Genomic DNA, 70,457 nt, shown 5'->3' with positions numbered 1-70,457 from the left:
TGGTAAGTTTCTTCTTTGAATTATGGGGTGTGTTTTCCATGCAAACATGGATATAGTGCGAGATGTACTTTATTATGGTACCGTACTTGTTGACAGTATTCTGCTATCATTTTGCGTGTATGACCCAATGATGGATTCTATTCTGTCTAAATACATCACAGGAGGTTTTATCAATGTGGTACACGTGAGGGATTTGTCAATTCTCAACTTTTCCAGATTTTAACCCACCTACGACAAGGGTTTACTAAAATACACGTACTCAATGATTTTCGTATGATCTGCTTTTAATTAGCAGCTTATGATTCCTCTATTTCTGGGGTGTTTCGGTCAATTTAATTTTAAGCTTGAGAAACAGGATAGATACACGCCTGCTCTTTATTATTTTAGGTGATGAAGGTTTGTCACCTTTTGTTCTTTATACGTAGACCCCTTCTCTCCATCTCACCCTCCAGTAAGCGACTATGGGAAGCATGGTAATGTCAAAATATGTGAAGATGAGACCCACCATTGTAGGGGAATGGTATATTCACCCCATTTTTCTCCCCTGGGGTACGCCTTGTGGGTTCAGTTCGCTCGCCTTCCTCGGGTGGGAGCTGATGTGGCAAAAAAGAAAAAAGAAAAGAAAAGAAATATTAAAAAGTGGTGTTCTTGTTAGTGTAGATGAGATCTGACTGTTGGATCGTCAAGACTAGAGAATAGATGAGAGAATAGATCAGATTTGATGAGATCTGACCGTTGGATCATTAAGATTAGAAAAAGAAATGAGAGAATTGATCAGGCAAGCAGTACGTTTAGATTATGATTATCTTTTGCCAATCAAATCCTTATGCATAGCCATGTTATCTCTACAGTGCTTTTATATAAGTGTAAACACCCCATTTTCCCAAACACAAACTAATATTAGGTCATCGATGATTCCAATGAGGAATCCAGTTGATTCCGATCACTCGGGCATATGATTGAAAGTCCTTTGTATAAGCAAAAAATGACGAGATTTTATGTTTCTTGAACCCCACAACCCCCCAGATCATTCCAGACACATACAAATTCGATAGCCCAGGAAAAACCAGCTCAAAAGCCAACAAAAATCCAGAACCATCGCAAGACAAACTCTTCCACTACAAAACACCCCATTGCAACTTATCATCCCCATCACAACCTGTAAAAAGGTTGTAATCGTACCATCAGGCTTCCAATCGCAAAGTTTGCTCAAACCACATCCAACATCAAACTTTGAAGAGAATTTGGTCATTTTTCGCACCTATAAAATGGCCCTTTGGCCAATGAGCAAGAGAGAACTTTCCAGTTCTGAAAAACTCAAAAAAAGTTAGTTTCACTGGAATTCTAGCCGAAAAAACACCGGGAGAGGAGTTGGGCCTGAAAAACTAGTAATATTGGCCTCTCCTAAAGCATTTCCGGTTAGACTCTCCTGGGGGATTGACTGATGAGTCAGGGTCCTCTTGCACCGGGAATCAATTGATTTTTCGGAAAAAAAGATAAACTAAAATTTAAGAGGGAAAACCATAATTTGCGATCCTAGAACTCCATTTTACAATTACACGTGGAGTTTTGCGATAGCAAGATCTAGATTTCCTAGGAGGTCCAAATTTAAAGCTGGCGGGAAACTATCAGATTTTGTGATTGCATCCTCTGAAGGTGGTCGCGCGTTGTCATTTGTGATCACTCCTAGAAGTTGCTATCACAAATTCTTGTTTATTCGATTTCTAGAATTTACACCTCTCCAAGCTAGAAATCCATTCTCCAAAAAATCAGTCTTGTTTCCTAGAGCATTTATCCTCGCAAAATTAAGGTTAGAAGATCACAGGAACTTTTCTCCCTGGATATCAAGTTTGCGTCTTGTGTAATCCGGAGGAAGTTTTATACTTCTGTAACTTTGTGAGTGCCTCTTGTAATCCTTTTTGTTCTCCACATAGTGAAATCTTTTGAAGTCTTCTCTCGTGTATGTAGCTAGCCACACATTGTGGTGAACCCCGTACATCTGATGTGCTTTGCTTGTGTTTTTCTTGCACTTTATTTTATGTGGTTCTTGCAAATCTATTTCAGAAACGTTGCATAGTGTTAACACACAAAGCCAAAAAACACACTTTTGTGTTTGGATTGTCAACGGGTTACCGTGGAGGGTTGTTTGGCACAGCTTACTGCGAAGAAGACGTAAGGTGGAGTGAAATGACCAAATGGGGGTGTTTGGTTGCTATCCCTAGGAGGAAAGTGTAATAGGTATCATTGTTAACAGAGAATCTGAAGTGGGTGTTATTATCAAAATAAGGTTAGAAGGGTGTCAATATCAATTTGTCGATTCAAAATCGGGCGCTATTACGGAGAAAGGGATTATTTCGGATACCAAAATAATAAGGTACCCATCTTTGGACACCGTACAACTTGGCAAGTAGCACTTGTATTACTGAGGTTGATCTATTTAAAAAAAAGAAGCTCAGGAGGCACTTGTATTATATGGTGTACCAAATGGTATTACTCTATAACAAAAGGGAAATGATATTTACCCCCCTTGAAACGGATAAAATCCCTCCCTTTTTAACGGTTTTGTAAGAATGGTTCACTGCTTGCTTGAGGATAAATTCACCCCCTTTAACGTTTTTCTTTGCCTTAAAAACTTAACGAATAACGTTAAAGAAGGGGCCCGGGTGGTATCATTTCCCTAACAAAAATGACACAAAGTTTGTTTTTGTTTTTGTGTTTTTTTTTTTTTTTTTGATTTTTTCTTTAATTTTGGTTCACATCCTTCAAGTTTTTGGAATTTTAAAATTTAAAATTCTTGTGGAAAATTCTACTATTTAGTTGATGTTGAAAACATTTCATGAAAAAAATATCTAGGAGGAATGATAAAGTAAAGGGCGGCCATGCAAAAGTCCATCAACAAAGGCGCCTCCCCATTAGATGTACGTTACTCACCATAATTAGGGCAATCCTCAACTCAACTCAACTCAACTAAGCCGTTGTCCCAAACTAGTTGGGGTCGGCAACCCTATCTCATGAAAATAATTAGGGCAACCTTATCTCATTAAAATTACCAAAACACCCTTGCATCATAAAAAATGACTAGAATACCCTAATCAATGAAAAATTAACAAAAAAATCCTATGGCATAAAAATTAACCAAAATACCCTTATCTCCGTAAAAAAAATAAAAATGACCATAGTACCATTATCGCTTAGAAAATGAAAAAAAGTACAAACTTTTAGATATTTTTTTATTTTTTTCTCAAACTTTTCATGAACAGACAAACTTATTGTGGATATACAAAATTCGTGTAAGGATATTTTGATAAATTTTTATGTGATAAAATGGTCAGTTTTTTATGTGTATTGTCATCGTTATATGAGATAAGGGGTATTTTGGTTATTTTATGAAATTTGGGTCTCTTGATCATTTTGACAAAGAGATGAATATTTTGGCCATTTTCTATAAGATATCGGTGTTTTGATTATTTCCTATTAAATAGGGGGTTTTTAAAAGATATTTTTTAATTTCCTTATTTTTTAAAATTTTTCTCAAATTACAATGGATAGACAAACTTTGTGTAGGAATATTTTGGCCATTTTTATGAGATAGAGTAATTTGGTTATTTTTCTTTCTATTTTTTCTATGAAAAAGCAGTATTTTTATTATTTTTGAAAAGATACGGGCATTTTGGTAATTTACTATGATATAAAGGATTTTGGTCATTTCCTCTGAAAATAGAATTTTTTTCCCCTTTTTTTTTCCCTCAAACATATGAAATATGGGGGATTTGCTAGGGACCATCACAAAAGGCATTTTGCGGAACGCCTGTTGCATGAGAGAACAGCCACCTCATGAATGATGACAAAATCCGTGGAAAAGTGAGCCTATGTTGCTGCTCTCTCATGGTCGCTAGCAAATCTCATACTATGGATACACAAATAGGTGTATTCTATTGAGATGAGGGTATTTCTTTTCTTGAAAAGGTGGGCCCGTTAACTTCTTCCCGTAAATACATTTTCAACAAAATACTTGAGCTCCAACAATAATAAATCCTAAAAAAGCTAACGAGGGGTATTTTAGTCATTTTACTGAATCGTATTCAAACCGTATTTTTTGGACCAATTACCAATAGGGGACAAACATTAGGCAGAATTATCAGCTGGACCCAGGCTTTTCAGAAATTACCAATGGGGGACAAAATCTGTCTTTTCAGTAAAAGCTGGACGAAAATACCCTTTGGCATATAAAACACGTTTTGACTTTAGAAGGGGATTTTCAAGTCTCTACGATTGGGGTTATTAGGTATCAAAATGGGGTTACCAATTTCAGAATGGGGTTTTCAAGTCTCTACGATTGGGGTTATTGGTAACCCCATTTTGATACTTGATAACCCCAATCCTAGAGATTTGAAAACCCCATTCCAAAACTCCAATACCCTCGGCCAATTTTCAAGGACTTGATAAGCCCATTCAGAAATTGGTAACCCCATTTTTTATACTAGATAACCCCATTCCTAAAGACTTGAAAACCCTCTTCCAAAACTCCAGAACTCTCGGTCAATTTTCAGGGACTTGAAAACCCCGTTCTGAAATTGGTAACCCCATTTTGATACCTAATAACCCCAATCGTAGAGACTTGAAAACCCCCTTCCAAAGTCAAAACGTGTTTTATATGCCAAAGGGTATTTTCGTCCAGCTTTTACTGAAAAGACCGATTTTGTCCCCCATTGGTAATTTCTGAAAAGCCTGGGTCCAGTTGATAATTCTGCCTAATGTTTGTCCCCCATTGGTAATTTTCCCTATTTTTTTCAAGCATGCTGTACGATCGAATCAGCCTCCAAACGAGGGGTATTTGAGTCATTTTACCGAATGGTATTATTCAAACCGTATATTTTCCAAGCATGTTGTACGATCGAATCATCGTGCATGTGGATGTATGTTGGGAATCTCTGGGATTCTTCTTTGGTTTGAAGTTAATTACGCTGCCTCATCCCTGTTTAATCGGACGGTCAGAAGCCACCGTTCTACTGACGTGTGAGGATATACACCATACGATTTCTATGTTTCTATGACGTGGAAGCCCTAGAGCCGTTCCTTTTTCCACTTAGACTTTCCAGCTTACAACAAAACTTTGGTTTTTTTTTTCTCCTTCCTCCTCTCTTCTTATTTTGGAACCCTAATTATCATCTTCGAAAGAGGTTTGTTTTGCATTACACGGTGAGCAGTTTCTCGATTCCGTGACCGGTTTTTAGGGTTTCGGAGATTTCAAGGTTCTTTTGAACTGGAGGGAGGAAATTTAGGGTTTTTGCGCGGAGATCTCTGGTTCGATTTGACGGCCACCGACATTCATCCTAAGAAGTACCGTATCCTTTCTTTTCTTTATACTTTTTCTTCGATTTTTCGTTGTAGTCTGATCTTCCTTCTTGATTATTTCTCATTTTGTGGATTTACTTGCTTTCGATCTGGTACCGACATTACAAAACTGTTTATTTTTGCTCTTATGATTTGTATTTGGATTTAGGTCGAGATAACTCATCAGTATTGAATTTGAGTTTCGATTTTGATGTAGAACGTTACTTAGTTTCTTTTGAGTTCTTATTTGTTTTAGGTTTCTGAGTCCTACTCTAATTATTAGCCAGTTGTTTTAATTTTAAAAGAGTTGTAGCTATGTTAGGAATCCTAGTTAGGTTAGTAGTCCTGCTCTAAGAAGGAGATTTGAAATCTATAAATATGTGGTATCAAATTAGATCTCTTTCATTGAATAAAACCAGAATTAAGTTTTTTCTTCATCATCCTGCTCAGATTGGTTATATTCTCGTCCTTAATTTTGTACGTGATGCGTTTCTCTATGATTTAATGATTTTGCATTTTATTTTCGAATCTTGACTGATCTTTTTGGATTGAGCTATGGTTATAAGAAGAGAAGTTGATTTTGTTTTGTTCCTTTGTTATTAGGTTTTGTTTTATTTAAGCATTGATCTGCTTTGTTTAAAGCACCGTAATCGATCTATGGTTTAGATCAGCGCATCCCGTTTTTTCTTGCTGAAGATCGTTTTAACTTTTCAGACTGTTTACTTTTTCTCTGTTTTTCTCTGTTTTGATTTGTTTTCGAGCGTTATTTGGATATAGAGGAGGGCGAGAATACGGCCCAATAGTTGACCGATGTTTATAGTAGTGATATTCTGCTGGTTTCGACAGAAGTCTGGGGTTTCAGAAGTTGTATTTTATGTTGAGTTGATGAATTGTTAATGTTTGAGACGCTTTTTTGTGTATGAAATCATATAAATCTTGCCATTCAAAAAAAAAAGAAAAAGAAAAAAGAAATCATATAAATCTTGCTTTAGACCTTGCTGGTTGACAGATTGAGTTATATCGAAAATAATATTGAAGAACTCTAATTGCTAAGTTTGGTTCTCACTCTTAGATTTGGGGCCTTGACTTATTTTCTCCAGCTTTGGAAGAAATGACGAAGAACCTGAAAGTAGACCCATCTTCTGAAGTCTGTGATGCCAACATGGTATGTGCTCCTTGATCTGCCTGAATTTCTTGATAGAATGTTTGAATATTTTGTGCTATATTTATTATATATGGATGTCATGTTTGAGGCAACCTTCATTGATTTATCCTTTTCGCAGAATAATTTACTTTTGATGTTGGGTTTCACTATCACCAAAATTTTGCTTTTATGCCTCTGTATCAGGTTGCTTTGAAGGATGGAAGCACGTCAGATGCAACATCTTGTATTTCCTCTTCAGGAGATGCAATGAACAGTATCAAGGAGAGTGATTTGGATAAGGAGGCTTTGATGGCTGATCAGGGCATGTATTATCTGCCCGGGGGCTACTATGGATACTACTATCCAGGTTTGTCTCGCTTTACATGTTCATATATGATCTTCATGTTCTGGATATATGTTTTGGTTAACAAGGGGAATAAGGTTGTGATTTCTGTTCACCCTATTCATTATTATTGTTATTGTATTTTTTTTATGCATAGTAACAAATATGTCTCGGTGAATTTCTTGGGAAGGGTTATCTCGGGATATTTTAATTTATTATTATTATTTTTGGGTTTATATCGGGAAAAGTAACATAAGACAGCAAATAATATTATGAAGATATCTTGATAGTTTCAAAATCCTGGGAAATTTTCGGGATTTTGTTGTTTTTTCAAAACATAAAAAATATCACGATATTTTTCTCGAAAATATCGGAGATATTTGTGACTATGGTTATATGTTTGCATGTATTTGTGACTATGGTTATATGATTGCATGGATGCAGATTATGATGGTTCATTTGGAGAATGGGGTGATCAGGGTTACTTCTTTGGCTGTGATGGTTTGGAGAACCAATATCCTGTAAGTTTTATATGTATGTGTGTAGTTAAAGCTTTTCGTTGTTATATGGTCATTTATACTTGAATAAGTTGCCTGTGATATTTTTGTTCATTTATTTTTTTCTAACTCAATTCAGTTTCGATAATTTCTTCTTATGACATTTTCTATGTATTAATCTGAATTTCAAATGTGCACATGGATTAACCTGTTTCCCCATTGAATGATGTAGGATTCTTTTGAATTTTGATATTTTTCTTCTCTTTGTCTGACTTGAATACTATGTTATGTTTTATTATAAGTTATTCAAGATGTAATCAATAGGGTAACATGAAACATGTTAAATTCTTTCGTGTAGTACTATTTCTCTTAAATTTTAAAATGTGTTTTAGCTATTTTTATCTTCCCTCTGGTTTTTTCAAGTGTTTTAGATCTAGATACATTTGGTTGCAAAACTGTTACTAATCTATCCATACGTCTATGGTTGTACTTGTAAAGGTCGTACTAATAGGCTTGGTGTGTTCTTGATGCCAATTTGCTTTACAAGTAATGCTCACTAATTTCTTTTCTTTTCATTTCAGGCAATTCAAGCAGATAATGGATCCACCATATATTACATGCCAGGTTTTCTGCCTGGTTACAATCCTTATGCTCCATATCTACCTGGAACTATGGTTGGCATGGATGGTCAATATTTGGGTCAGCAACCATATTTCCCAAGTCCAATCATTCCACAACCTCTTGCTTCAACAGGATATTTCCCATCACCAGTTCCATATGGATCTGAGGTAGTGCCTGCATACCCATGGGATGCATATCCTATGCACGGCGATGGGGCCCATTGGAATGGCTTTGGTGGACTCCCCACTTCCAAGCCTAATATCACTGCCCGAACTCAGATTTTTGCTCCTTCAAAACACATAGCCCCCTGTAAGTCTATTAAGCCACTAGAAACTAATGGATCACCACCAGTATTGGATGTGCCACCAACTCCTGGAATTCAAAACCAATCTCTAAAGCCAGCTAACAAGGTATTGTAGTTCTTTTTATGTCATTGTCCTGTGAGTATTTTTTTATTAATGAATTTATTATTAGTTTGTGGCTTTACTTTGCTTTGACAACAGATGCTGATTTTCAGGTGTCTCAACATGGGTCTGGTTTCCCAGCAGCCACTGTTCTAGCAAAGGGTTACTTCCCCATAGCAAAGCTCCCTTCGTACCCTAATCAGGGTACGAAGGGAAGCAGTTACATGGGCACTGAAAATCTTAAAACAAGAAGGAAGGCGAATGGAATTAGTGATTTTGATTTGCTAAATGAACAGACCCGTGGTCCTAGAATCAACAGTACCAAAAGTAATGTGGTATCGGGCCTTGATGCAGCCAAATCTCTGGGAGCTGAGGGCAATGGTAATAGTAACAGCTATACTACTGTAGACGGGAGGGATCAATACAACCTACAAGATTTTCCAACCAAGTATGATAATGCGTTGTTCTATGTGATAAAGTCGTACAGTGAGGACGACATTCACAAAAGTATCAAGTATAGTGTTTGGGCGAGCACACCGAATGGAAATAAGAGGCTTGACAATGCTTATCAAGATGCCTTAGAGACTGCAGCAGGGAAAGGCGGCGAATGTCCTGTGTTCCTTTTCTTCTCCGTATGCATTCTCTTCTTGTTTCCCTCCCATCAATGAATACCATTTTAGTCAAGTAATCACATGGATTATTAAAAAAATTTAGATCTTATAGATTGGGTTAGAAAACGCTTATATAATTCGTCAGAACTCAGAAATGTTTACCATTCAGAAAAAAAAATCATCAGAAATGTGGGTGCAATATCTGTGCTTGTGCTGGCAACCTTGTATCAATCAAGCTCTCTTTTCATAATACTCTTTTTATATCTGTTCTCATATCTTCTCTTATCAGATTCTTCTTTTTATTTCCCTTTGTTTTGGTTTAGGTAAATGCAAGCGGTCAGTTCTGTGGAGTAGCTGAGATGATTGGCCGGGTAGATTTCAACAAGAACATGGATTTTTGGCAGCAGGATAAGTGGAATGGTTTCTTCCCTGTCAAGTGGCACATCATAAAGGATGTTCCAAATCCACAGTTTCGTCAGATAATACTTGAGAACAATGACAGCAAGCCTGTTACTAATAGCAGAGATACACAGGAGGTATGTATTAGTAGTCAAGTTTTGTGTCTCTGAGGGGGTCTAATCGGATAACTTGAAAATGTTACCTACCGCTCTCAAATATCAATTTTGGCTTAGTTCAATGCTGTGCCTTCTGGTTTTATCATTTTGTTCAAGGGCATTTGACCTATGGCTAACTACAGAAGTTGCTGGTTTAGGACTGTAACCCTTTTAGAAGATGACAGAATATACCTATGGCATACATACTTTTAAGTTCAAAATTTCTCCTTTAGCTCTAAGATTTTAATGGTTATTTTTACATATAGGATGGTTTCCCCATCATGTTTTGATATACTAGGTGGTTTCTGTTATCAATGTTCTTAGATATCCAAACAAAAGAAATAATATGATAAATAGGCATACAAACACCTGAAGGTGGTTACGATGGAAGTACCACCCTTTATATTTGATCCAACAGCAGCTCCTCAAAAAGTGAGTTGCTGTTGGATCAAATATCAAGGATGGGATGACGAGTACGTGTTTGTACGCCCACTCATCATATAATTTCTCTCCAAACTAAGTCCTAAGATTGTTGTGTCAAAGCTCAAGGTTCAAGTCATGCATTTTATTGCAGACGAAGAAAAATCATCTGGTTTCGGTTCTCATCAGAAGAAAAAAAATATGGGACAATAATAATTGGCCATTTATATTGGCACTACCATGTTTTAATAATTGCACTAGCTCATCTTGTCTTTTATTATTTAAACAGCTATCAAAAGTTTTTATGGTTCCCAAATTCTCTGATGCCCAGTAAAAAAGAAAGACAAGCTGACTTTGTGCAATTATTAAAATACGGTAGTGCCAATATCAGTAGCCTAATTTTATACATTCTGATTTTTTATTTGGGTACTTTCTGTTTTCACATGAAAGTTTTTAGTCTATTCTTATTGTTACTGCTATTGGTTAATTTATTAGGTCCTATTTTACCTTCCACCAAAATAATCTCTAATTGTCGACCTATATCCTTGAACGTCACTTCTGCAATATATTTGCTGTTACTCCGCTATTGAGCAAGGTGTATATATTTCTTTTACAGGTGAAATTATCTCAAGGCATTGAAGTGTTGAGCATTTTTAAGAACTATTCAGCCAAGACATCCATATTGGATGACTTTGGATTTTATGAAAGCCGGCAGAAAGCAATGCAAGACAAGAAGATCATGTCACTTGCAGCGCATTTGGAGAATTTTCAAGTAAAGTACTTCCTGGAATAAACTACAGTAATACCTTTTTTTTTCTATATAAAATGGGTGTAAACAAATTCGGCGCCCATTTTTACGTTAAACGGAGCCTAAGGGAAAGATCATACATTGCAACCTCATATTAATCTCTGGCAAGAGACATCAGCTAGTATATTTTCATGAGAAAACCTCACCTTTTGGTTTCTGTTCTCACCAATCCTTGCATCGAATTTTTCTATGATTCCAATCTGGCTCTTCAAGTTATGGACTTGATGGAATCAGATAGATTCCGCGTGAGTTTCAGAATGACTATGGAGCAATGTTTCCTAACCTCAATGGTTTCTATTGACAGACAAACATCCCATTGACTCACTACGCAAAAGCCTCAACTCACTGCATCTCTTTCTTCACGTGAACCAAAATTGTTGGTAGGAACAGACTGTATTGGACGTACAATGTCTAGAGATGCTCAATTCTGTTCTGGATTATTTTTGGCATCTTCCAGTTGGTTATAGAAATGATAAAAAAGTTATTCTTTGTAGTGGCTGTTACCATTGTAGTTTTGATTTTTGAATCCCTTTTAATCTGTTTTACCAGCTGAAACCAGTTGAAGCTAGGCAAGCAACAGAGTCAGTTGATCTAAAGTCAGCTGTTGCTAGCCACGAGTCCATCGATTTATCTGCTACCAGAGAGAGCAGAGCAGAATTTGAAGTGGGCTGCGAAGCAAAGGAATGATTAGAAGTTTTGGTTGAGAGGAGTATTTTGCTAAGGAGCTTTTCGAGAGGCTTCTAAAACCCGGCTCAATGGGATGAAAAAGGAGTGGGGAAAAATTGGTTTCATATTGGTACTCCCTCCTATTTATAGAGATTTATGGCAGCTGGTAATCCATCGATGGGCTAGCTCCAAGGTTGTATCATAGCTGCGAAAGAAGAAGCACCGCAATGATTGAGCGCGAGGCAATCTGTAAAAATTGTTCTCTGTTTTTGTTTTTGTTTTTGCTTTTAATTTCCTTTATTATAATTTTTTTTTGGGTTCTCTGGTTTAATAGGAAATTTCAGGTTTAACGCACGAATGGGAAGGTTTTTTTTTTTTTTCAATTTGGTGCTCTTGTGCATGTCCTTTGCCTGCCGTTTTTTCAAATGCAGTGAGAGGACAGTGTAAGTGTTGTAAAAATGGCGCAAATTCGAACTGTTCTCGTTCCTCAGTAGATATTTTGTTAATGAAATTATCTTTTATCTTTAATTATATGTTTATTTTTCCATTGCATCTGGAATGATATCCACTTGTTAGCCATCTCTATCCATGGATTCCTTCCTAACATGATGCATGCTAAAGACGTAAACTACAATGCCGCTGACTGATGGTGATTTTTATTTATTTGTTTATTATTATTTTTATTATTTACACCTTCTTCATTAAAATTTTCTAAAGGATTCATTAGCCGACTCCTATTAGTTTGGGACAAAGGCTTAGTTGAGTTGAGTTGAGTGTTGTTGTTGGTATTATTATTATTATTATGAAAGCCGATTGCCAGCCATAAACCTATTATTGGACTCAAATTTAAATGTAATTTTGAGACTAAAAGCAGGTTTGGGGCTTACAACAAACAAACAGGGCCTTAGCTTTTTACGGTTGTTAAAGTAATAAAGATGGCATCGGATCCCATTAGAAAGATGAAAGATCCAATTAGGTGGAAAACAAAGTCAGTGGTGCCATTATCAAAATATGGCATTGCAAATATCAGTTCCCAAAAGAAATGGTAACGATGGTATGAAAGGCTAACGTAGGAGTAAGGAGACGCTTAATCTTGCATGATCTCATCATGATCTGAATACTTCATCCAAGGGTCGTCCTCTCTTCAAACATCTCTAACCATTCGATTATAAATGTTAAATGCAGACCGCTGCTAAACCATCCCTTTGGAATCCTAATGAATGGGGAATTGGGATCATCCGATTACTACTATTTTCTGATCATCTTTCTCATCTCCTTGATAGAAGAACCTAATAAATGAAAGGTCAGGATCATGTTAAAATCATATGCGTGGGGCCTCTCATATTAAGGCCTTTCATTGAATAATTTCCCGTGGAGGAAAACAATTCTTCAAAATAATTTTTTCTACTCCGACGATAACTCGCGAGGGTTTTTTTTTGTTTTCTTTGCAAAAAAACACGCGTTTAACGTTTGTTGGGTTAGAATTAGAAGGGCGAGGGGTATTTTAGGGATTCTGGGTGTTTTGGTACCCTAAGCGTGATTCCAAACCAGCGAAGCCACGTGAGACGGGGAGAGAAAAATGGTGAACAGATCGGCATCAAGCGTGGGCCCCACATATATGAGTTTGCCACCGGGAATGATGTTATTGCCAGCTCTACCTTCCCACCAGAGCTTCCAAATATGTCATTATTCACTTGAAATTACAACCGTACCCTTATTCGAAACTATCACCGAACCGACTTATAGTTTTTAGATTGACATTAATACCCCATATTATTAGGGAGATATATCATTTGGTGTCCGCACGTACTCGTACGTATTTAAAAAGAAAAAGGACATACGGTTAGATTTCCAAACAACTCTATTTTTTGGGTGGTGCGCGGGTGTGTAATCCATTATTTTTAAAAAACACAGTGGAACCTACTTCAGATGATGGTCCAAACCGTTCATTTGTTGGGCTACAATGTAAATGGGCGGTACCCCAAAAATCATCTCCATAGGATGGTCCTAATTCCTAACCCTCCAAGAGGCACACCATATAAATTCTCTTGATATTAAGATCCACCCTGACGCCGCCGAGTCTCAGTAACACCTCAAAGAAAGGAAACCCATGATTTTTTAGGAAAATGATTTCAGTGCTCCAATGTCTTGATAAACACTCGCTCCAATGTTTGTTGTGTAGTATTTAAAGGGCTTTAAGAGCTTTTTGAGAACCGTAATATTCCTCTCGACAGACCTTTAAATACTACACGACAAATATGAGAGCGCATGTTTATCAAAACATTGGAGCGCAGAAATCATTTACCCTTTTTTTAAGTGGAATGATATACTCGGCCCAACATCTTCTGGTGTAAAAAAGTAGTCATACATACATTAGAGGAGTCTGGCCCGTGGAACCTCAACCCGCACCATATTGTTTTAGCCTAGTACTAGTGATTTTAAGGGTATTGCAGTCATTTGACTCAAGTAACATGCAATTCTGTACTGGGGGTATTTTTGCAATTCAAACCCAAATCAGAGGACACTTATTGTAGGATGACCTCCTATATTTTCCTACCACGGCTCCAAGGCCCTGCCTTAAGTTTGGAAAGACAGTTGGCAAAGGGGACACGGAGTTCTTCTTCCTTTCTAGTAAGAAATTTACAGGCTTTCTTTCTATTTTTGTTCCACTATACACTGTGTGATTGTTGTTTTTTTCATGAAATCTAACCATTCTATTCTTCCTTTCTTTCCTGCTTACTCCCTTTTTTATAGATTTGGGTCTATCGATTTCTTCTTGTTTTTCCTTTTCAGAGGAGCAAATAGAGAGAAAAAGACATGGGTTATTGGAAATCTAAGGTTCTTCCCAGGATCAAAAAGGTCTTTGAGAGAAACGCTACCAAAAAGGCTGCTGCTGCTGAAGCATGCAAATCGTTTGATGAGTCTAAGGTAGGCTTCAATTCCTCATCTCTGATATTTGTTTTTCATTTACTTTCTGTTTTTTTATCAAATAATCCTTCATGGGTTCTTGGGGTCTGCCTAACCCCGCTTACTAATTTAAAAAAAAAAAACAAAATTCCTTCTTGGGTTTCCTCTTGTTATTCTTTACAACTCAGGAGGGGATTAACAATGAGTTTGAAGAGAAGAAAATCGAACTCCAGCCCAAAGTAATCGAAATCTATGAAGCATCATCAACTGAAGTGAAGGTTGGCTTTTATCTAGCTGACAAAGAAAAAAAAAGTTGATTGATATTTTTTTTAAAGAAAAAGAAAAAGGAAATCAGTTACTGATTTTTTTTTCTTTACAGACTGTTGTGAAGGAACGTAAAGATGATGGAATCAAGAAGAACCCAGCAGCCGTTCATAAATTCCTCGAAGAATTAGTAAAAATCGGTATACATACAAAGATGATCCAGTATACATACAGCCGTTCATAAATTCCTCGAAGAATTAGTAAAAATCGGCTGCATACATACAGCCGTTCATCAATTTTTTTATTTTTTTTTGCAATTTGTAAATATGAGTTTTTACATGGTGTAAGCATGGATAGTCCACTATTTTTTTTTATGAAAGTACTGTACGGCAACACCATAGGATGATCCAAACCATCCATTGGATGGCCCATAGGGTAAATAGGATATGCCCAAAAAATCATTTCCATAAATGATCCTAGCCCTCCGATCTATAGAGGAACTGCTATACAGATTGGAAAGGTGGGATCATCCTATGTAAATGATATTTGGGGCATAATATGCAGTTCCTCTATAGATAATAGTGCATCCTATGGAAATGATATTTTGGGTACACCCTATTTAGGTTTTAGACCATCAAATGGACGGTTTGGATCACGATCCGTACAGTACTTTTTGAAAGAATAATGGACTGATACGGGCTCACACCATATAAAAACTCTACAGTACTAATGGGTCATCTCGTTATTTACAGATTTCCCAGGATCAAAGCAAGTATGCGAAGCATCTTCGAATTTCGGACCCTCGTATGTTTCGGGCCCTGTGTTCTTTGTATTCGAGAAGGTCTCAATTTTTATTATAACAGAAGAGAAAGAAGTTGAAACAACGGCCGAAGAAACAAGCAAAGAAAAGGAAGTTATAATAGAAGAGAGAGGAAAGGGAAAAGTAGAAGAGAAAGAGGAGTTGAAAGAGAAAGAAGAAGTGAAAGAAAAAGAGGTGGAAGTGGCTGAGAAAGATGAAATTATAGAGAAAGAGGTTGAAGTGAAAGGGAAAGAGGTTGAAGTTACTGAGAAAGAGGAAAGGACAGAGCCAACTAAGGTGGAAGAGGAAGAAGTATCAAAAGCATGAATAGAGATTTTATTTTCAATGAATTCTAAAACTACGCATGTTACATGATTTGTTATTCTTTCTTTACTTTTTTTTTTCTTTTCTTTTGTATTCTATTTCTATGTATGGTTTGTGTTTTTATATACAGTTTTGGGAGATGGGTTATTTCTACTATCTTGTGCTTGTCATAAGGAAAAAAAAAATCTATGTTAAGAAGGTATATTGTGTTTGTCTGGTTTCTAGGGTTTTTTTGTCCAGATGGGTTTTTTCTTTTATCTTGTTCTTGTCATAAAGAAAAAAATCTAGGGTTTTTTGACCAAATTTCTGCTGTGATTACATGTCTAATGGTAATCTTTTTTTAACCAGTGTCGTTATCAAACTAGAGGGGTGTGGATGTCGTTTCTCTTAATAAAATGAATGCAAGTAAAACAAGGTGAGTTGTTTTTTACCTTATTTGGCACTTTATGTCTCTCTGTAGATAAACATTGTAAGGTTGTATACACGTGTTGGATGATTCAGACAAGGTGTTGGCCGGCCTGAATAGGCACACGTTTGGGGCAACTGGGCAAGTGCTTGAATGCTTGAGAATGAAATATGATTCTTCTCAGGGAAGAAAGAGAATGAGATTGATATATTAATATGATGTATCATGTGGTGGGGCCCGAGAATTGAGAGGGAGGGTGAGGGATCAAATCGAGGGCCTAACCATCAATATACTTTACAGCTCATATAGCTTGGGCAACCTTGTCTCTGTCACGGCTGATCTGCCTTTTTTATATTTGATCCAACGACAACCTCTCACTGTACGCCGATGTTGAAGTTTACATAATCTAATAACACCAACTCTAATAGCTTAAGTTTTTTGAGTAACTGGTTGTTTCACATGGTATTAGCTATTGCCTTACCTCAGTTCATGAGTTCAAAGCAACAACTCCTTACCTGTACGGCCAACCAAAATAAGAGGGATAATAGGTGATGGGAGTGCTGAAATATAAATGATTAAATAATACCAACTCTAATACAAACTTACGGAGCAATTGGTTGTCTTACATCTTGTGTGCATGTGTGCGTATTTTTCAAAAACGTAGTGAAGTTCTTCAACGGCCTTACCAGATCGGTGTGATACATGTGGGGGCGCAATAGTAACAATTAGGAAAGATTTTTGGTTACAGTGAAGAGAACAACCAGTCAAGTTATTTATCATTTTTAGATCCCACGTAGACAGCATGTGACAACCCTCACGGTCTTGGTCCCATTCTGAATGGATATCCCATGCATATGATGGACTATAGATTATTCTTGCTAGAACCATAAACAATGCTGGATGGATCAAAGGCCTAAGACCATTCGATCAAGGTATTCTCAATCGCATTTGGACGGACTTCTTGTGGCCGTCAGATCAACGGATTCAATCACTTACATTGTCAAGATCTTATCAATTGCAAAAAGGCCAGAATTATTGTGGCCACTGGATCTAATTCTGGCCGCTGGATCAACAGATCCGATCAGGTACACGATCTAGGTCATCTCAATTGGGTACTCTTGTCGCACGTAGTCACCTCGTAGAAGAGTGGTGTATTAGAACTTTTAGTCAACAGGAAGGAGGCAAGCCAAGTAGTCTCCTCTAGATAGAAATAGGAAAGGTAGGTATTTTCTCAAGCACGAAGCAATGTTCCTCCACATTTCAACTAGTTAGATCTGAAGCCAGTTTATACTTTATACCACCCATTCTTCTAAGCATCACAATCAAAGAGGAGTTATACAATACTCCGCTCTTCCTTTTTTTTTATTTCAGCATGAAGAAAAGGGAGCAAACCAGTGGGGTTTAGACATTGACAAAAGAGATGAAAATCTACAAGTGAAGTAGGGCATTTTTGACGTAAAGAGGACAATCCATAATGTTATGTAATACACAAAGCAAAAGCTACTATGAAACACAGTGACTGAATAAAGTACGCAACTTTTACACTCTGTTAGAAGCTTATTATCTATTAACTTCTGCTGAATACAAGCAAAACAACGGTTATCACCCTGTAATTTTCAAGCCCCAGCGCTTAGTATATTGACCATCACAAGGACAGAATTAGTCATTTTTACCAAGCATTAACCTTAATATTAGGGCTGCAACTCGGGTCGGGTCGGGTTTTTTTTCGGAAAACCCACGATTCCCAAACCCGGCCCTACCCATGATAAATCTCGGGTCGGGCCGGGTCGGGTCGGATTTTTTCACGTTGACGCAATTTTTTAAGGAAAATTCTTGTTTGGCAAGGCAACTCAACTCATAGAAGCAGAAATTACACTCACATTACACTTGAATCAAACAATGATGTAATTACACTCACATTACACTTGAATCAAACAATGCTGTAATCAAACAATGTTGTAATTACGATCAAACAATGCTGAATCAAACACTTGAATCAACTCAACTCATAGAAGCAGAAATTACACTCACATACAATAACAGTGGGTGCGTGGGTTTTCACTTTTAACTTTTAACTAACAATAGAAAAAAAATGCACATACTATAACTTATGTAACTCGGGTCGGGTCGGGTTGGGCCCCTTCAAACCCGGCTCGACCCGAGATTCATGCGGGCTTTTGAATGCTCAACCCGAAACCCATGAAACCTGAACCCAACCCAGGCTATTTTCGGGTCGGGTCGATGTGGGTTTGGTAAAACCCGGCTCGAGTTGCAGCCTTACTTAATATGGTATGAAACGTACCAGCACTATTGATTATGAACTTTGTGTCACTACGAGAATACACTCTAAAGGCTCTAACAACATTATTACACTGATACAACAATGCAAAATAAATTTTTTTTTTTTTTTTTTCATTTCATCAAATTTAGAACACAAACCCATTCCAAAGGCTATGAAAGAGCATCGACGCCAACAGGTTCCTCGACCGTGCAAAAACAGCACCCTCAACCACCCCAAGGAACATGAGTGGGAGCATCCTCTGTGCATTGAAATGTGCCAAGGCAAATGACACTGCACTCACAAAGATAGCGCACCACATAGGCATGTATCTAGTCAATGAACGTAAAAGCAAACTCCTGAACAAATCTCCTCTCCCACAGGTGCACACACTGACACCACCACGGCATACAGAGCCATAGCCACAGGGTCACGTGCCACGATCGATTGCTCAACACTTTTTTTTTGAAAAATGAGTTCAGCCAAGAGAGGAATCAATAATAGGTGGTTTCATTCTACTTATTCTGGTATTCCTCTTTCCTGCCCCTCCCACCGGCCCATGGTTCAAAGCTAGCAAAAAGCTAGCTCTAGGCCCGGCCAGACCTCCATTTCGGTACAACGAGAAGGAGCTTTCCGGGCAAGCCAGTTCCTTGTCTTCGTTCTGTCCAATCGGCTTGGTTGAGGAAGTTGGGGATGGAGCGGATGTTGAGACCTCAGACGACCAATCGACCCCCATGATGCCATCAGAAGAGAGGCTATAAAATAGGTTAAGAAGTTCGGAAAGTTGAAGATTAAGCAAACAACTCCATTTTATTGAGACTATGAAGATTACAGTGGGGACCAGTGGTCCTTACATTCATTACATAGAATCAACAAGTAAAAGCCGGACTGTATTCCTGAAGGAAAAACCAAGGTAGTACTTCAGGGCAAACTACCAAATCACCTCGTTTACCCAGTACACCCAAAAAAAGCTATCCCTGAATCATTGTGAAATCGATATCTTCTACTATCATAAGAGGCCTAAACTCGGTTTTACATGGTTCTTCCACGATGACTATTCGGCTTCACCATTCTTAGAGCAGTAGCTCCTAAGTTTACCTCCTGGATGAATTTCATTGAAGATCCATGTCTGCAACATCATCATCCTAGCGCGTATCTTAACCCCTTAATATCCCCAAAAATTAATAAGAGCATCGAGGAAGCTTTGGAGGAGGGAGATCAAATCATCGCCTTCAGTTCCCAAGGGCCTTCCCATGAAACCAGGGGATGATCGAGACGCTATTTCTTCTTCCAGAAAGGAGATGACCATCTCCCTAGAGACATGCCAAACTCTATTTCGATGCAATCTATCATCTGGCCGATTCACGGGTCTAACATGGAAGTCATTAGCAATTGCTAGCTCATCAACATAGACCATTCCTCTTATCTTCTGAAGAATCGTGTTTAACACCATAATTTCCATGAAAAGGCTTCTCTTCCGACCACCAGGGCAAGAAGATGATTCTTGGGGATCTTGGTCCATCTATATTTTCAGAGAATAACCTTGAGGACTTACTAATTTATCCATTCCTTCCAATCATCCTACCCAAATTTCCTTAAAAGCCTTAACGTACAAGTAATTCTATCTCTGCTATTCACACCATTTAAACTTGCCATCCCTTCCAAAAGCCGATGCATCTCCCCAGGCAAGGCTTTTAATTTGTCAGGGCTATGGATAATAGTATACCCCTGGCTCAAAAGACCGCGAGGCCAATCAAATTCTTTTAGCAAACGAATTTAAAAGGTGTATTATTCCACCCTTTCTAGGTCCTGGAGTCGGGGATACTTTCAGCATATACATCAATGTATATGGGCTAAGAATGGGGTCATCCAGGATCCAATAAACCAGAAGGAAGCAATCCAGAGGAGCATAACCTGTAAAAACAGATGATATAAGGGCATTTTTATTATTTTATTTTTTTAAAAAGGTAACATAATTTTATTCCCATAAATAAGCGAGTACATACAATGGCGGGTAGTGGGGACAAGAGGTCCCCAAGGGCCCAAATTACAACCTGATAATACCACCACACCTAAAATCAGTAAAAAGCATGGAGATTCACCAACAATCACTTCCAGACAGTGCCTATAAACTGTTAGAGGAATTAGGTCAAGCAAGAGGTTGCTTGAAGCATTACACCCAAGGTATCTAGTTTGGAATACCAAGTTTGTTGCCTCTAGCCCCTATATATAGAGATACCCTAGGGTTTTAATAGGTTAATGGGCTCTAGCCCAAGTAGGCCCACTACACCGGTCCATTATCTTATTGGGCTTATATTAGAACATAATAGGGTTATCTTATATACCCAACAATCTCTTCCTATGTTCTACATATAGCAGAATCCAATAGATAGTTAATGTGATGTCCAAACAAAATTATGGAATCATCCATATCACCATATCAATAAAGATCTGTAATCCAACTAAAAACAAGAATACTTTATGATTAATCAAGAGTTTGAGATACAATCTAAACTCAACCAAAGGTAGTTTCACATATAAGTGAACCCCACTGATCTTAGATGAATTCATTCATGGGATATGATTCTCATCGAGATCCAAAATAAAGTTCCACAAAAAAGTGAACTCTATGCATACTGAAATGAAAGCATAGTCTTTATGACTTTAGAAGATTTACTCATCAAGTAAGTCATCTTCATCAAAGTCCAAATCAAGACAAGCTCCTCCTTTTTCGCCAATCCCTGTGAATTACCAAATATGGATTTCATGAAAATGAATCCAATCATTTGTGTAAAACACTAAAGTATCTAGGTCTACTTGAAGAAGAACTTAGTACAATTCCATAATTCACGAAAGTAGTTAGTTCTACATGAAGAACTTAGTATAATTTCAAAATGGCGGAAAAAGTATCAGTATCGATCTCACCATAAGCATCATTGTCAAGTTTCACCAAAGAACAAGACCTAAACAACTTCTTTTGTAAAGAACCATTCATCATTGTCAAGTTTTAATAAAGAACAACACCTAATAGTTTATTTTGCAAAGAACCGTTCATGTTTCCATTTGGAATGTCACAGTCATCTTATCTAAATTTGAGTTAAGTTGAATCATCTATGTATGGAGTGTCCAACCCTTCTCAAAAAAGATAACCAAATTTGAGTTAAGTTGTATCATCTATGTATGGAATGCACAACCTTTCCCAAAAAAGGGCATGTCATCTATGTATGGAATGACACATAACAACCACAAACATAACAACCACAGATGGTTTGGTCGAGTTTTTTTCCGGAAAACCCACGATTCCCAAACCCGGCCCTACCCATGATAAATCTCGGGTCGGGTCGGGTCGGTTCGGGTTTTTTCACGTTGACGCAATTTTTAAGGAAAATTCTTGTTTGGCAAGGTAACTCAACTCATAGAAGCAAAAATTACACTCACATTACACTCGAATCAAACAATGATGTAATTACACTCACATTACACTTGAATCAAACAATGATGTAATCAAACAATGTTGTAATTACAATCAAACAATGCTGAATCAAACACTTGAATCAACTCAACTCATAGAAGCAGAAATTACACTCACACGCAATAACAGTGGGTGTGTGGGTTTTCACTTTTAACTTTTAACTAACAATAGAAAAAAATGTACATACTATAACTTATGTAACTCGGGTCGGGTCGGGTCGGGCCCCTTCAAGCCCGGCTAGACCCGAGATTCATGCGGGCTTTTGAATGCTCAACCCGGCTCGACCTGAAACCCATGAAACCTGAACCCAACCCAGGCTAAACCCGACTCGAGTTGCAGCCCTAGCCTAAATGTTAATTTTTATTCAATAATTCAAAGAAGTTTCTTGTAATCCATTCTAGTGGAGGTGTTTGTGCGACCAATTATGTATTCCTCATATTCGCACTAAATAATGTTGTTTTCGAAAGAAAGGTAAAGGGGTGTTTTTTTAATCTTATTCTTGTATGTCCTCCTCTTGTAAGTCGTAACTATGTTTTTTAGAGCAATGCTACCAAATCCAGAGTCATTTCCATTGTTGTATTTATTTTCTGGAGGGGATTCCGTTTTCAAATTGTTTTCCTTTTTCTTATCAATAAAATTTCAGGTTCAGCCCTGGGTTCGTAGATAAATTCCGGGTTAAAAAAATGCTGTAAAAAACAGAGATTTGCTAGGCAATTTAGCGGAATGTAGAGAATTCCTCAGCAAAAGTATAAGAGGTCAGAACCAATTTAGTACCATTTATTTCTTTTTTTCTTAAGTTGCTTTCATCTGCTCTTTTTTTTCCCCTTCCAATTTCGATCTAAATTCAACCTATATCTTACAAAAAATTTTGAATTGTGGGAGACTATCAATGTTGGCCATCGAGAAAAGCCCGATTCGGCTGCAAAGAGAGGTCGATATGCAGAGAAAAGAAGGATATACAATAAGCCCAAGATGTCCGAGATAAAGACTCGCTGAAGAAGGTATGGCATCAATTCTAGAGTAAATTATTTTGCATTTTCGAACATTTTTTGGAACTGGGTTTCCATTTTTCTTTTCTTTTCTTTTTTTCCTTGTTTGATATCGTAAAGATGGTGTGAAAGTCTTGCTCTTTTTCTTTGTAAGCTTAATGGCTTAGATTTTCCTGCTCTGGATGTTGTGAAGTTCAATACTTGGAAGAAAACAGATAGTTTGAAGAAAGTGATGTTTCTTAGTCATTTCATTTTGTGGGTGAGTTTAATTAGATACAGGACACTTTCAAAATTGGTACTGTACTGTTTGGCATGTAGGATTAATGGTAAAGATGATTTTGGCACTCTTGCTACTTGTTTTTAAGGCCCTCTTGGTTTTGGATTTTGAGAACAGATTGTGATGAATCCATAACTGATTATTGAGCCAATCATTCACTCTAGATACATCATTAAAAAAAAAAAAACCATTCACTCTAGATACAAGAGATACCTATCAAAAAAAAAAAGAGATACCAAAGGTTTTGCAGATAATTCTAAAAGGGGAATGTTTCAATAAAAATTGTAAAAGATATACTGTGTCTCCATAATAAAATGGATCGCCCCTTCATATGGGATAAATCATTGTAATAGAGATGAGCATGCCGCATGTTTAGACCCTGTTCCTATCAGACTGTGATAACCGATTGTTAGCCCCAAACAGATTGTTGGAATCAAAATTATGTTGAATTTTGAGTCCAATAATTGGTCTGGGCCTAACAATCGGTGGCCACAATCTGAAACGAACAGGACCTTAGGATGAAGAGAAATCTCATATATCTGCCAAAGCTACAAGAGGGTCTATTGGATATCCTAGTTTTCGAGCTTGATACTGTATCGACGCCCATGGTAGTAGTGAAGTGATTTATGTGAGAGGTGGTTTTAGTGATTGATTTATTTTTCCACATTTGTTTTGAAAGGAGTTATGATGTAAGATGTGTTTACTATGAGAAGCCTGATCTGGCCCCACCCACATGATGCCAGCATGATCTAGACTCTCAACAGGGAGTCCTCTCCTAGTAGATGACACAACGAGAAATAATTCTGATCAAACATTACTAACCATTCAATCAGAGCACTTGAATATGGAGTGTTCAATTGTCCTTGATTTTCCATCTGTACATGAATAACCACTTTGTCTTGTATTGCATGTTAAGCAGAAAAGAAGCGTTGATGGTATGTAGGTTGGAGCATGATGGATCTGTTAGATGAGGGTATGTAGGTTGCAGTAGTAAGCTCCTCACTGGACATCTTTTATTATTATTTTTTTTTTAAATTTTTTTATTGAGTGATAACATGTTTTATTGGTCTCTCTGATTTTTCCTGTTTACTTCCTTTTTCTTACACCTGCAGGATTTTTTATTTTCATTTATCATAATGTTGTATCTCGTTTTACTGCTTCATTCCTTTTGTGTTATATTTTTTTCCTTCTAACAAAATCTGGTTCTGTTTGTCAAACATATAAGTGAAGCCAAGAACAAAAGTTCAAGTTGAGGAAGTGGGCGGGTGTGTATTTGCATTCTGTGAATAGGATACAGAGTCGAGAGTGTTTTCCTTGTCTGGCATATATGATAGGAAATTAAATCCTACCTGTCCATCCTCAACATCTCATTATGAGACTCAAAGGAAGCAATGTGAAGACAACCTCAACATGCCAATACTCTCATTTTCAGTTAACATGAAGGGTCTGATGAACCCAACAAGAAAGATGACAAATTGGTAAAAGATGGGTCAAAAAAGGAAGAGGTGGGTGTCATCGGCTCATCGCATTGTTACCTATTTTGTTGATAGGTGGGTTGGAAGATTAATGTGTTAGAAGGGAGGTGGTGTATTTCTGCATATGTATTGGGATAAATCATCCCAGGTTTATACATGATGCAGAAGCTTTGGATTATCAATAAATTTCTGTTAGATTTCCCAAATAATAAAAAAGACGAAGAAGAATGCTAAAATCTTTTCACATGGCCCCTACATTGAGATGAATTTGAAAAATCTTTTCACATGGCCCCTACATTGAGATGAATTTGACCCCCGCATCCTCTATGTGAAACAACCAATTACTCCAAAAACCCGGCCTGTTGGTTTAAGATTATGACAACCTATTGTGAGGGTCAAACCGATTATTGGACTCAAATTTAAACATAAATTGTAGTCCAATAATCGGTTTGGCACTCACAATAGGTTGTCATAATCTTAAACCAACAGGACCTTAAGCCGTTAGAGTTCGGTGTTATTTAATCATTTATCAACAAGAAGAAATCCTTCTAATGGAGAAACTGATGGCAGAAGCATATTCAGCCATTGATAAGGCAGTGAAAGTCGGCATACTGGGTAGGAACACCGGAGCACACAGAAAGTCTTGGCTTGCGAGGAGAAAGAATGCCGTGGAAAACCACCATGGCTAGTATACTCGTGTTGAAACTGTTTGAGAATGATGCAACTCTTTCTGGAAGAACAGTGATGGTGACTCTCATTAATGAACTTTAGTCTATTGATTTAGACGCCAACAAATAAGAAAAATGGTTTTCACTATGGCTTGATTCAGATGTGTGACATTCCGAATTTTTGTTCTTAGCTGCAGAAAGCTGTCTGCACTTCATTCTTAACATGTTATTATCATTGTTGAGATTTTTAAACTACATCAGTTTCTGTAATCCTATCGATCGAAAACTTTCAGTACAGTGTTTTTTTTAATCTAGGACACTAGGTTACTAATTATTTGTTTGTTTTCCTTTTGGAAGGTTGGAGAGAAGTTTCTTGATTTATTAGGATTTTGTTTCCTAAGTGTAGTAGGATTATACTTCTAATGACAGAATTCTAGATCTTTCTTTTCTAAGAAAAGTTTACTTAGGAATTGCTTTTCTTCTATAAAAGAGGTTGTAATGTGGGAGTTTCATCAATCAAGTTCAAGAATAATGGAATAAAAGTCTCTCTTTATCTCATTCTTCACCCCCTCTTCTCTCTCTTCTTTCCTAGTGGATTCTAGGGTTTTTCTTCTTCTTCCCTAGTTGATTCTAGGGTAATTTTCGGATCGTACGCTTCGGTTGCGATTCTCATTTGATCCGCTGCATTAGTATTGTACTTGTTATTAATTTGTCCCGGTGGGCATTTCTTTTTGCTCCCTAGAATGGAACATTTTGATGTTTCTTTTGGCTCTTGATAAGCCTAATTACCTGCTGCCTAGAATGGAACAATCTGTGGACAGAACATTTCGTTTTAGTCACTAGAATGGAACATTTTTTAGATGCATTTTATTGGCTCTTTTCGGATTAAAAGAATGTTTCTGATGGGAACAAAAAAAATTACAATTCTCAATGAGCTTTAAGGACCACTGGAATAGGTTAAAATACAGAAGGGTTGTGAAGTTTCCACTCCCTCCTGAAAATGCATTCTCATCTCCTCATCTTTTTGTGTCTTCTCCTCAAAATTGAAAATGGCCTCGTTTCCAGGAAAAGACAAACAAAAAGGGCATAAGTGCTGGGAAAGGGGGTGGAAATATCATTATTTTTACATTTTGCTGGCTGAGACATTACTTACATGGGTGTACAGTGATAGTATAGTCTCAAAGAGAACCTGTTTTGTTTTTTTTATTCCTCCTGTATTTATGTGACCTTTTTCTACCCACCTATCCACCATGGTTGGTTTCTGTTGTCCCAAATGCTAAGCACCTATTTCAGTATACACGAATAGTTGATTCACTTTAAGCAGATATGGTGAATCTGCTCCGCTTTGTTTATTTTCTTATTTTTAGCAAAAGCTGAAAGTAAAATCCTCTTGCCACTTTACAGATGAACTCAGGCCGTTGGGTTTTACTTAAATCAAACGCGCTCCATATATTCCAAGTGTAATATGATCCACATTTAGAGGAAGCACCTCTCCTTTCCCCCTTGTATTTAGCACTCACCAATACCCATTTGTCACATGTTTTTTTCCTCCTTCATTTATGTGACTTTTTTCTACCCACCATGGTTGGTTTCTGTTGTCCCAAATGCAAAGCACCTTGTTTATTTTCGTATTTTAGGCAAAAGCTGAAAGTAAAATCCACTTTACAGATGAACTCAAGAATCTTCTTTTGAAAGGCCTAAACTATTTTTTATTTTACTTAAAGCAAACGCACTCCATGTATTCCAAGTGTAATATTATACACATTTAGAGAATTCACCTCTTCTTTCATATTGTATTTAGCACTCCCCAATACCCATCTCTCACACCCACAAAGCTCTGCAATCTCAAGGAAAGAGGGGAGAATGAGGACCATGAAAGGAGAAGTTGTTCTTAACATTCCTGCAGAGAAAGCATGGGAAATGTATAGAGATAATGATATTATAAGCAAAATTAATCCGGATATGCTTGCTGGTGCCGAATACCTTCAAGGAGATGGTAGCCCAGGGAGTTTGAGGCTTTTCAGGCTAGGTCCTGGTAATTCTTGATTTCTTTCTTTCTTTTTTTAGGTTTTTGATTTTGACTCATATTTCTCTGCCTCTATTCAAATGGGTAGGTAAATTTCAACTTCATTTTTCTATTTGGATGAATATGATGTTGGGACCCTAGTGAAACTCACCCTTAAAAGCTAGCTCTTAAGGGGAGGGTACGCAAGTTCTTATAAACCCCCATCCACATCAGGTTCTCACTTCCTATGTGGGATCTTCCTTTCATGGGAAACTAAGAGTACTCGGTGCATAAAACGGGGTTGTCAAGCCGAAGTTGTGATACCACTTGTTGGGACCCAGGTAGAACTCACTCTTAAAAGACATGGTGCTCAAGTCCTTGTAAACCCCCCCATCCACTTGCTTTCATGTGGAACCCCAACTTCTGATTTGATTATAAAGGGTACCATAGATTATTTTTTATGATAAACTAGCGTCTTCAAGTGGCAAGAGTGGGGTACGGCTGGTGAAGTGGCTAAAAATCAGGAAACAAAAAACTATACTCAAAATAAGATCAACTTGTTTCCTGATTTTGAACCACTTCTTCACCTCATTTCAATCGTGCCCTCTCAAATCTCTCTCCTTCTCCCATCCCTACCCCTTTCACACCACCTGGGGGTGGGGGTGACGCTAATTTATCAAGGGAAAAAAATCAGTTTACAGTCCATGCACACTTAAAGAGGGTGGCACTAGAATCTATTTAGCTGCAGTTCTTGTGATTAAGACAAACTTGAAATGATACTTATCAATTAAAGGGTGGATGTAGCTGTTTCTGGTTACGTTAAAGATTCGACGGAGAAAATAGAGAAGGTGGAGGTGGGGCGATCTGTAACATATCAAGTGATCGATGGTGACCTAAAGAGCCTCTATGATCCTTACAGGGTGACCTTCTCGTTTACTCCTGTGCCTGGGGGAGAGAAGAAGTGCATCGGCGAATGGAAAGCCGAATTCGAACCACTATCTCTGGTAACGCCTCCACCTGAGAAAGCTAAGGATGCTGCTCTCGGATTCCTCAACTTCTTTGAGAAATTCCAAGTCTGCCTTTAAATAAATGTGGTTGGTTGTCCATGATAAGTATGTAAGTTGTGCAGGTGAGTGATATTTGCTTTGGAATATGCTAATGTTATGTACTTGTGTATTTGGAGAGAGTATTATTAAATGGTCGCAATTAATGTGTTTGTCTAACAAAGTCCATGTGGCTTAGAAAACTCCTTTGCCGGAAGGTCTTCTTTAGCTCTGTCTTCGCTGCTCCTCATTCGACTTGTTTGGGTGCGGGAGATAACATCCACATCACTTGAAAATTAACACTACTAAAAAGTCTTGGGTCTATGTTTTCTATCTTTCTATTACTTGGGTCTTTCTTTGGATCTCCTGCTGCCAAAATATGAAATCAATAATCCAATCCTAAACGACTAATAATATGTACTTGTTCTTGTTGTTGCCCAAAACACAAGCAAGAGTTCACAAAACTTACTAGAGTCGACTCATTTTTACGGAGTCCAAGTCTGAGGCCCCTCGGCCCCATAGCAGTACTATCAAAGGGGAAAAAAAGAAAAAATGACAATGGATGTTAGGCTCCTTTCCATTATTTGGGCCTCGTTTGAGAGATGTGGATGCCATCAGATCCATTGATCCGACTGGAAGCAACAATTCCTGCCCATTCCCATTGAACCCACGAACACCAATAATCCTATCACCTTGATCCATTACTCCTTGCTTTAGGTTTCGAACGGGAAAAATAAACCTGCCCGTTGATTTTTGTAGTGCTCCATCTTAAGGATGGGCTGCCTTTAAGGACTATATGGGTCTCCTAGTCTACAAGATCAATGGTCTTGATCACACAAACATGACCCAATGGTCTACAACAAATCTATATACCTTCACAGAGTTAATCACTCATTATACTGCTCAAGAAATTCTTATATACATTCGAGCAGCAGATTTCGTCTCCAAAACAGAGATTGCCCGATGTGGGGGGTGTCTATTCTTGATTCAAATTTTCCGATCGAACTTGCTGAAATTGTAAAGAGGATTCCGAGGGAACCTCCTATCCAAGAGTGTAAATCTTGTATTTTGTTGTTTTCTTGTTTAACCGGTTTCGGGGTCTGCCTAACCCCTCTGGCTAATCAAATAAGAATAAATAAAACGGCCAACGTTATCAGCACAACCATATTTTGATATTTGCACAAAACATATATGATGTGGTTCAACACTTGAACATGACCCAGGTGCGGCGGAATAAATTAATTAGGTATTTTAGATAATAAGATCAGATTTGATATATTTAGTAGTCAGGATAAATTAGAATGCTATTTAGATTAGGATAATCTTGATTTAGCAATTTCTAAGTTTATCTCCGTCTATTTCTATGTTTAGCTCTGAAGTGTTTATATAAGCACAGGTTATGTTAATGAAAGGAATTTACAGAAATTGTGTGTTGGTGGGAGAATTCACGAGGCTGATGTTCCATCTAAGAAGTAAGAAAGAATCGATTTAGGTTCGTAACAAATTATGACTCTGCACCCGAAAGACCTAAAATAAAACGTAGTATGGAATATAATTAGTCATTCTTCGAAGATAAGAAGAAAAACAAAAGAAGAAGAAGAGAAAAAGAAAGGAAAGAAACAGAAGAAATTTATTGCAAAAACAGATTTAGATGAATCTCTTAAACCATACCTTTTATCCCCTGTTGCAATAACCATCCATCAATCAATCACGAGAAATTATTACTATAATAGACAGGCTATTTTTCCTTCTCTCCTTCCGAGGACTCTTCTTCATCCTCATCTTCATCCAAATGGACCAAATCCTCATCGTCCAAATCTTCACCGTCCAAATCTTCTTCGTCGAAATCTTCACCGTCCGATTCATCATCATCATCATCATCATCTTCTTCTTCTTCCCTGCTGACTGCGGTACGGCCACGGGTATATGTGCGAGAATAATCAAATGGGGGAATCATCGAATCGAAAGAAACAAGGGGACGAACGGTGATAGGGGAGGCAATCCGATTGAGAATGGACGGCTGAGATGAGGCCATCACGAGCCTCACCATCGCCCTACATGATCCTATGGCCGCTGCACGCAACATCTCTTCTCACCTCTCTCTCTCTCTCTCTCTCTCTTTTTGTTTTTTGGGGGCTGTTGTAGCATTTAGTTTCCTCTTGCGGGAATAAATAGGGAGGGTTCTAGGGTTTTGTCCAGGGGTTTTACCAATTACTCATAACCGACACGTGTCCACTACCTTACGGTTGAATCGGTGATGCATGTCATGTGGCGCCCCTATTAATGGATTGTAGGGCCCAGCTTTTATTGATCCGAACCGTTCATTCCATAGCGCTCTTTTTTGGCCCTACTAAAACATTCTCCATGTGCAATCGATGCCGTTAATTTTGTAGATTATAATGACATCGTCTTGGTCCCATGCTGTTTAGCTTTACTTAACCGAACCATGAACCCTAAACAAGGCTTCATGGATGAAGGGACTAGATCATCCGATTAAGATATTCAGCTGGACTTGTGGCAATGGACCCAATGATGTACACGTGGCACACTGAGTCCCCAAAAACAGTGGTTCTACTTCTATCTGAGTCTGCTTCCAGGACTCTCCAATAGTTCCAAAATCACCCCCTCAAATTTTATGTATTTTCAAACAAGCCTCTAACAGCAAATTGCAAGATAACCCGTGTATAAATCAAGTTTAGTTGTAATACAATGCATTAGAACTATTTAAAGATCCAAAGGCCAAAAATAATAATAAAAGAATACAAATGAATGAAACACTCCCTTGTCTATCTTCATCTAGGCTGTTGCATCAGCCACAGGATCAGATTTTGTCATTCATTTAATTCCCTAATAAATGGGAAATGATATCTGCACAACCATATTTTGATATTTTGACAAACCATCTTGTCTTTTAGTATTTAAAGAGCTATCAGAAGGTAAAAGATGAAGTAAAGTCAATGATGAGGCAAAGGAGATTTGAAACTATGCCTCTGCTGGTCATTAATATTCACATTCAATTCAGTTAATATCTCATAAAATAAAAGGTGATTCACATAGACTACCTAAACCCATTATGAACACTTGCAAAGTCCAGCCATAAAATCATGGCAATGCTCATCCTATGTACCCATCCTATTTACGGTATACATAGGATTTGTTAAGAGTATATAACTGTATCTTCATAATTTATCAAATGTAATTCACAGGCAGTGAAAGATAAATGAAATGTCTGTATAGAAAACTTAATTAAGCCTCCACTTAGGCTTCATGGTTCAAAATTTTCAGCATTCAGCTTTAGCACAGTTTGGGCATCAGCTGAACACTTTATGATTGAGAGACTGTCGGCAATCGGCTCCATTATCAGCAAATGCGGCGAGGAGCTTCGGGAAGAGCTGGCCCAATGAATTCTTAAAATCTGAGGAGCAGCTCTTGTCACCCTTTTTAACATCCTTCACTCCATTAACAAGACAGCCAACCTGAGCACCATCCATGTATGCTTTAGAAGCCTCTAAAATAGCATGCGCACGTTGGAGGAAATGTCCCACAACAAAGTCCTTGAAATGCTGCCAAAAAAAAAAAAAAAACCAATTGGAGATGGCTTGTGTGATCAAGAAATTCGGGTAGATAGGCTCCTCTGCTGCATCAATACGGATGCAGCAAAACTCTAAAAAGAACAATTCTTTTTAAAACAATTTACATAAATATGGCTATAACAAGTAATATATTACAAATTTTAATAGATTAAGTGGGTATAATATTTCATTTTCACTCAAGAAACTTACTATCAGGACGGGTAAAATTGATGGTAACAGGTAAAACTCAAAACATGTAAGTGTTGAGAAAAAAAAAACAGATAAAACAGATCTAAAAGTGTCTCAATGAATCCTAAAGTATTGGAATCCGAGATGTATCCAACATGGATACTTCACCCATTCAGAAGAATCCATGTAACATGGATAGGCTCATACTACGATGGGAATCGTGAAGTTCTCAGAGAAGCGTAGAAGAACAAGTCTTTCATATGAGGATCAAGGAGCACTGCAAAAGGACAACAAAATTTTGATGGAGCTACAGTTTTACCTTTGGTGGCCTTTGCAGTGTGTATAGCATAGTCTTGCAGGATAACAGAAATGTTTTCTCATTGTAAGCTAGGGATATCTTCTCCCCAATAGGAGTACCCACTGTACTTGCACATCCAGGCTCATTAAAATAGGGCTTTGCATTCAGCACTAGGGCTTGGATGGAAATCAGGACCTGTAGAATTGTCGACTTCCCTGGGGTCCACTGCTCGTCTCTGTCTCCAAACCAAGTATTCAGAAGACTAAGGCAGACGCTCCCGTCTGTATACAAGTTTGGATTCAGTCCAAGGCCGCCAGAGTGGTAGTATACAACCTGCACATGTCATTTTAGTAGCAATTCTCAAATCATCACATCTATCATGAAATATAGAACTACATAATACATAAATTAAGTTGCCATCAATCACATACCGGCGGTTGGTTAGGATAGCTGGAAGGAAAGGAAATGTCGAAGAAAAAGAGGCCATCATGGTAAGGAGTTCCTGCCGCTCCTACAATGACAGCCCTCAGAAGATCCCTCCTCTCTTCATAAACTCTAACAAATATCGACTCTGTCAAATTGAAAAGAAATAGAAGATCAAGACAAGCTTGAATATAAGTTATGACCTCTCATCAACAATGTAGGAACAACAACAAATATCTTTAGCAAGATCAAAGAAGTTTTCAAGAAAATGGAACATATGGAAAGCTTTAGATGCGTGCCTCCGGTAGTTAAAAACATAGTTGCCAGGTTGGAAAGCGAGTGCGAGAAGCAATGCTGGAAGCAAGGGGTCTAGAAAAGAGAAAAAGGGGGAAGCGAGAAGTCCTAAAGAAAGTAAAGAGAAAATGTGTGGGAAGAAGCATCATCATTGTAAGTCAACATGAAGTACGTAAGAAGCCCCATGTTAGAAAATACGAAGTACATAGAAAGAGTATGATTTTAGTAGGTTATGGACGAAGGATTAATATAGGTAACGATTACAAGTTGAAAAAAAATACTTCTCAACTAATTAGAATGATAAGTTTTAGGAAATTTACAATTTCACATGTCTTATTTTTATGTTAAGTTTTTTGGAAAATAATCCATATAATTTTCATTTAAAACTTAACATGAGTTTGCAAGTTATAAATGCATTCTCTTAATTTCCATTCAAAAAAAAAAAAATGCAAACACTTACGCCTAAGTAGAAAGCGTACACTTAATTAAGAGGAAATACATAGGAAGCTTCTTCCCCTAAATTTGAGAAGCGAGAAGAACATAGATTCCGAAGCGAGCTTCCCATCCAACTAGGAAGTTTCCGGTAAATATGGTTAGAAATGCACTTCACAACATGCTTGAAACAGCCATGACCACAACCTAAACATGTTTGTCATCAAAACTAGGCAACTGCTCTAGTAGGATACAACATAGGCAAGTGCTCTAGTAGGAGACAACTTAGGAGCAGGAATTGCTCTCTAATGGACCAAGCCCCAAAAATATCCAGCCATATCCCTAAAAAACATCTCCACATGAATTTATGCCGCCATATGTATTCATTAACGCACAACCATGTTTTGATATTTGCACTAACCCATCTTGTCTCTAGTTATTTAAAGAGCTGTCAAAGGTTATTACAGTTCCCAAAAAGCTCTCACAAGACAATTAAAAAAGAAAAGACAAGATACGCTCATGCAATTATTAAAACATGGTTGTGTTGATATAATTTCCCGTCAATATATGCACTCTGATCAGCATGACAAATCAATAATCTAGGTCAGAACCAATGGTGTAAAGACTACCCTCATTAAATCTAAAATTAAATCTAAAAACTGCATTAAGCTGTTCATTATTCATAATTAAGGGAAGTAATTAGGGGCATTTGATGACTAAATTAAAAAGGCTAGTATCAATTAAAAGGAAAAACCGTTGGAAATTATGAGGAAGGAAATCACGATCTCAAAATTTTAGAAAAATATGGGCAAAACGGAAGATTTCTTTATGGATCGAATTTATTTTGTGGTAACATCCATCCTTGCTTAGAAATACATAAAAATCCCACCCAAATCAATTACATACCTCATTGTTAAGAGCAAAATCAAGAGAAGAAGAGGGGAAAGAATACAGTGAGAGAGAGAGGAAGAAAAGAGAGGCTTGGACGGTTCTTGGACGAGAATCCCATCTTGATTCTTCGTTTTCCCCATTCATCGCCACCGAGAGGTATGTTGATTTTTTTTAATTTCTTGAAATCCCTTGCATCTTCTTCATCAAATTTTTGAAATCATGGAATTTCATCCCCAAAACTGTGTATGCGATGAAACCCTTCTTATTATTCTGTAAAACCCATTTCAATTTCACGATTTTGCCTTGCCCTATATATCAAGCTCCAAAAACCTGCAGAAAACCGCATCTACGTTAAAACGAATTTAGGGTTTCTACAACTAACAAAGCAAGATACAAAAAGGAAAATAAATAAATGATTTATACATTACCCATCTCGTTTCACGATTTTTCCGTGCCAAACCTCACGATTTCAACCTGCAAAAACCCTCATCTATGTTAAAAGAAAAGAAGACTGCTGTAAAGAAGAAAAACAAGATGCAGAAAGGGGGAAAATAAAGAACGAAATATATACATGCTTTTGCCCTTCGTTTTTACCTTGAGACACCCCCCTATTTGTTTATTCATTTTTTTTTCTTAAAAAAATAAATAAAAATAAGACATACGTCTGTTCCTGCATTTTTGTATTTTTGGTCACAAATAAAACCTATATAAAGGACTTTTAATTTCCTAAAAAGTGGTAATACACAGTTTTATCAGTTCCTAATAAATTCTACAAAATGACTTTTCTTGTATAAAATTTCAATAAATCAATTCTACGCTAGCAGCCCTCTTAGTGCAAATTTTATGTAATTTTATGTAGGGTTAAAATCTCATCAGTGACGTTTATAATATTTTTTTTAAATAATTGATCTACAGGCCTACTACTTCCCTCTCCCACATAAAGGGGCCATCTTAATCTCACACATCTCCGGGTTTAAAAAATAAAAGAAGGCAGGTGACAGCTAGACCTTGCCTTGTAATAGTTTTCAATATAACTTGTCTATGCAATGTAGCTCTACTTATAAATTTTGCCTTATTAATACCTGCTTAGTTAATTTATACTTGCTTGGCTGGAATCAAATGAATTGAAATGAAAAATGATTTGTTCTAAAATCTTATGCGAAGTAATGCAGGAAGGAAGGCAAAGGTAATGTACTTAAATTCTTAATTGCATATCATACATTGGGGAGAGTGAAGGGGAAATTAAGGGTGTGGTGGTATCATCCTGGGACCTAAGGTCCAAAGGCCAACGCGAGAAGCGTGTACAGCCTTTCGTTGGCAAACCATCCAAAAGGGATAGTATCCCCGAAACGGCTCGGCATTAAATGCGAGACCGAAATCCGAGTCCATAACGCCACTACCTTTAGACAGGGGTAGTGGGTAGTCGTGCGGCAAGGACACCGGCAAAAAGAAAAAAAAATGGGAAAGTCAGAAAAGAACTGACAGAAAAATAAAGTGGGGAAAAGCCGGATGTACCTGGGGAATGTGCTGTCTCAATTTATATAATCGTTGCATACATAGTATAAATTTGGATTATTGTCACTTCTGTTATTTATACTGCAATCAATAGCGTATTTCCTTTCCAGTTTTTATTATTGTTGCTATATATTGCTGAGGATCTGGATTATATTGCCTGTACTTTTTATATTGTCTCTCTTACTCTGCTTGGTCTCTGGAGGACCCTGCTCTGACGTTGTTTACTCCACCACAGGGGTTGAGGCGTTAGATGGCGGAGCATTTGCAAATGAAGGAACCTTGGGATAAGGGACTGTGTGATCAGAGAGTTCGTTTCTGGAGTCTTTGCATTTTGACGTCCTGCGTCATTTACCTTTTTATTTCTATCAAGATTTTATTTAGCTTGGACTTTGTGGATTTAAAACTTTGCTTTTCTTTTGAAGTATGAGTATTGAAATTGTTATGGGTAAGACATATTTAAGTTGGAATAAGATTCTATCGTGGTTGCTGCTTAAAAAAAAAAATATTTCCATGATTTTTGCGTTCTTTTGCTCGTAGCGACTCGACGGAAATCGGGTCGTTACAAATGGGATAAAGGTTAAAATTCCCACGTTGTAAAGTTACGCAACAAGTTAAAGAAAGCAACAGACAATCACCTGGTAAATTGTTCTCCAGGATCTTCCACTCTTGCTGAATTTTCTTTGCCCATTGTTTAGGACCCAGGGCTGCAAGTGGTTGCAGAGGTGGGAGCCGAGGTGGGAACAGAGGTGGGAGCAAAGGCTGCGACCGTGGTGGGAGCACCAGAGGTGAGAATGGGGGTGGGAGAGGAGGTAGGGTCGGTGACGAAAGAGGGAGCATAGGGGCGTACATGTTGGTTTGCAACTGGTACATTGTGGGGGGCAGCTCGAGAGGGAGCATAGGGGGGGTACATGTTGGTTTGCAACTCGTACATCGTGGGGGGCAGTTCAGAGTACTTATGTTTTTTTTGAAAAGGTTCAGAGAACTTTTGTAAGTGGGTGGATCCAGTTCCTAAGCTCCAGTTGATTGGTGACTGTTATAAAAGACACATTAGGACAAGTAATTTAACTACCTGAAAATCAAAAAAAGAAAGAAAAGAGAAATGCATGAAATGCTTTTCAGAATTTAGTCACCTTTGCGAAAGAACCTCCTTGGAAGGTATTTCTGCTTGACTGATGAGATATGGCATTGTAATGATCTGAATAATCGCAAACAGTATCAAATCGCTTAAACAATCTAAATTTCATCAGAATTTTATCTTTACTCTCTTCCTTTTGCTTGCTTGAACTTGGCTGCCTTTGTACTTTTGAACTGCTCGCGCCTGAAGTTCCCAAACTTGGCTTCTCATTTCCAGACTTCCGCAGACAAGGAATAGTAACCCCCACCCACGGAGGCTGGTGTACAGCAGTGAATTGAGGACCCAAACTTAACTCAAAATCATTACCCATATCCGCTACATCAGAATAACCATCGTAGTATTTATCAAAATTGCTTAAATACTTGGAGCGCGGCCCAAAATTTTTTAGAGTATTCAGAGAAGCACCAGTTGCCAACCCAGAACCTTCTTTAGAATCCATAAGATCCAAGGCCAAATCATCCTAGAAAAAACCAATATAATAATGCCCACATCACATATATCAGATAGTAGGAGAATTAAACCCCGCAAATGTACACAAGTTGTGAGCAAGGAAAATCATCAGCAAACATTGCATTGCTCATGTTTCTAGTGCTCTCAAAGTTACTACCAAGTATCAAAATATTCACACAGGAAAAATATCAGGAGGATAAAGACTGGAGATCAATTGAGGAGAGAAACATATAGTTTGCATTAAATGGATAATAAAATAAAAAAAACTTTACAATCTTCCTCACGCTATTGAAACATGAAATCGGTTCAACTGTTTTTCAATGAAGTCCAACACAATTCAGCAAGGCTAGATGAACTTTGGCATATTTGCAGAAATTCATGCAATAGCCAACAGAAAACATGAGAACAGAAAATAAAGCGAACACTAAGTAGATCTGTTTGTACAGCCCTAAGAAGCAAAAATGAATAAATAAATTGAAATGAAGTATAAACAGTAAAAAGTGTCTTTACATTGAGAAATTAGCTTACATATGAAAGTCTTAATCGAAAACTTCACAAATCCCAACAACCAAAAACCTAATTATGGAAATTTGCTAATTAAGAACCCAATTTCTCTAAACTTTTTCAAAACCATAGCCATTCAAAAAAAAGAAAAAAAGAAAAGAAAAGTTTTCCAAAACCATAGTACTATGCCGCAGAATTCATAGACATACGGGATTGAAGTACGGAAATTCAAAGGGAATGAATAAAGAACACGAAATGGCTGTTGGGTATGAATCTCCGATTTCATAATCAAGAAAAAAAGGTTTTAGATTCAAGAAACACAACTATATGATATGTTTCAAATTTAAGAAGTCAAGAGCCAAGAACCAAGAATCAAGAAGGAAGAACCAAGAAAAAAGAAGCAAGAATCAAGATTTGAAATAAAGAAAAACAAATGATAATGGCAATCAATAATTGGAAAACGTCAAGGGAGAAGGAAATTTAAGAGGGAATATTTAGAGCAATTGAGATAAAGTGTGAAAGGAATAAGGAAAGTTGGGAATACGTGTTAATAAAGGAATCCATCAATGGTATCTAGGAATCCACCAATGAAAGATCACACGCTTTACCAAAGAATCAACCCTTGATCTCTAGGAATCCACATGGCAAAGATGAGGCTCCAAAGCTCTCGAATATTTCATTCATGAATCAGAATGTTTGTGAACTTTATATAACTTAACGAAAACAAAACAAAGCTCCTCATTGAAACCAACAACTAACATTCCCTCAAAGTCATCAGGTGGCTTGAAGGGAGAAGCCCTTCCCCTGGAGGCCTGTGGAATTTATTGAGGAGATTCATGATCGTCTGGAGGGGCACTAGGTTTACTTCCATCAAATCAGTGGCTAACCGGCTGGCCCACATTGGGTGGACATAGATAGGCTAGAGCTGTTTGATTTCCATCCTCTAATCTTGTTTTGTCCTGTTCTCTACTTTTCAGTTTTTTTCTCTTGTTTCCCTTTTCCGACCACCTCGGTCCTGTAGCTTCCTCTCATCTTTATTAATCAAATTTACCATCATTAATTAAAAAAAAAAAAAAAAAAAACTGCATGCTACTTATCACTCATAGTTACTAGGTTGGAAAACAAATTCAGAAAGTGAAATACGAAAAGGAAGGAAACACGAAAGGACAGAGGAGAAATGAGAAATGAGGAAGCAATAGAAAATCATACGAGAAATGCATAGAGAAACGTCTTAGGAAACATATTAGAAACATTATAGAAAGTGCTAATAGATGTGATTAATACCAAGAAGGATCCACCATGGTCTATTATATATTACTGGCAGGAACTTCAAGATCTTCTTCTAGATATCAAGCCAAGGAAATCTCATCAATATAGAGAGGCTAAAGGTAGTTGACTCCCTTGCAAATTTTGCATGGGACAATAAAGGTAATAGCACGTTCTATCAATGGAGAGACGTCCCTAGATTGGCTAGGGGTGCTATGAGGTGTGATTTTCTATGTATTCCTACCATTCGAATTATGTAGGTTTTTTTTTTTTTTTTTTCCGTTCGTAGGGTTTGAGGTAAGGTGCTATGAGGTGTGATTTTCTAGGTATTCCTGCCATCCTGTCTCCATTCCTTTCGTATATGTTTCTCATGGGTTTCAAATTTCAGCAGTAGGCTAGTGTTTGGTGAGTTCAAGAGGAGATGCAGGGTAATATAGGAGATTCATCAAAGGGGTAAATCCATTAGATATTGCACAAAACAAAATAAGGGCACTTCAGACAGAACAATACCCGATTCTGATTCCGCTTCCATTTCCTGTGAATTGATTCCTGTGAAGAAGCAGATGGCGTGAAGAAACGCCTTCTGAATCATGTACCGGAAACCGTCAGAACAGGTAGAAAATCGGACCCCCGATGACTATGAGAGAAACACAGATAGACAGAGAGAGGGAAAAAAGAGACTCACTTTGAGTTACCGGTGACGCATTTAGCCGGTGACTCCATTAAGAGAGACGAGACGAGAAGCTACGAAAATGGGGAAATCGCGGTAATGAATAGATGGGAAAGGGAAGAGTGTTACGTGCTTTATATGGGTCCCACTTAGGTATTATAAATTAGTTTATGTTTTGTTTAATTTTAAATCACAGTTTCTGATATAGACAGGAGTCTTAGCGATTAGGGTTATCTAGATTAGCTTGGGTAGGAGTCTTATAAGAAGCGGTTGTAACTGGGATTTATATTTATAAATAGGGATTTGCTAGAGACCATCGCAGAAGACATTTCTCAGAAGGGCTGTTGCATGATAGTGTAGCCACCTCGGATGAATTAAATGGATAAAACAAAACCTGAGCCTATGTGACTGCCTATCAGCCACCATCGATTTGTACAGGTTTAAAATGGACGGTCCAGTATAGAAATCTCTACGAATAGGATCATCCTATGAATAAGATTTTATGTGCAAACCCTATCTACGTCAAGGCTCAATAAATGAATGGTTTGGATCACTCAAATAATGTGGCCCCACTGTATTTTTGGGCCGCATGTGCATGCCTTTTTACCTAGGACAGCCCCTTCCAAGTGTAAAAGAGTAGCCATATAGGTGGTTGTCCCAAGTTAGAAAAGATAAGAGGGAGAGTATATCACTTCCCTCTGTAGAATGAGTGAGCTATGAGGTGAATCAAGTAGTATTGATCCCATTAGGAACGGAAATCCCGTGCGTAAGATACAAGACTAGGAAAAACAATGGTTTAGATTTTATAGGAAGTACCCTATAAATGAGACTTGATGGATCAAGAACCTACGATCATCTGATCAGGGTGATCTCAACGACATTTGGCAAGATTATAGTTTCCAGTCAGATCAACAGATCTGATCAAGTATCAGAAGAAGTGGGGGCCAGTTTGGAAGGAACATAACAATTCATTTCTTTTTAGCATTTTCCTTGTTGAATAAAAATGCAATTGGACCATCAACTTTCAACCTCTTTCTGATTGAATGGTTAGATTTGATAAGCGGTCCAAGCTGCGGCCTACTGATTGGGCGGTCTGGATCAAAAGTCATCTTCACCAATTAGACATTACAAAAGTTAATTAATTAATAGCACCATGAGGCGGAAAAAAGTGATTTTGGAGCTCCCTCCCTATATCGATGGAAACCCTAGGGAGGGAGACGTTCTCTTCTCTCTCTCTCTCTCTCTCTCTCTCTCTCTCTCTCGTGTCCCAATTTCATCTCTCTCGTCTCTTCTCTCTCTCTCTCTCTCTCTCTCTCTCTCTCTCTCTCTCTCTCTCTCTCTCTCGTCTCTTTTGTCTCTCCCTCTCTCTTCTGTCTCTCTCTCTCGTCTCTTTTGTCTCTCCCTCTCTCTTCTGTCTCTCCCTCTCTCTTCTTTCTCTCTCCCATCTCTCGCTGATCTTTCTCTCTTCGATCGATCTCCCTCTCTTCTTTCCTGATATCTCTTTTTTCTTTCACTTTTCTGATTTCTTCATATTCTCTCTCTTTTTGTTTTTCCCCCTCCCCTCTCTCTGATCTCTCTTTCTCTTAAATCTATCTTTCCTATTTTTTGATCTTTCCCTTTCTCTCCCTTGATGGGCAAATGAGGTGTTAGTGGCCGGATGATGCCTGGAGTTGGGCAGATCTGGGTCTGAGTGGGCCGAATTTATTGGGAAAATGATCGGATCTGGGTTGGATGGATGGAGAAAGTGGGCTGATGAGTTGTCGGAAGTGGTGAACGTGGCAAGAGTGTGAAAAAGGGTAGCCGGATTCGGGGGGGGGGGGATGAAGATGTTGGATGTGGAGGGTAAAGATGGGGCTTGATCGAGGTGAAAGGTTGGGACTAGAAGGGTAGGATTAGGGTGAACAATGGTGGGCTCTAGGATTAGGTGAAAATAAGGATAGGATTTTAGGTTTTAGTGAAGCTGAAGAGGAAGAAATTATGGTAAAAAATGGTAACCTCTAGGGTTAGATTAGGATTTTTGGCTTGGAGGTTTAATGAGGATCTTCGAAACGGGCAGTGGCGCAAGGAGGAGGCCGTTGATGATCGGATTCGATGGATTGGATATCGTGCACGGTTAGAGGCGCATAATAGCTTTAGGCCTTTGAGCGGGATTTAAAAAAAAGTGGTGAAGCAGTCTGAGTAACATGGCAAGTCATAACTATGATTTGATGGGGCCCACATATATGACACTTTCAAATGAGACCATTGTGCAATGTAAAGTAAAGGAATGGGGAATGGTGAAGGCATTTTCAGCTGCGGTAGTAGATGAAGAATTCAAAAGGTAAGTGAAATAGGTATTCGACAGGGTGGCAACGCATAGAAGTATAGAACTCATTGTAGTAGTTGACCTAGAAGATCTTTTTTTGGCTTTTTACTGGTCTAGGAGCATGCTCCTAGGCACCCTTAATTGATTATATGTAATGCAAGTAGGAACCCCTGATCCCCAATGTAATCTTCATAGTATTAATAAAATTGTCAATTTAAAAAAAAAGAGTTAATTAATTAATTAACAAGTCAGTTTAGTTTACACTTTCTAACATTAATACCCCAACCTCTCATGGGATGTGTGATTGGTTATGGGATTATCGATCTAGTAGACAACTGTATGAGGAAATTTGACGGTTAGGATCATCCGATTTTCATACACGTGTCCATTCTACTGTATAGATATTCCAGATGAGTGATCAAACCATCCATTTCCGCTATCAATAAGATGTAAGAGATTCGATCAGAGAGATTATCGATTGTGCCATGGACATCCGCATCGGAATATCATTTTTTAACCTTCCATTTTTAGACTACCATGTGGATGGTTGTGATCACCTTGTTGGTGCAATTTTATTAGGATGGCCCACCAGCGGGTGGGGGCGGAAAGAATAAAATTTAGTTCAGACAAGTTGCACTAAATCATTGAACTAATATCCTCTTCTTGTGTAATGCAATGAGGAATTCTTCAGTTAGGGACGATCTGAACCATTCATTCGATAAGCCCCACTGAGTATCTTCTATGTCCCAAAAATTACACCAATCATGCATTCTTAACATCCAACATGTGTAGTATGTACTGAAGCATTCCTCTATAACCACTATTTACAAATAAGACTGCATAGAAGATTACATGAAAATAGTATTTAGGCAATTATCTGTTTTTATTAAGGAGGAACATGGGGCCATTGCCACATGCGTAGTGATCGGGTCTGTCAATCTTCTCAGCTGTCACAACTGTGGCTCATCAGATTATCATAGCCCTTCATTCGAAAGTATGTCCTATCAGATTTTCTCCAAACAAAACGAATTCATTTCATTACTTGTAGAATTCTTTATCATATCAAGCAGGAATTAGCCAAGCGGTTGAGACATTATATATCTTAACCTTAGGTCGTGGGTTCAATCCCAAGACCTACATTATCCAGCAGAAATCATTTCATAATTTGTAGAATTCTTTATCGAGATTTTATACGAGGTGTGCCCGTATAAACCAGTATTTTTTTTAAAAAAAAGTACAGCATGGCCCACTCCATAAGATGAATCAAACTGTCCAAATCTATTTACGCTGTGGCCCAACAAATGGATGGTTTAGATCACTTTTTGAAAAATACTGGTTTATACAGCCACACATCATATACAATCTCTTCTTTCGATGAGAAATTATATGGTGTAAGGGCTTACAACAATAAGGCCTTTGTACTGCTGCTGTTGGATCAAATATGAAGGGCGGTAACCCTACCGTATTGTTGTAAGCCCTTACACCATATAAAATCTCCTCATCTAGTACGAATGTTGAGCCCTCTTATCTGTGTTTATCATATCCAGTTTCATTTAAATATGGTTTCTCATTTAGTATACCAATTGAATTGTAGTGTACCGATTGAATAGAATTTAGTCAAAAAAATCTTAGGCTAAGTTTAAATTTAAAATAAAATAAATTTTTAATTCACAAAAAATTACATTGTAAATTTCTTTCCGATGGGAGGGGAAACAGAATACCACCTCTTTGAGCAGGAAATATATTCAAGCCCTTTCCCCCTTTAATTCCGCCCTAGTGTCATTTCCACCCCCTGATTCCATTCACTTTTTTTTTTTTTTTTAACAAAACACATGAGCAGAATCAGAATAAGATGCCAAATCCAGCACCTGTTTCTGGCAATCCAAACACACCCTGCTGCGGTTTAACCCTAGCCACAGTAACATTGTTAGTGTAGAAATTCTCGTCATTTGGACAAATTTTTGGTACCCAGCCTCTAATGAGATACCTATAACACCTACTCTTCCCACCTCGTGGAGAATCAACAAATCAAATATTACAGAATTGGGAAAGGAATAACACATTTTGGAAGGTGATTCATATAACTACTCAAATAAATATAAAAAAACTTGCATTGTCCTACAAAATTATAACCATTCGCAATATATAGCATATCTACACATCTAAATATCCTATTTAAATAAAAAAAAGTGAACAAATAATCATGCTATTAGGCCAGTTGAATCTATTTCATAGAAAAGGAAAAGGTAAGCCTAATTAGTCATGTATGCAAAAGGACTTACATTAGTCTCTCCTTCAGCGGGCACCATGGTCCTAAATTTTGAGGACACAGCTTTAGCAGAATCCTACATTTTGAGGACACAGCTTTAGCACAGTCTTAACTTCTGATTTGGGTTTCTGTTCAATAAATTCCCGACAATCGGCCCCATTATCAGTAAACGCCACCAAGAGCTTTGGGAAGAGCTCACCCAGCGTGGTCTTGAATTTTGAGTAGCAGTTCTTGTCATCCACTTTTATGTCCTGCCCTTCACCAAGGCAGCCCCCAACCTGAGCACCTTTCATGTATGCTTTAACAGACTGTAGAACAGGGTGTGCATGCTGGTAGAAATGTCCTGTGACAAAGTCCTCAAAATGCTGCAAAACCAAACAGTGGAAAATGCGATCAAGGAATTCGGATAGATGGACATATGGAGTAATGGAAAAGGAATTATGAGTGTTAAGTTCATAAACCCATGTTGCATGAGTATGGGTACGAGTGGCAGAATCAGACATGGGTATAGAGTGTCGGATTCAGCAAACCTCGGAAAGAAAGATTCGTGGATTCTCCAAAAATGCTTTAATCAATACTCAAATTTTATTTATTTTTAGATAATAATGAGGTTATAACAAGTAATATATTAAAAATTTTAATAGATTAAGTAAATATAATATAGCTACTGATATTTGCACTAATTGTACAAAATCAGCTTATCTTTCTTTTTTTTTATTTAAACAGCTATAAAGAATTATCACAGTTTCCAAAAAAAACTCTCAGAAACCAATTAAAAAAGAAATGACAAGATGAGTTAGTGGAATTATCAGAGCATGGGAGTGCAAACATCAATAGCCTATAATATTTTATTTTTATATAAAAACTGAGTATTAGCATAGATAAAACTCAAAACATGCGGTGATTATAAATTTGTGGTAGTAGTATCCAGAGGACGAGCCTTGGCGCAACGGTAAGGTTGCTCCATTGTGACCTGGTGGTCATGGGTTCGAGTCACGGAAACAGCCTCTCTGCAAAGTAGGGGGGGTAAGGGTGCGTACATCTGGCCCTTGTCAGACCCCGCAATGGCAGGAGCCTCGTGCACTGGGCCACCCTCTTTTTAGTATCCAGGAATATATATATATATATATAGAGGAAACTGTTGGTGCGCTTAAGCTCACCAAGCTTATGGTGCGCTTAAGCGCCCAATCACATGGGGGCCCACTTTGTTAGGATGATCCAAAGCATTCATTTGAAAGGCCCTTACATAGATGGGGGGTGTACCAAAAATCAGCTCCATAGGATCATCCTAACCCATCCATTTGTGGAGGTCAAAATGGACAGACATTGTTTGTCCACAAATCTGCCCATTTTTGTCCTCCACAAATGGAGGGGTTAGGATGACCCTATGGAGCTGATTTTTGGTACACCCCCTATCTACGATAGGGCCTTGCAAATGAATGGTTTGGATCACCACAGAAAATGTGGGACCCATGTGATTGGGTGCTTAGGCGCACCATAAGCTTGGTGAGCTTAAGCACACCAACAGTTTCCTCTCTCTCTCTCTCTCTCTCTCTCTCTCTCTCTCTCTATATATATATATATATATATATATATATATATATAAGAGATTTAGAAGTGTTGCGGAGAATCCTAAAGTAATGGAATCCAACACGTCTCCGACATGGGTACTTAAGCCATTTAGGGGCTGTTTGGATACGCGGATTTTAGAATCTTAGATTTCCTAAGTCCTGGATGGGAGACGAGAGGAGACCATTTGTGGTTTTGTGATTTCTCGCCCTTCTTTCCATTGAGCGAGAGAGTAGGAGATCATCCTGTGTTTCCAGGTTTTAGAAATCTCAGACTTTTATGAATGAAATCTGCTACCATTCAAAAAAAAAAACTAAAAATCTCTGGATGGGGGAGCGATTTCTAAAACCTGGATTTCTTACTTAAAATCCAGGATAATGGATTGTAAAATCCAGAATTTTACACCGCCTTCAAACTAAAACCTGGATTCTAAAATCCACGAATCCAAACAGCCACCCTTAGAATAATCTCTGTAACATGGTCCTGAATGATTTAAGAAACTCGAGTTGAAAAGATTAAAAAATACATTGACGAGGCTGCAATCGTACCTTTGGTGGCCTCTGTAGTGTGTAGAGCATTGTCCTGAGGGACAGTAAAAATGCATCCTCATTGTAAGCCAGTGATTTCTTCTCCCCATCAGGTGTACCTTCCGCCCCCGCAAATCCTGGCTCATTAAAATAGGGCTTGGCATTCAGAACCAAGCCTTGGATAGAAACCAAGACTTGTAGCATTGTCGATTTCCCCGGGGTCCACCTCTCGCATGTTTTGCCATTCCAAGTATTCAAAAGACTAAGGCAGACCTTCCCCCCAGCATACAGGTTAGGGTTCAGTCGAAGGCCACCAGAATGGTAGTGTACTTTCTGCATGACACATTTCAAGTCACAAGCTGTACCATTTAAGATACAGAAATGCATACAATTATATATAATTACTATATAATTACAGAGAAATTATATGATGTCTGGTCATTATCTTTCGGATGACAACTAAGGACAGGTAGACGTACAGGTAGGGACCACTTTTTCAGTGATTAAAATCATTCAAGTGTTGGTGCCTGTGTTGCATGGATCCGAATTCGTGTCGGAATCAGACATGGAGTCGAGGTGTCGGATTCGGCAAACCCCAAAAAGTAGGATTCGTGGATTCGATAAATTTTATTAAATAAAATAAAATTTTGAAGAGAGTCAAAGAAGGAGAGTCAAAGGAGGAGAAATGGGGGTTAATATTCAAGGGTGGAGGGTCGAGGAGCTAGAGTTTTTATTAAAAGAGTACGAGGTTATGCTTTTATATATATAAAAAATATAAGAAGAAAACACGTTTAAAGGGGAAATATAAAGGATTCGCATTTTAAATTATACAACGATGTGTCGGATTCGCCCGAAAAATAGGGAGAATCCATCCAACAAATGATGTTGCCCACAGTAAATATGCCATGGCTCAAAAATCTTCTCCACTGGACAATCCTAACCATTATGATTGTCGGGCGTAAAGTGGATAGCTCATAAAGTTGAAAAACAATGGTATACAATCTTGAAAAAATCAGAGTGTTAGGATTGTCCAATGAAGGTGATTTGGACAGTAAACCATTCATTGTAGGCAACAGTAGATTAACTGTGGATCACCAAACCACTAGACCCCACTTAAATTTAATGCCACAATTTTTTCCTAGGAAAATATGTATGAATACCGCATAGTTCCTCATAAATCATAATTATATCACCATCAATATTGCATACCGGTGGTACGCCAGGATAGTTGGGCGGAAAGAAAATGTCAAAAAAGAAGAGGCCATCGTGGTAAGGAGTTCCAGCTGCCCCAACAATCACAGCCCTCATAAAATCCATCCTCTCTTCATAAGATCTAACGAAAATTGTCTCTGCCAAGGTGGGAAAAAAAGGAGGATTTGAGAAAAGCTCAATTATTAGAAAAGCTTAATCATAACAAATATACAATAGTGAGGGAAGCAAGAACAGAGCAGCCTTCCTATAACAAAGAACACTAGAACTATCTAGGTGGCTGCTTCGGATAAAAAGAAAATGCACTTCACAAAACAATCACACATCATTCAAACATGAGACATCCATGACCAGAACCCAATGTGTTCTATAAGTAACAAATATAAAATAGTGAGGGAAGCAAGAACAGAGCAGCCCTTCTATAACAAAGAACACTAGAACTATCTAGGTGGCTGCTTCCGATAAAAAGAAGATGCACTTCACCAAACAATCACACATCATTCAAACATGAGACATCCATGACCAGAACCCAATACGTTCTATCATAAGCACTAGCCACGTGCTCACTAAATGGATAGGAGCAGGAATTGCCCTTTCATGGAATAAATTAGTCGAAAAATCCAACCATATCACCAAAAAACATTTGCACAATAAGTTATGGTGAGTGTTACGCATTCACAAAATTGACTTTCCTACTTAAACTACAAATAAATTTATGCTTTCTGATCAGCACAGCAAGTTCAGTTCACACCCAATAATATCGATCAAAAGTCAAAACCAATGGACAGAGATAATACGTCCAAATTTCATTGGAGTCAGAACAAGTTAAATATACATCACAGAAGCTCACCTGGTAAGTCTTTCTCCAGGATCTTCCACTCTTGTTGAATTTTCTTCTTCCATTCTTTTGGTGCCTGCCATAAAAAAACATTAGGGCAAGTAATTTGTACGAGTGATGTAGAAGAAAAGGAAATACACAATGTTCATTTCAGGACAAAGTCACCTTCTCTGTTAGAGAAACTCCATTAGAGCTATCTTTGCTGGACTGATGTGATTTAGTATAATGATGGTCTGAATAATCACGAACAGTATCGAATTGCTTAAATTCTCTATATTTTTTCATAATTTCTTCTTCAATTTCTTTTGATGTCTTGCTATAACTTGGGTGGCCTGTGACTGTTGAACTGCTTGAAGTACCTACCCTTAAAGGACATGGACTTGTGGACTGCTCCAGCCAAGGGACGAAACCCTCCACCCCAGGAGGCAGGTCTATGCCATCAAATTGAGCATCTAGACTGGACTCTATATCATCATCCATATCATCATCCATATCATCATCATCCATATCCATTGAATCAGAGTAACCATCAAAGATGTCGTCCAAATAGGTTAAATCTTGTGGGCCCGGCCCAGAAATTTCTAGAGGATTCAGAGAAGCACCACTTGCTAATTCAGGATCTGTTTTAGAACCCATTGGATCCTTCACCAAAGCATCCTGGAAAACTCCAATAATATTATATCTACATGTATCACATGGTATGAGCATTAAATACTGGGAATGTGCACAAATTGTGAGGAAGGAAAATCATCATTAAACATGTCATCGTTGGTCATACCTTTATTTGCTTTTGCATAGTCTCATCATATCCCACTGTTGTGTTACTATTGTTTCCTGTGGTATATTTCTCCTCATTGATCACAGTTCCAGCTGGATCATCAGTTTCAATCAGGTCATGAAGAACAACCTACCAGATTGAATCAATGTTTGAGAAAGACGTCATATTGATCAAGAATTTTGTAGCACTTTTAAGTTACTAGAGAAGATAATCATAAAGTTTAACAAGAATCACATTCGACAAATAATTGAGAAGACAAAAATTGGAGATCAATTGAGAAGAGAAAAGGAAAATTTGTATTGAGAGAGAGAGAGAGAGCCCAATAGAAATCAACAATTACACTAGCACTCATTCATAATAATCTATGAGATGGAACATGCCAGAAATAAGACACGATCAGTGGTTGCTACAATGCTCACTTACTGCCAACACATACAATATAAACTTGAAACTAGTAAGAAACACTATACACTTGCGAGTGGTAAAAAAAAAATGAAAGAATCGACAGAGCTTGTAAGCAGGTAGCAAAGGAAAATCAAGAGTAAAAAAGAGACGTGGTACTAAAAGCTTGAGATGAATCATGAAAGAAAAATCACTTGCCAACGATGGGAGGCGGCCAAACAAATGGGTTTTGACCACCGATGTTACATCATAGTGAATGTGAAGTGTACTTTTAATACAATTTGCAACTAAAACTATCATGTTTACTAGCTCAGGTCTAGACCATAAAGCCCGTACCAATGGCTATTAATTTGGTAAATCCTAGTGCTCATTAAAACGTCAATCCATGCATAGACTTGGTTCTATTTTTCCTTTAAAAAAAAAAAAAAAAAAAAAAAAAAAACTTTTTTTAGCAATACCAAATCGACTACCGTAATATTGTTTCAAGAACTCCAAGGAAAACCTATCAACAAGAAACAATAAAAAATTATAAGTGCAACTAAGGTACCAGAGCCCATCTCCAATAAAACATCATCTCTCTTCTGTCAATCTGTTCAACAGTGGATTAGTACTAAAGTGAGCAAGAAGTTAAAAAAAATTAAATATAGCATATGACAACCGCTGTGGTGACTGGGTCTTTCATTAATCATTCATTGTATAGTTACTTAAGATGGCACCATATATTGTCACAGGAAATTCCATACAATAAAAGAACCCAGAAGGCAAGACCTCTCCTAAGGCCTTCACATCTACCACTACCATATGTACTTAAGGCAGGCTCCCAAATCTCTCCCAGAGGCCTTCATCTCTACCGCTACAATATGAAACTCAGAGAAGTTCCTAGACCTCTGCTAAGGGCATTCATCGTTGCCACTATGGCATTATCATACATAACACGAAGTCTCAGACACAGCAACCACAGCAAACTTAAGATAAAGCCATATCTACACGGTTGAATGAAAAAAACTGAAAGATATATCATTATATAGTATTAGATAAGAAACGTACAAGATAAACAAAAATGAAACTAGGTAATTTGAAAGATAGTAAAACTATACAATTATTATCATCTTATAAATGAGATAAATACTAGTCTCCTAATCATAGGCAAAGCATCATATGTCCATCAGAACACGACCTTAATTTTATCTCCCTTTCTGCAATTAGTATTATTTATAGAGAAAACTGAAATCAATTGCCTGATATGGTGAACAGGTCATATATACTGACTTGGTTAGTACAAGACAATGGCACCCATATACCCGGCACTCCAATGAGATGTGATATATCAAATGTGTCCAATTGTCTGAACTAACCAGGTACTGTCGGGGTTCAAGTATGAGTCCCATCACCTGTGCCAACTATGTGCCTAGGTACAAGTTGAGACAGATCAAGCATAGAGTATTGAAGACAACCAAATGGAGATTGCATTTTTAATCCAATTTTAACAACTTAGCATATTTGATGCTTGAAATCTTAACCATTGACTCGAACAAAACTAATTTCTAGTCAGGTCAAATATCAAGTTTGACAAAATGTTTTATTTTTCAAAGGAAGTTTAGAGCAGCTATTGCTCAGGATTTTGAATTTCTAGGATTTTATATAGCACGAAGAATGAAAGAATGTAGAGGTGTGCTAGGATGATACCTGAGTTCAGAATTCTTCACAGTATCAAAATCTAATTACTCATGAACCAAATGCAACTAGTTCACTTCTAAATTGTTACGAACCCTTATCGGTTCGCAATGTGATTGATCTTCTTAGAGGGAAGATCAAACTCTTGACCCACTTCAATGAAAGGGTCAGCCCTCCTTCGTGTCCAAAGACACAATTTTGGGGATAAATTTCTTCATTCATTTGAAAATGGTTAATTACATGTTATTTATACCAAATAGAAAATTCACTTGCCACTTCCTCTCAAAGACTTCCTCTAAAACTCCTGCCTAAGCTAATCTAGACACCTTAACCTTTATCTCTAACACTCCTACCCATACCAAACAACTAGAGAGAAATCTCCACAAACTACAAATATCTAAACTATCTTTCTCAAAAAAAAACTATAAATATCTAAACTATTTTATTATTTCCACCCCATCTAGAGGAGTAACATAAATTACAACCCTACGGTAATTTTTCTCTAAAGGTCAGTTTGGATACATGGACTTTATAATCCAAGATTGTAAAATCATAGATTTTACAAGCAAAAAACTATAATTCTTAAGCTAAAAACTAGATTTTAAATCTAAAACCTGGATTTTGAATGCGTAAATAAGATGTGTTACCACTCAGTCTGGTACAATAAAGATTTTAGCTTAAAAAAAATCTAGGTTTTAGCTTGTAAAATACTGGATTTTACAATAATGGATTATAAAATCGATGTACACAAACTGCCTATAAAAGTCACGATTCTTTTAATGATACCACAAATTGCAGTGATCCAAACCCGGTAATCAAACAATGGAATAGAAAATTAAGAATTGAGACACCAAAACCTAAAACTGATCAACATAAAAAAAACAAAAAACAAAACAAACTATAAAACCACAAAACTACTATTTGTAACAATCTGTCGCAGATTCCAATTGTCTGATTTTCTGAATTCCAAACAAAAAAAAGAATTACAGATAAAATTGATTGATTTCACCTTATGCCGCTTCTGATTCTGGTGAATCGATTCTTGCGGAGTCGACGATCCTAAAAAGATCCTGTAAATAAACTCGTCAAAATCCACGGAAAATTAGGGTTTTAATAGGATCGGAAAAAGGAATTTCAAGAGTTTAAAAAGAGCCTGTAAATAGACTAGTTAAAATCCAAGGAAAATTAGGGTTCAACGGGATCGGAATATGACGAGAGAGAGAGAGAAAGAGAGGGACTCACTTTTCATGGCTTGCAACGTAGTTAGCAAACGAGGGCGGCTCCATTAAGCAGGCTTGGGAGATGGCGCAATGCAAGTGTTCTCTTTTATTCAGTTATTAAGATGGATCTCGGCTCGGCTGGTACGGCTTAAGGGGTAAGAGAAAAAAGGAAATGGAAAAAGGACGGAGAGAGGAAAAATAGAAAGGTTGGAGAACAGGAAGAGGTATGGGTCCGCGCGGAGAATAAGGGCAAGAACGAACTAAATAACCCTAGTTTTATACGAAATATCGATAGTACCCCTGTTCCGTCGGATTCGTGATATTTCCACCCCTCATTCCAGCATTCCCTGATGTTGCTTGCTGAACAAGGACTCTTCTGTGATAGGCTACTTTGCATTGCCCAAATCATTTGCCGTTAACAAACCCTAGTTTTGACGCGGAGATTTGTTTTGTTAACCAGAGTTTGCACGTGGAGATTTGCTTACTAAAAAGATCTCTCTCTCTCTCTCTCGATCGGACGGTCTTGATTGATCACTGGTATTTTCACTATGGGGAGTGATAAATCAACCCCCAAATATCTTAAATCAACCCCCTATGTGTCTAAAATTAAGATCAGTGCCAATGGGATCAATCCTAATAAGCAATTTTTGGGTGAGTATTTTAGACCGTTAATCTTGCTTACATGTAAGACTACGTACAAAAATCAACGGTTTAGCTTTTCTTGATGGAACCCTAAATGGGGCTCGAAGGATTCAGAGGCTAAGATCATCCGATCGAGGTCTGATCAACGGTAATGGGTTGAATTCATTTTCATCAAGATCAATCAAGGACCCAATCGCTTTCACCCGGCACGTGTGGCCTGTGGGCCTAAAGATCATCTGATCAAGGGCCGATCAACAGCATTGGACTGAATTTGTGGTCGTTGAATCAATCAGTGGTTATTAGGTAAGAGCCTAAAAAGACACCATCATTATAGCTATCCCAACAGGAAAGATTTTTTGGATAAATGACTAAATATTCTCTCTTAAGTCTCATCCCTGATATTATCATGTTGGCTTCTCTTTCTCACTATCATCCCTCTCACAACATTGGTGGGCAGGGAAGCTGTGGGAAGGAAAACTCTTATTAATTTTTCACCACTTTCCTTTCAAGGAAAGATATCACAGCCTAACCATGGGTTGCTTAGTAAAGGTTTGAGCATACTAGTATATAACTAATTACTATATGGTCTATTTGTCTGTGTGTGTGTGTGTGTATGGCAAGCTATGATATTAGATTATTGATTTGTATACATTTGAGGGAGCTTTTATAGGCGCCCCACTATACATGCATGTATTTTTAAAAAAAAATAAAAGTAGTGGAGCCCACATTATTCAATTATCTATACCATTCATTTGTTGGGCTGCCAGCCTATTCATGTTGGGGTCCCACAAATGATTGGTTTGAATCATCTAATAATGTAGTTCCCACTATTTTATTTTTTTTAAATATACATGGATGCTCCGGCAGACACCATATCAAATACTCAAATTTGAGGTGCCTTACCTTTTTTTACCACTACAGTCTCCGTACATGCCCGCTTGTATATAATTATTAGGGGTGCAACTTGGGTCGTGCTCAACCCGAACACCCAATTTTGGCTTGGGTTGGGTTGGGAAAAACCAACCCGATTTAAACTTGGGTTGGGTTAGGGTTGAGGTCTTTGCAACCCGACACGACCCGAACCCAACCTCCGTCCTCTTAATTTTATCATGATTTTCTCAGGATTATATTTTTCTTTCCTGTATTTTTCTGTTTGGCCCTAGATGAACCCAAACCCAACCCGACTCAACCCGACCCGAGTTGCACCCCTAATAATTATAATTAGTATATATGTGAGTTCAATTAATTTTTGCCCATATGGGCTTCTATCTTAGTCAGGCTAACTTTGATTAGTCTACATATGATGTTCATTCCTTTTTCTTTTTCTTTTTGGCTATTAGGTCCTCTATTTAGCCCCATATATAACGCATTAGGGAAATGATATATCGTTTACTCAGTGCAAGAGAGGGGCAATGAGACGGGGAAAAAGAGATTTGACGAGGTGGTGACTGGTGAGTGAGATAGAGCACGGGACGAGGTCGGAGAAGAGGGTGAGAACGGGTTGGAAAAAGGGGGAAACAAAAATCCAATTTTAAGCAGGGATTTTTTTTTTTCCATTATTTATCAACCCAATCACACACTCTCCCCTCATTCACGGCCCTCATTCGGATTTCGGTCGAAATTTAAAACCATGCAATGAACCATGGCTGATAGACTCTCTTGTAGGGCTTGTCCTTCTCTTTCAAATTGAATGCAGGAATGATTCTGACAACCATAGCTGCAGTTATGCCTTTCGAAAAGTAAGGTAAGTGTGAATGCATGTTTAAATGGAATTGCGAAGGTAATGGAGCACAGGGAGTGCCCACAATCACCTTAGCATTAGAGAAATCAGAACCTTCAAGGGCCCACATGCTTAATTGAAGGGATAAAAATACAATTAGCATGAAATGATTAAAATCAACCCATTCATCTGCATTCCGGGCTAGGCCTGATTCATCCAATTGGGTATAGGAGTAGCCCCATCAGAGATCAAGATGGTAAACACACCAAATTAAATAAAAACTAAGGATCAAAAGCATAAAATCTCTCAATCATTCATGCAAAACCAAGTCATTCCAACCACAGGGATGAATTATGTTCATCATTAGCGCTTGAATGAATGTCTCAATTGTCCAACCAAACCTTCATACTAGTGCGATTGGAGATCCGAGAAACAAACGTACCGGATCACTCCGGAATTACAAACAATCATAACCAAAACGCGGAAATTTTATCAAGGAAGAATTATCGAGCGGAACAAATCATCTCAGATCAACAAGAGCATCAAGACGAGCTCTCTCGACTGTAAATGGGCATTTTTAATAAACAAATTCCATGAAAATCGAAGGGACATCCCCACTTTTAAAATATAAATTCCCATGTTGCCCTCACCTATCCTTTTGAAATTGTAAAATACCCCTGAAATTCACCCTTTTTCCAAAATTGCCCCCTACCATTTTCCAAAATTCACTGGGAACACCATTGGCTATCAAGGGGATTAACAGATACATGTGGGTGAACAAATGCAGAAACATGAGAAAACTACATCTACAAATACAGAGATCGCTTGTAGATACTTAGCAGTATTGTTCTTAGTTTACAGCTACAAACCAAACTAGCATAACTACACCATAACCAGCTACAAACCACACTGGTAGATACTTATCAGTATTGTTTCTTAGTTTACAGCTACAAACCAAACTAGCATAACCACACCATAACCAGTTTAGTTTAGTTTTGTTTTTCCCGGCACCATAACCAGATATTTCTTCAAAATAAAGAAAGATAGCACAAGAACACCATTAACACACAAACAATCCATAGTGAATCACACATTTTAGGGAGAGGTTTAGACTTTGCAAGCTATGTCTACCACAACTGTAGATAGCTAACCTGTTTGTGGAATGCCATTCGCGTGTTGAAGAAACTGGTGGCAATCAACTCCCCTCTCGGTAAAACTTGATATGAGCTTTGGAATAAGCTTGGCAAGCATGATTTTAAAACCAGTGGAGCTGCTTTTCTGGGCTTCATCCGCAACCTTTCCACTTCCAAAAGCACATCCCACCTGAGCACCGCCCATGTACGCCTCACAAGCGAGGAGAATCGAATGTGAGCGACTTCGGAAATGCTCCTCCACGAGTGCCTCAAAATGCTTCAAATCATTTATAAATCAAACAGTCATAATTAGTGAGTTTAGAAACTAAGTCACATGTTATTATATTAGAGGCTTCTAGATAAGTAAATGAACTAACTTATACATCATTACATAGAAGAGCTAAGAAGGAGTCCTTAAAGGTTTAAGAAGGTTCTGGATAAGCCAGGTGCAAGTTACCATCGTACCTTGGGTGGCTTACATAGCAGGTACAGCATGGACTTGCAAGAAAGGAGGAAAGTGTTCTCATTGTAAGTTACGGAATTTTTTTCTCCATCGGCTCTTCCAATCTGTGTATCATATCCGGCTTCATTGAAATATGGTTTCTCATTGAGTACAAGTGCCTGGAGGGAAAGCAGAACTTGAAGAATGGTGGACCTTTCTGGATTCCATAGTTCAGTGCCCGTGCCAGTCCAAGTCCTGAGTAAGCTTAGACAGACTCTTCCTGACTCATACAAGTTTGGGTTCAATCGAAGCCCACCAGAAATGTAGTGCACCAACTGCATAGGATTTCAGTCAAATCCCACAGTACACATCCAATAATTATAGCAATAAAATAAATATTAGATTATTAGTATTAGTATTTTGAATTTGGCTTTTGGCTTGAAAAGATTATAGCCTATAATTGGCAATAGCAAAGCAATCAAAACACTATAATGCTCATAAACTTCAAAATGGATACGATAGGATATCATGCCCATGTTCTAGACTTTAATTGTAAACTTAAAAGCCACAATGTGCATATCCATCTCATAGCCATAACGAGGAATCAGTCCAAATTGCTTAGGTGAGAAGGCATATGGACTAGCATGCTATGGAAAAAAGATATTACATATTATATATGTACACAAAAGTGTAGCAATGTATGCATGTCCAGTGTCTTTAATGTGCTAAAAGACTCAGGCAAAAAAATAAGGTGCTAGTAGCAGTCAAACATAAGTCAACAGCCAAACATATTCCATCCCTTTTGTCATTGTTTGTCAATAGAAAATGATAGCCAATTATATAAAAGAAGGAGACCGAGGAGGTCAAGAACAAAGCAGAATACAGAGAGAAGTAAGACAAGAAACATCAAGCCGGCAAGATAGAAAGAGAAAAGAAGCTAAGGAGGAAGAGAGTCGAAGAGGGCTAGTGCATTCTTCGAGACTCCCTCTCTCACCAGACGATCATCCACTAGCAAAGCAGCGAACATGACGAAAGGACCAAGAATAACGAGCCATCCAAACAAACATTTCATCAAAGAGGTGATCGAAACACCAAGGTAGATTTTGAGATTTCTTGAGCCACCTAATGACATTCGAGGAATCTCCTTCTACTAATACATTATCCATCCGATCTCTAGACAATAACTTCAATCCTTGATGTACCGCTCTCACTTCAGCCTCTGTAGCGTCAGAGATCCCAATGGGGTCTGCAAAAGCCCAAAGCACCTCACCGCTATTCCTTAGCGCCCACCAATGCCAACTGGACCCAGGTTACAAAAGCTAGAGCCATCAAAATTGAATTTCACGGAGCCCGGAGTCAGGGGAACCCACACTAGGGTCGGTTTTTGCTTCGAGACCGCCAATCCACATATCACTCTCCATCCTGCCCAAAGATGATACACAGAGACAAAACTGAAAAAGGAAGGATTTTCACCCAAGAGATCGTGAGGGCTAAAACTCTGATGAATAGATAATCAAGCATTTTCACCCAACATATCACTCTCCACCCTGCCCATTGTTTGTCAATAGATTATGATGAGAAATGCTCATGAAAAACAACAATGTGTGCCATTTTTGCGGAAGGTGAAGATTACCATATCATTGTTGTTTGAAAGAAATTGACAAACCCACATACTATAATTTTAATCTAGTGAGGTGCAAGCAGAAGATTAAATAGAAGACATACTTACAGGTGGCTCATTGGGATAGTCTGGAGGAAGGAAGATATCAAAGAAGAAGAGCCCATCATGATATGGAGTTCCAGGTGCTCCAACTATGGCTGCCCTCATTAAATCAATCCTTTCTTCATAAACTCTAACAAAGATAGTATCTGTTGAGGTGAAAGGGATTAGTCAGTGACCATAAATATAACTCTAACTACGATTGCATGATGACAAGCAATTCTCACTGATCATAATTATAAGGGAGAAAGAATCTTTCATGGACCAAGACCAAGACCAGATTCCTTGCTTCATCATAGAGTCAAAGAGTGATCCAGGAGATTCCTAACATAAGTTTCTAAGATATGCAATTAAGAAGATAAATTGGAAAAAAATTAGTTGCTGAAATTTCTCCTGCTCTTGGCATCAATGTTTGATAACTTGAAATTGGTCTACTGATTTCCACGTTCAACTCAGCTGATTTTTCCAAGAACTTGGTGACTAAGCCAAGCCAATATAAATTAAAAACAAAAACAAAAAAAGAAGAAAAAATAATTAAAATTAGGAAAAAAATTGAAAAAAACTTACTTAGGTGTTCTTCCCCTTTATTGACAGATGCATAGGAAAGACAGCCAAATGAATGGTTACCCAATTTAGATAGGAGTCAGGAATGAGGTTGACCAACTAAATGGTTATCAGTGGTGTACAGTGCACTATATGACGAATTAGTGAAGTTACCAGATATTTGGATAGCTGAGGAATGCTTGAGCAGGGTGCGCCTTCATTGTAATGCAATGAGGCATAGTGGGTCCACCTTTGGTTGATCCGGACTGTCCATTTGACAATCCTTGTTTTGGATCTCTCATGGCTAAAAATTACACAAATCATACAATCCTAATGCCCACTAATTTCTATTTTATGTCAATGAATGTGAATGCCTGCATGTATTTTCTGGCTATCCATGTTCAATGCTATGATTTTTGGACACAGGCACGAAGTGTCGTAGACGGCAATCCCCCAAAATTTAGAAACGGAGACACGACTAAAACAAAAAGGATATATAATCATGATTTGTGGACACAGATTCATGTGTTGAGTTTCGACACATATAAGAGGTGTTTGACATGGCAACCCTTAAAAATCGAGAAATGGTGTCATGCCCATACACTTACACACAATTAAAATTATTGATTACTATCATAATTTGCAATAATATAAATATGGTTCTCATTTAACAAACTAATAAATCTTAGGATTAATCAACTATAATCTAAAACAAACATGAGATAATCAAATAAGAGCCCATTCATTAATTTAATATATTCTCTTTAGTCTCCAAAATGCAGCGAGAAAGGGAGACCAATAGGATACAATGAATATAATATTGCAATAAGAGTTTGTTAAGGGTTTTAGGTTTAGGGTAGGGGTATAATAGTAAATATTAGTTAAAGAAGAGCTAAGAGAAGAGTTAATAATAAAAGAGGCATACACAATATTCAATAATAAAACAAAAATATCGCACTTGATACGGTACAAAAACATGTGACATACTGACATCAAATCTAACACTTCTAGTAGTACATTTAAAAGTGTCAAAAGGAGTGTCGACATGTGTCATGTCGAACACGTCCGACACGACATGTGTCAGCAATAAAGTCAAAGTGACGGCTAAATCATAGGTTCAATGAGAAGGAATGCAAATCACTGGATGTTAAGATTGCCAGATTAGCTTGATTTTTGGGCCATAACAGATAAAAAACAAGGCTTATCAAATGGACAGTTCAAACCAATCATAGATGGGATCCACCATACCATACTAGCCATGCCAGTATATTACAATGAGGCAGTGCCCTACTAAAGCATGCCTCTTGGATAGATAAGGTTGATTTGGAAGAGGATAGGAAGAGGAGTTTCAAAAGAATGTCTGAAATTACAGGCCCTACTTCCAAATGCAAGAAAACATAAAGAATTTCATTAAGTAAATGACCTTTACATTGAAACCAGTGATTTTCAGGTTTTATTGTTAGGTCCATGACCAAACTGGTTATTTTGGCTGAGTAATGAGTTTCTAAACATTGGTTTGCATCAGTGCTCCATAGATATGTCGACACTATCTAGTAATTTTAAGTTTTTATCCTTTCCTATGTGCTTTAAGATGGGAATAAAACTAACACATTACACTTATCTCCGAGCTTCAATAATTAGTTGTGATCAATTTGGACTTGTCTGTGTCTTGATTATTCAATATCAACCAAAACTGGGAAACCACCTTTGGACCATTTGCATGATAACTAAGGACATCAAAACAAACCCCTAATTGTGGAAAGAAAGGAAAGGACTGACCAGGTAAATCTTTCTCTAGGATGCTCCATTCTTGTTGTACTTTCTTCAACCAACCTCTTTTTACCTGCAAAGAACAGAACTGATAATGGCCCTGACTTACTCGACAAATCAATTGTCATTAATTCAGGAAAGAAAAAAAACATGAAATCTTAGTTCCTTACCTGAGATAACATCATTCCCTTTCCTATTCCATTGACAAAATGATGATCCGAGTAATCATTAACTGTACCAAATTGCTTGGATTGTCCCCGTTTCTCACTTCCTTCTCCAAATGGTAAGTTTTCATTCTCCTGAATTTCTTCCACTTCTTGCTTCAAACTTGTCTTCCTTAGGAACTCAAATTTACTTGGGTCTTTTGAACCTGGTGTTTCGACATCAAGATCATTACCTTTATTAAGGGTGTCATGGGAAGTGGAGTTAGTAGAGCCAGAGAGCAAAGTTGAACCAGGGGAGCTGAATAGACTTGTTGCAAGACTTGTGAGAAATCCAATAGCTGCTTTAGGAAGGAGAAACACAGTAGTATCCCACAGATCTTTTCTCCAATCTCTTCCAGCTCCTTTATCCTTCTCCAACACATCCTGAACAAACAGTTTCCCTCTATTTATCCTAAGCTAATCCAGTAGGCGCAGATATATGTGTATGTGCAGAAATGTGTGTGTGTGTGTGTGTGTGTGTGTGTGTGTGTGAGAGAGAGAGAGAGAGAGAGAGAGAGAGAGAGAGAGAGAGAGAGAGAGAGCTTCACCTTTTCTTTCACATGCCAAGATTGTTTTTCATACCCAGGCATCTCTTGACTCACATTATCCTCATGGAATACTGGAGTTGAAGCAGGATCTTCATATCTTTCGATTCCAACAATTTCGTATGGCCCAACCTGAAGTAATTTATGAAAGAAAAGTTATCATGTGTTGAACTCCATAAATGCACAAAAAAAGAAAAAAAAATTGCACTATCACAAAGTCAATGTCAAACGCAAGCTGTCAACTCTTTCATCCAAAGATGTCACAAAGTACAATATCGTCATTTCTAATATTGCAGGTTTAGCTTAATCCAAGAGCGCTTTTATTAATGAAACACCAAGTGCTTTAGAAAAGGTATTAACAAGGACTGCTGTGCATACCTTGGATGTAAGACCACTTGCCCATCTCACCTCAACTCCCCCATCCTTAAAGCCCGTAACATTCCCAATACAAGACAAAAACCCTTTAGCATACTCGCCGTGACCTTCACTAATGTACTTCTTTCCAAGGGAATCCTTTCTCAATAGTTTAAGTGTATCCACATCCATTTTTGTATTTTGTGGATATTCACGGCTTTGGTTTTGCCCATCAGTTTTTATGACAGGAAAAGTTCCTTCCAAATTCTCAGAATGAGATAGCAATCTGAACACGACGTCACCGGGACAGTAGGAGTAGTCTGGATGATCAATTAGTTCATAAGCGCTCACAGTCTCCTCATTTAATTCTTCATTAGAATCAATTGTTCGATTTGGATCAGAACTTGTCCACTTTACCTTCACAATCCGTTCCTTCGCGTCCACATTTTCTACAATCCCCACACGTTGGCCACTGTGTAAATTGTCATATGTGCCCTTCTCCAGTACAAACTGCTCGGGCCAAAAGTCATGATCACCAACATTATTTACTGGAGTTAAGGTCTGTGAATCTAAACCAATTGATCGACTACCGTCCTGCCACAAGACATCAACTTTAGTTTTCGTCTTCACAATAACAAATAATTGTTCACAATCAGGATCCCTTCTCTGAGGCCTTCCTCCAAATTTCTTATCCATTTCAATAAGACCTTGACTAGAAGCATTCATGGGGACCTTCTCTTTAACAATTGGAAGCATACACCAATCGCCAAGCTGCCAACTAGCATATGGAAAACATGACAACAGGGTTAGGTTTTTTGGATCCTGCAAATAAGGAGGTGCGGGCCCACCAAAATTACACCCGATCATGACAGAGGCAACCCAATTCACATATAAAGATCCTATTTCCACGCGGCACACTGTACCCTCTTCTCGGTTACGCTTCCATGACCCACACAACCATCTTGCAGATTTGAAAACATGCAAGAGTCTAACCTTCTGGCCAGGATAATAAGGGTATTGTTGATCTTCAGGCAAGTTTGGATAAAGAGGTAACAGAGTTTCTGGGTCTTCTGTTGTTATCTCACACTTTGCACCGTCATCAAACAAAACAGTGACAATATCAACTACCCTACCCACCCTTCCAACCCATGGCCCGTGAACTACGTAGTCTCCCACAGAAAAGGAACGTGATTTTAGAAGCTTCTTGCTGTTCACATCTTTAACGATCTTGCCAGAAATGGTTTCCAAGTCTACAGTCATATCCACGTCCAACACTCTGCCCATCTGTCCAGATGGGTTCATGGCAGAGCAAACAATGTCACCATGTAGAAACCCTTTTTCAAATGCTAGGAAGTCATCAATCTTTCCAATACTCTCCTCAAGACTTGACAAAATGCTTTGGGCATGCCCTCCATATATAGATTCAATGTCATCTTGATCCTCACTGTCACTACTTAGACTGTAACTATCGCAGTCCGAATCACTTAGCAGCATATTCATCATTTAAATGACTACTTACAAGTGAAAATAATAAGCTCGATTCCCAGCACAGTGCAATGCAACCTACTCAGTTGTGTAGTACTAATAGTGAATCAGAATTATGGTTTCCAACTGGTGCCAAGATCTTTCCTCGTGATAAAAACTTACGACAATGTACCTGGCCATGAATAAAAGTGAACGATATGACTGAAAGAGTAAGCTCAGACCAAATCAACAGAAAAAAATAAGCTACTTTATACAGGTCTCGGAAAAGGGAACAATTTTTTTGCAAAACTTTGCTCAGCTCTGAAATTACCTCAGATGATAATAATTTAAATAAAGAGTAACTGGTATGTATATATATATATATATATATATATATATATATATATATATATATATAGAGAGAGAGAGAGAGAGAGAGAGGTGTGTACCAAATTTTTACCTAAAAACTGAAAAGCCAGCACCGGAATGCCTTGAAAAGGGCTACTAGTTGGTTGTATGTAGAACAAATAGTGCGTAAATTAATTTGTGGCTGCCGACTTGACTTCTTCAAAGACAAAGTGCCCAAGTTTAAACGTTCAGAAGACTGATCAGTGTCTCGAAGACAAGAACTTGATAACAGAACCTGGAGATTTTATGCCAAAGGAGAAGTGCCCAGCAGAATCATAGACGTCAATAGATAGAGTAGAGAAATTTCCTATATAAACTAACTGCCAAAGGAGATTTGCCCAACAAAGTAAACTAATTGCCAAAGGAGATTTGCCCAACAAAGTAAACGAATTGCCAAAGGAGATTTGCCCAACAAAGTAAACGAATTGCCAAAGGAGATTTGCCCAACAAAGAAAACTAACTGCCAAAGGAGATTTGCCCAACAAAGCACACTAACTGCCAAAGGAGATTTGCCCAACAAAGCTGTAATTTCCACATATACTAATTGCCAAAGGAGATTTGCCCAAATGAAGCCAATTTTTCCAGTACGTACATATTGCCAAAGGAGATGTGCCCTTCAAACCCAAATATTCCTGAAGTGTTTATTTAAGTATTACCTTCTGCCAAAGGAGAGTTGCCCAATGAACCAATGCCCAACTGAGAGTAACTATTCCACAATGATAATATCTATCAAAGAAAGTGAACACAAATTCAAGCCACTCTATTGAAGCAGCAGCGAAAAGGTAAGCCCATATCCTAAAGTAGCCTTTTCTTCAACGATATTGATCAGACGCCATCAAGTATCAACAATAACTCCTTCATAGTCGAAAGTATTGAACCACTCATCATATCATCAGACCTGTAATAACACTGTCAATTAGTAATTCCTTTGAATCTATAAGGAATATGAATATGAAAACTCTCAACTTTCATCTTGCTCACTTTTTTATGCGAATTTCATTTTGCAGTGAAGTAAGAATAAAAGGCACACTTCGAAACTTTACGAACTCACTGCAATAATACCATGCATCGACAATTTGTTTAACTTTTGCGTAGCTCGGAAAAAAAAAAGAAAGAAGAAAAAGCAAGATCAAACTGAGCATGCATTTTAATTTCAATTTAATTTCTAGTTTTTACAGTATTGTTTTTTTCAAAATGAAAAAGAACAACTAGTAGCACAAACTCCTAAGAAAAGTTCCAAATCTCTAAAATAGAATCATGTCTAACTTTGGAGGTAAAAATTGGTTAATGTGCTCTTTTGGGGGTTCTTCTTTGTCTCACCACGGTGTTGAATCCTCTTGATGAACGGAGACTTCGAGAGGATTTGGGTTTCTCCGATTAGAAGATCGAAGTGCGTTTTTGTTGTGAGAAAGTGAGATTTGTTCTTCCATAAAAGATCACTCTTGTATCTCTCTAATTTCTTGTATTTCCTTAAGTTTTGGTTGAAAACTTAAGAGAGACGTATTACCCATTTTGATTACCCGTTTTGATTAGTGGATATTCGTCGGATTCGCCCCGTGGTTTTTCCCTCTTCATTGGAGGGTTTTCCACATAATTTTTTTGTGTTCTTTTGTGATATTGCTCTCTTGGTGCTTGATTCTTTAATTCAAATATAGATATTTGCTTCGAAATTTAGTTAGTTTTCTTAGTTCAAAACCCCTACAGAATACTCAGTTAACAAGTCATAACTTGGGAGAGTCAAAGGAGTTTTGATTGACTTTGTAGAATAGAACATGGACTCATACAAGAAAGCAGCCAAGGTAAATTGGAATCAACTCGGGCGTATCGTCGATGACGCAGGGGAGTTTTGAAACTATGGAACAAACCAACCAATGAACCTTTTTTTTTTTTTTGTCCCAGTGCAAAATCACAATATATGCAGAACATATGTCTAACTCAAAAAGAAAAAAAATCAAATCCAAATATGAAATTTAATTTTGTTTATTTTCTACGACAGTGGATTTTTCAATGAAGAAGAGGAATATGTAACAAGAACCCATTTGAAAAAAAAAAAACACTCAAAATTTCATTGAAAAAGAGATATGTCTATCGTTTCAGGAACAATTAGTGGAATTGGACAATAATCAGGAAAAGGCCAGTCTCAGGAAACCTTGTATACTTAACCAACATACAATATATTAATTTTATATACTCAGATTCACAGTCTATACAGAAATTATTCAATTTTAAACCCAAATGGGAATACTCACTCTAATCCCAAATTCCAGAAAACAAGAATCATGCCTACCCTACAAGGAAAAACAATGAAGCAAAAAGACATCAAGAATGAAGGGGAATAAATTACAATTCTCAAGAAACCTCATATTCCTAACCAACCACAAGATGCTAATGTTCCCTCTGCAAATTAATATTATTGGCTCAAAAAAAAAAAAACTCAACTTCAAATACACACTTTAACTTCACTATTCTTCTCTACATTGACGCATTACCAAAGAGGAAGTGCAATAGATAACAAGAACCTATTGGAAAACTTTACATATTCTATGTAGAACAACAATTCCTAGCCCCCTCCACACCCAAAAAAAAAAGGAAAAAAAAAAAGTCTCAATGTCTCCCAAACATCTCATTTTTTTTCCTTATTAAAGTCTTGAACTGCAATTTATGAAAATAATAAGAATATGGTTAATTTAGGGGGTGATAATATTATCATAAATTGAAGGCCCCTCTAAATTTTTTTTAAAAATAAAATAAAATTGAATAGGATTGGTTGAATTTATCATTTTTTAGTGTGTAAAGTAAAACAAAAGGAGAAAGTTTTAGAAATATGTTTCCTAGTTCCAAAAACAATGAAAGACACAAACAGGACATTCGAGAACCATTCAACAAAACTAACAATCATCTAAAACGACAAGTAAACAAGATAAGAAAAAGAAAGGAAGAAGAAACATTAGATCATAAGAAGTAGTTTAAAATCGAAGTAATAAAGACGCACCTCTCGTTGATTAGAGTTCATATAAAACCAGAGAAAGGAGGAGGTCTAGTGAGGCTCGATCCCTCCCCACATCTCATCCATCACCACATTCTCTAATTTCCCAACCATTACTCTCTCTCTCTCTCTCTCTCTCTCTCCCTCAGTAAAGAGTTCAACGGTAGACTGTTATGAGTGCTCTCTCATCAATAGCAATATAGACTCTTTGTTATAAAAATTAGAAGTAGCATATCATGATTATCATCATTTGTGGAGTGTGCGATTACCAAAATGCCCTTAGAATTTGATTAAAGGGAAATAATATCAGCACAACCATATTTTGTTTTTTGTACTAACTCATCTTGTCTTTTAGGGTCAAAGATCATTACAGGTTACCAAAAGTGAAGCCGATTAAAAAAATAAAAATAAAAATAAAAGACAAGCTGAGTTTGTGCAATTATAAAACAACATGGTAATCGAAGGTATTCAACCTTCCCAAGCGGGACCCACCGTGGGAACTATCTCTGAAAATGATTCCAGGCAAAATAATATGAGAGCATTTGGAGATTTTATTTTTGGGTTGGTTGGAAATGTGGAATCGAACCTCCGACCTCAAGGTCAGCTACAGACCCGACCCCCAAGAGTTTTATATGGTGTGTGGCCCTATAGTCGAGTATTTTTCAAAAAAATACTGTACAGCCCTCTTCATAGGATGATCCAAAATTTTCATTTCTATAGAATGATCCTAGCCCTCTGCTCTGGAAAGAGACCATTTTCTCATGATTTCCAAGGATATATCTCAGTAATCTTGGTCAAGGTTAGCCAAAAAAATTTCATTTCCATAGAATGATCCTAGGCGTAGTGGGTCCCGCCTTTGATAGGTCTGAATCGTCCATTTGATATTTCTTGCTTTGGATCTCCTAGGACGTGAATATTAAGCTAATTGTCAGATTATAACATCTAATAATTTGTAATTTTTCTCATGGAAGGAAGATGGACTATAATGAAAGACATCCAGGCATAAACAAAAATTCTAACTTATTGGAAATTAGAATTGCATAATGTGCTTAATTTTTTGGCTATAAGATCTCAAATAAACGGTTCAGATCATTCAATGGTGGGACCCACTATGATGAACAGGGCTTTGCCTCATTGTATTTCAAATTTGCAATGTGTGGGTTGCCCATTATTTAAGTGTTCCCCCCCTCTCCAATCTCCACCAAAAGGTTTGATTATTAAATAAAATAATTAAAAGTGAACAAGGAAAAGAAAACCTTTATAAAGTTCTTTGAAAGGGTAGTGGGGGCAAAAAATTACTAAAAAATGTGTTGTGATAAGTAAATATTAATAAATTAATACTGATAATACTCCACTAATCAAATCTCTTTGGTGCATTATTGAGGTTCTATCAAATGATTTAGAGACGCACGTGAATTTTTTTACGATTTTTTTAAAGATTGTATATTCGTGGGGGTGTCAACTAATATATGTTCTAAAGTTTCAAATATCATAAAAATTTATTTTGTTAAAAAAAGGGGGTGTTAACTCAATTATGGAATGGAAATAAGGAATTGAATTCCTTATAAGATATGATTTATCTTGCCCCTTTTAGAGGATGCCGCCACTCGGATTCGAACCGAGATGCCAAATAAGTAGTACGTCCTCTCCTTTAGAGTCCAGTAGGTCAGTTAAGACTCTGAAGTTGGGAAGCACACGGATCCGAATGTCCATGGACAGGATTGGGACACAGCATTTCAATTCACATCATAAGATCCATGACCTCGTAGCCACAAAATCCGATGGAGCGTCCTGATAGCCATAAAATCCAATGGAGCGTCCTAGATCTGAACGGAGGGCACATGTATGAAACGAGTTTTTATATGGTGTAAGCCCTTGTAGTCCGGTATTTCAAAAAATATTGTAAGGCCTTCACCATAGGATGATCCAAACCATCCATTTGATGGGCAACAAGGTAAATAGCTTGTGCCTTGAAAATAATTTATATAGGATGATAGTAGCCCTCCGCTCTATAGAGGAACTGCATATTATGGAAACCTCTATAGATTGGAGGGTTGGGATTATCGTATAGAAGTGATTCTTGGGGCACAACCTATTCACATTGTGGCCCATTAAATGGTACTTTTTGATAAATACTGGACTATATGGGCTTACACCATGTAAAATCTTTGTACAAAAATACCCTTTATATTTTCATTCATTTTGGGGTATTTTTATAACTCTTTATTTCTAGGACGATGGCCCTCACATCCTTCTCTCGTGTTTCTTTCCTCTTCATTTTCTTAACCCAAGGCACTACTGTTGTATGATGTGAGCAGGGCCTAGGACAGTCCGATTCAAAAAAGGGATTGTGACCCAGACTCAGATAATAAGTCCGCATTCTGAAAAGGATTTGACCAAGAAGGGATCTGAATTGATCGTGACCAATACATAGGTGGATCCGATCTGAACTGGATCCATTGACACCCCTTGTATAGTTAGACCTACACAAGACTACCATATTGGCGGACTTGACCTTGCCCGTGGTAGCCTTGGAACCCATAACTTATCGCACAATATGGATGGGCTACTGCCTAAATTGTAATGATATGATAATCTAACAAGTTGGGAAATTGGAGTTTTAGAAGAATCGATCTTATTGGAATGTATTAAGGGCATGCTTGGCAACAATGAAAAATTATTTCTTTTATTTCCTCGTGTACCTTTTCAACTTCTTTCTCCCTTTTTTCTATCCTATCTCGATCAGATTCTTTTCATCTCTCTAACTCTTTTAATTGGTAGTAGAGACTAGAGACAAGAAAAGTGAATTGTTGCGGTAGTAAAGAGTTCCAGTAAAGTTGTAGTGAAGTAGACTTGTAGTGGACTTGAAATAAACTTCACCGGAGTTCTAAATACGTATTGGTTGTAAAAAATGAGTGTCATTATCAAAATAGAAGTTAATATCAAATCTCCATAAAAATAAAATAAAAATAAGGAGGGCTGCTAGCAATACTTGATTTTGTTTGGAAAATAAAGATGAAACCTCATATTGCGACACGTGAGGAAGAAGACAATGAAGTGAGCTCACATCCTCATGAATCGATGTAAACATCAAACTTGCGAGGTTGGGATCTTTGAGACCATGGTATCTAGGCCGTGTTTGGCGACCATGAAATTTATTCCATGGAATATTCATGGCCCCAACCGTGTGAAAGAGGCAGAGAGGAGGGAGAGGAAGAGAATTAAGTGGAGGGGAGTGGATATAGCTTAAAAAACACTCAAGTCTCTCAATCATCCCACCCCCCATCTTTCACAACTGGCCACACAAATATTCCATGGAATATTTGTTCATGGTGGCTAAACATGTCCTTAATATATCTTTGGTGAGATTTTTCTAAACAGAATATACTTTTTGTTCACTACATAATTGTCTGGGGATTTGCTAGGCAATCAATTTCACGGGCAGTCATTTCAATGTGGTTGTTCTCTCCTGCAAAAGTGAGCTGCGATGGCTTTCCGCGAAATTGCTTAGCATATCCCAATTGTTTGAGGTGTAAGTTGGTGGTCATGAGGGTGACTCAGTTGCCAAGACTATTAATGAAAGTCGTTGTGACTATGATTTCCAATATCTTCAGTAATTAAACCAAAGTGGGAGCACTCAGATCACTCAAAAGCCAAGAGAAAATGCATTTTTATGGTAAGAAAAGTTGTGAAACAGAGAGAGCATAATTAAACACCAATGTCTGCACTTCCAAGGGATGTGACCCAGTACAAATCCACAACCCATTAGCCATCTCCAATAGAAAGCA

The 70,457-nt window shown here is 37.7% G+C and overlaps 6 protein-coding genes, 1 long non-coding RNA gene and 1 pseudogene across 12 annotated transcripts in view; 5 read left to right on the top strand and 3 right to left on the bottom strand.

Moving 5' to 3' along the window:
- The window catches only part of BAM3 (Leucine-rich receptor-like protein kinase family protein), a 4,658-nt gene extending 4,477 nt beyond the window's left edge, over positions 1 to 181 (top strand). Inside the window, exon 2 of the mRNA XM_077396168.1 lies at positions 1 to 181. This exon is cut by the window's left edge and continues 504 nt beyond it. The gene's annotated coding sequence lies outside the window, so the exon portion shown is untranslated.
- Positions 182 to 4,928: 4,747 nt separating this feature from the next.
- Positions 4,929 to 11,930, top strand: LOC143891631 (YTH domain-containing protein ECT2-like). Of its 3 annotated transcripts, XM_077396167.1 has the most exons (10): positions 4,929 to 5,340; positions 6,435 to 6,499; positions 6,683 to 6,845; positions 7,266 to 7,342; positions 7,900 to 8,349; positions 8,457 to 8,975; positions 9,278 to 9,490; positions 10,545 to 10,700; positions 11,041 to 11,116; positions 11,286 to 11,412. In XM_077396167.1, exons 2-9 carry the CDS (start codon positions 6,446 to 6,448, stop codon positions 11,101 to 11,103), a joined length of 1,695 nt encoding a protein of 564 aa, XP_077252282.1. In that variant the 5' UTR covers positions 4,929 to 5,340; positions 6,435 to 6,445; the 3' UTR covers positions 11,104 to 11,116; positions 11,286 to 11,412. The 3 variants fall into 3 exon arrangements, with proteins under 3 accessions (XP_077252282.1, XP_077252281.1, XP_077252280.1); XM_077396166.1 differs by lacking the exon at positions 11,041 to 11,116 and having other exon boundaries at positions 4,931 to 5,345; positions 11,286 to 11,930; XM_077396165.1 differs by lacking the exon at positions 11,041 to 11,116 and having other exon boundaries at positions 4,932 to 5,340; positions 11,286 to 11,930.
- A 2,001-nt stretch (positions 11,931 to 13,931) lies between these two features.
- Positions 13,932 to 15,916, top strand: LOC143891630 (plasma membrane-associated cation-binding protein 1-like). Its single transcript, XM_077396164.1, has 5 exons — positions 13,932 to 14,033; positions 14,196 to 14,330; positions 14,498 to 14,587; positions 14,689 to 14,773; positions 15,326 to 15,916. Exons 2-5 carry the CDS (start codon positions 14,220 to 14,222, stop codon positions 15,697 to 15,699), a joined length of 660 nt encoding a protein of 219 aa, XP_077252279.1. The 5' UTR covers positions 13,932 to 14,033; positions 14,196 to 14,219; the 3' UTR covers positions 15,700 to 15,916.
- Positions 15,917 to 18,528: 2,612 nt separating this feature from the next.
- LOC143892035 (uncharacterized) lies at positions 18,529 to 20,321 on the bottom strand (annotated as a pseudogene).
- A 2,003-nt stretch (positions 20,322 to 22,324) lies between these two features.
- On the top strand, positions 22,325 to 24,945 carry LOC143845812 (uncharacterized). The gene is made up of 3 exons (XR_013234534.1): positions 22,325 to 22,853; positions 24,038 to 24,108; positions 24,344 to 24,945. It is a non-coding gene; the product is annotated as an uncharacterized LOC143845812 (long non-coding RNA).
- A 2,057-nt stretch (positions 24,946 to 27,002) lies between these two features.
- Positions 27,003 to 28,442, top strand: LOC143846628 (MLP-like protein 423). Its single transcript, XM_077355118.1, has 2 exons — positions 27,003 to 27,296; positions 28,071 to 28,442. The coding sequence occupies exons 1-2, from the start codon at positions 27,125 to 27,127 to the stop codon at positions 28,349 to 28,351; spliced, it is 453 nt and encodes a 150-aa protein (XP_077211233.1). The 5' UTR covers positions 27,003 to 27,124; the 3' UTR covers positions 28,352 to 28,442.
- A 2,921-nt stretch (positions 28,443 to 31,363) lies between these two features.
- On the bottom strand, positions 31,364 to 52,991 carry LOC143892034 (uncharacterized). Its single transcript, XM_077396511.1, has 13 exons — positions 52,762 to 52,991; positions 52,529 to 52,589; positions 49,444 to 49,572; positions 48,831 to 49,322; positions 48,678 to 48,741; positions 47,828 to 47,967; positions 46,640 to 46,951; positions 44,591 to 44,887; positions 37,054 to 37,518; positions 36,559 to 36,931; positions 32,800 to 32,939; positions 32,390 to 32,701; positions 31,364 to 31,872 (listed from the first exon to the last, which is right to left on the bottom strand). Exons 1-13 carry the CDS (start codon positions 52,803 to 52,805, stop codon positions 31,621 to 31,623), a joined length of 3,081 nt encoding a protein of 1,026 aa, XP_077252626.1. The 5' UTR covers positions 52,806 to 52,991; the 3' UTR covers positions 31,364 to 31,620.
- A 2,917-nt stretch (positions 52,992 to 55,908) lies between these two features.
- LOC143891629 (putative ubiquitin-conjugating enzyme E2 24) lies at positions 55,909 to 66,855 on the bottom strand. 4 transcript variants are annotated; one of them, XM_077396163.1, is made up of 10 exons: positions 66,676 to 66,855; positions 63,736 to 64,581; positions 61,836 to 63,468; positions 61,461 to 61,589; positions 61,164 to 61,296; positions 60,880 to 61,079; positions 60,719 to 60,797; positions 58,406 to 58,545; positions 56,700 to 57,011; positions 55,909 to 56,511 (listed from the first exon to the last, which is right to left on the bottom strand). In XM_077396163.1, the coding sequence occupies exons 3-10, from the start codon at positions 63,312 to 63,314 to the stop codon at positions 56,248 to 56,250; spliced, it is 2,736 nt and encodes a 911-aa protein (XP_077252278.1). In that variant the 5' UTR covers positions 63,315 to 63,468; positions 63,736 to 64,581; positions 66,676 to 66,855; the 3' UTR covers positions 55,909 to 56,247. The 4 variants fall into 4 exon arrangements, with proteins under 4 accessions (XP_077252278.1, XP_077252276.1, XP_077252275.1 ...); XM_077396161.1 differs by having other exon boundaries at positions 60,880 to 61,296; positions 63,736 to 63,918; positions 64,340 to 64,581; positions 66,676 to 66,854; XM_077396160.1 differs by having other exon boundaries at positions 60,880 to 61,296; positions 63,725 to 64,581; positions 66,676 to 66,854.
- Between the last annotated feature and the right edge of the window lie 3,602 nt (positions 66,856 to 70,457).

This window comes from Tasmannia lanceolata, unplaced genomic scaffold (genome assembly GCF_043159265.1).
Source record: "Tasmannia lanceolata isolate RefF3 unplaced genomic scaffold, GAP_Taslan_0.1 ptg000015l, whole genome shotgun sequence".
In the NCBI taxonomy this organism is placed as follows: Eukaryota; Viridiplantae; Streptophyta; class Magnoliopsida; order Canellales; family Winteraceae; genus Tasmannia; species Tasmannia lanceolata.
The sequence above is the reverse complement of the archived record's forward strand: the minus strand, read 5'-3'. Positions and strand labels throughout refer to the sequence as shown.

Bases quoted from the DNA above. Each gene is read 5' to 3' on its own strand.
- LOC143891630 (XM_077396164.1), top strand. From the start codon at position 14,220: ATGGGTTATTGGAAATCTAAGGTTCTTCCCAGGATCAAAAAGGTCTTT. The intron at 14,331-14,497 runs GTAGGCTTCAAT...TTTACAACTCAG, and splicing joins AATCGTTTGATGAGTCTAAG to GAGGGGATTAACAATGAGTT. The intron at 14,588-14,688 runs GTTGGCTTTTAT...TTTTCTTTACAG, and splicing joins CATCATCAACTGAAGTGAAG to ACTGTTGTGAAGGAACGTAA.
- LOC143892034 (XM_077396511.1), bottom strand. From the start codon at position 52,805: ATGGAGCCGCCCTCGTTTGCTAACTACGTTGCAAGCCATGAAAA. The intron at 36,932-37,053 runs GTGACTAAATTC...ACTGGAGCTTAG, and splicing joins AAGGAGGTTCTTTCGCAAAG to GAACTGGATCCACCCACTTA. The intron at 32,940-36,558 runs GTGATTGTCTGT...TCAATTTGACAG, and splicing joins CCTGGAGAACAATTTACCAG to AGTCGATATTTGTTAGAGTT.
- LOC143891631 (XM_077396166.1), top strand. From the start codon at position 6,446: ATGACGAAGAACCTGAAAGTAGACCCATCTTCTGAAGTCTGTGATGCC. The intron at 8,976-9,277 runs GTATGCATTCTC...GTTTTGGTTTAG, and splicing joins CTGTGTTCCTTTTCTTCTCC to GTAAATGCAAGCGGTCAGTT. The intron at 9,491-10,544 runs GTATGTATTAGT...TTTCTTTTACAG, and splicing joins ATAGCAGAGATACACAGGAG to GTGAAATTATCTCAAGGCAT.
- LOC143891629 (XM_077396160.1), bottom strand. From the start codon at position 63,314: ATGATGAATATGCTGCTAAGTGATTCGGACTGCGATAGTTACAGTCTA. The intron at 61,297-61,460 runs GTGAAGCTCTCT...CTGTTTGTTCAG, and splicing joins CTTGGCATGTGAAAGAAAAG to GATGTGTTGGAGAAGGATAA. The intron at 60,798-60,879 runs GTAAGGAACTAA...GGCCATTATCAG, and splicing joins AGGGAATGATGTTATCTCAG to TTCTGTTCTTTGCAGGTAAA.
- LOC143846628 (XM_077355118.1), top strand. From the start codon at position 27,125: ATGAGGACCATGAAAGGAGAAGTTGTTCTTAACATTCCTGCAGAGAAA. The intron at 27,297-28,070 runs GTAATTCTTGAT...GGGTGGATGTAG, and splicing joins GCTTTTCAGGCTAGGTCCTG to CTGTTTCTGGTTACGTTAAA.